The 72,089-nt window shown below is 39.0% G+C and overlaps 1 protein-coding gene across 1 annotated transcript; it reads left to right on the forward strand.

The window, feature by feature from the left end:
* The first annotated feature begins 6,135 nt into the window (after positions 1–6,135).
* LOC149783753 (uncharacterized) lies at positions 6,136–46,820 on the forward strand. Its single transcript, XM_089932900.1, has 3 exons — positions 6,136–7,248; positions 9,025–9,091; positions 44,488–46,820. The coding sequence occupies exons 1-3, from the start codon at positions 6,199–6,201 to the stop codon at positions 45,243–45,245; spliced, it is 1,875 nt and encodes a 624-aa protein (XP_089789026.1). The 5' UTR covers positions 6,136–6,198; the 3' UTR covers positions 45,246–46,820.
* Positions 46,821–72,089: the final 25,269 nt, after the last annotated feature.

Below are 72,089 nucleotides of genomic sequence, written 5' to 3' on the forward strand. Positions count from 1 at the left end.
AATGCTTTTGGAACTTTTTGGTCTTTAATCCATTTTAACGATTATAATGATCATTGCCCAGAACTCTACGGTGAAGTAGAGCAGTGGTCTGGTAATATGGATCCCATATGTATGTTGAATATGGGAATAACCACTGCAGCTGCTGTTCTGGGGATTCGGTTGTTTTTGGATCCGTCAGTGAAATTTTTACGAAGCCAGAGTAGGTGTCTTGTATTTCCATTGCTACGATCATTTTGAGTTTAGGTTCTTGTTCCAGTTTCTTTCCATAATTGGTGACTCTAGTGCTAATCCTAGGGATAGGGATTGTCCAAGGGGCGTGGTCAGGGGAGTGTGTGTACTCTACTTGTACAGCAAGTGTTGGCAGCTTTTCCCTGAGTTCAAGGATTTGTTTGCCACCTGGTGGGTTAGGAACTAGTTTGCGGCTAAACGGTTTGTTGCATTTGCTAATGGTTACTTTTGTAGCATGCGAGTTGGGGTGATTTGTTAATCGATTGGAGTATCAGAGGATCGTTTCCTGTCTTCTTATTTTTAATGGCAGTTCATCTGTGAGGACTTGAATTTTGTCCAATGATGTCGATGGTAGAATGCCAGTGCAAACATATAATGCTTTCATTTGGATGGTATCCAGTTTTTTCAGTAATATTTGTTTCGCTGAGTTGTAAACTTCGCATTCATAATCTAGCTTCGACCTTATAAGCGATATATAAATGGTTAAAAAAGGTTTCTTGTTTGTATCCCCAGGTTGTCCATTTAAAATTTCTTAAGACATTAATATCTTTATTGCAATTTTGAATTAGTTGTTCAATATGGCGTTTCCAAGTTAGATCATTATTGAAGAACATACCTAGGAATTTTACTACCTTACCATATTTGATTAACTGGTTTTGAATATAGAAGTTGGGGTAAATTATCTGGTGGGGCCCCGAGTGGCCGAGTGGTCTAAGGCGCTCTCCGTTACGGATCACTGCCATCTCACCTCTGTCTGCGTGGGTTCGAGTCCAAGGCTCGGCTAGCGTGGGTACGTGGGAAAGCCTGCCAGTAGCTTCTCGTGGGTCGGTGGTTCTTCCCTGGGTTTTCCAGGGTTCTTCCTCCACCATTAATACTGGCCGCCATGTATCGTGTGCTGAAAAATGGCGTTAAACACTACAACAACAACAACAACAACAACAAAATTATCTGGTTATTGCGTTTAAGGGAGAAGATTATTGCTACCGTTTTTTCATGTGAGATCTTAAAACTCCATTTATCTGCAGATCTCCCTATGTTATCTAGGCTTTTCTGGATTTCTTTGACTACTTGATTGCTAGCAGTGTTTCATGTCCTTCAGATGCCGCTGTCATCAACGAATTTTGAAATGTTAACCCGTTTTGTCGCTAGGTTGAGGTCAAGGTCATTAATCCTGACGTTGAATAGTGTAGAATTGAGTACACTCCCTTGTGGGGTACCATTTTCAAGGGGGTATTCTTTTGAGGTGGTGTTTCCAACTCTAGTGATTATTCTGCGACCTGTTAGGAAGTTTTCGAACCAGTTAAACATGCATCCAGTTTCCGAAGTGGTTGAGTTTTGCAATCAATCCTTTGGTCCAGACAAGATCAAACGCTTTTTCATGGTCAAGGAATGCTGTTATACGTTGTCTGTCTGATTTTCTTTGGTGTTTAGGAGTTGAAAGTTGGTTTGATATCTGCTTCTAGTCTTAAAAGTTGATCTCTGGTGGAGCACCTGTTGCGGAAGCCACATTGGTTTTCTGATAGGAGTTTGTTACTTTCTAGGTGGTGTTTTAATCTGTTGGCTAGGATTGTTTCCATCATTGTACATATGTTATTAGTGAGGGAAATGGGACGATGCGAGTTAATATTAGTATGGTCATTATCTGGCTTAGGGACTGGGATGACAATTGCTTGTTTCCAGCTGAGTGGTAGTTTTCCTCTTCGCCAATTTTGGTTGAGCAGTTTTATAATGGTTGTTGTAATGTTGTTTGGAAGATTTATGTGTATGATATATCCAGTTTGATCTTTCCCAGGTGAGGTTTATTTTTTAGACCCTAGCGCTATTTTCCATTCGTATAGGGTGATTTCGGAATTTAAATCTGAGTTCTTGAACCCTAGGTCTTTGAAGAGGTTAGGAAGTGTGGTTTCAGCTTTCTTTATGTGTTCTTGGGAGTTCCTAGTGTGATTGGTATTACTGCTCATGACAGAGAAATGGTTAGCAAGTATGTCATCTTTGTCATGGTTGGTTGTAGCATTTTTCAGCTTAGGTGCTAAGTTAATAGCTTTCCCCGGATAGATTGTATTTTGTCCCATACTTGTTTAGAGTTAGATTTGATGTTCAATTTTGAGCAGAAGTGTTGCCATGCTTTTCTTTGGCTAGTCTTACGATCCCTTTAAGGGTTTTTTCTTTGTTTTTATATTAAATGAAATCTATTGAGTCTCTTGTTCGCTTATATTTGTTAATTGTTTTTTTTTATTATTTATCTCTATGTGCTTTTTGACATTGATCATCCCACCATGGTACTGATTGCTTAGTTTGTGTGTTTAGTTTTTTGTGAATATTTGAGGTAGCTGCATTAAGTATAGTATTACTTTGTCATGGAATATTGTTATATCTGGGTCTTCGAGCACGTTGGTATTACTAGCATCTAGGATATTTCTAAAGTTCTCTCAATCAGCTGTATCATATCTCCATTTTGGTGGAACTTCATGGGGGTTGTGCTGAATTGATATTTGGAGGGATATTATGATAGGGAAATGGTCGCTACCTAATATGTTATCTTGGTCAACCCACCAGTTTGTAAGCTGGGCTAGTTTGGATGCGCATATAGTAAGATCGATTGCTGAGAGGGAGCCGTCCTCAGGATTAAGTTGAGTTTTAGACCCATCATTGAATATAGTTAGGTTTGATTCAGCAATCCATTCTTCAATTAATTTGCCTCTTTTATTCCTTCTACTCTCTCCCCATAGTTCATTGTGAGCATTGAGTCGGTTTTGCCCTTCACCCCTGCCGGGGTATAGGCACCCATATAAGATCGCCAGAGGCTTCTATCCTGTCCCATTCCTTCAAGCTGACTCCAGGCTTGACCCATCTTAGTGATGTCCGCCTCAAGGTCGCGTAGCCACGTGTTTCTTGGTCGTCCCCTTCTCCGCTTGCCTTGGGGGTTCCATTTCAATGCCTTTCTGGTAATGTTGGTTGGCGGCTTACGTAGTGTGTGTCCTATCCAACCCCACCTTCTCTTCATGATTTCGTCATCTACCGGAAGCTGAGAGGTTCTCTGCCACAGGTTGGTGTTGCTGATGGTATTTGGATAGAGCCTCAATTATTTAATTATTCTTAGGCAGCTGTTGATGAACTTCTGACCTCTCTTTACGGTCTACTTGGTGGTTCTCCAGGTCTCCGCTCCATACAGTAGGACTGGATTCACGTAAGAGTTGAACAGTCTGATCTTGGTAGTTACGGAAATTTCTTTGGAGCTCCAGATGTTGTTGAGCTGTATGAAAGCTGCTCTCGCCTTTCCGATCCTTGTATTGATATCTGCGTCTGTGCCACCATGCTGGTTGATAATGCTGCCCAGGTACGTGAAGGACTACACCTCTTCCAGGGGACGTCCCTGCAGTATGACTGGGTTGTTACTGGCATAGTTGATCTTGAGGATCTTGGTTTTATCTTTGTGGATGTTGATGCCAACCTGTGCTGATGTGGCTGCCAGTACGTCGGTCTTGTCCTGCATTTGCTGCTGACTATGGGACAAGAGTGCTAGGTCATCGGCAAAGTCCAGGTCCTCAAGTTGACTCCACAATGTCCACTGGATCCCATTTCTCCGCCCATTGGTGGACGTCTTCATAATCCAGTCGATGGCGAGAAGGAAGAGAAATGAGACAGCAAGCAGCCTTGTCTCACGCCAGTCGGCACTAGGAAGCTGTATGTGTGCTGTCCTGCACGAATGACTCAGCAGGACATTCCGTTGTAAGTGTTCTTGATCAGGTTCACCAGCTTGGTTGGGATGCCGTAGTGACGAAGAAGTTTCCAGAGTGTCCCTCGGTCCACGCTGTCGAATGCCTTCTCATAATCGACAAAGTTGTTGTAGAGTGAAGAATTCCACTCCAACGATTGCTCGACTATGATGAGAAGAGTAGCTACTTGGTCAGTACATTACCTGTTCTGCTGGAAGTCCGCTTGCTCATCTTGTAAATTTGGGTAAACGGCCTCCTTCATCCTCTCAAAGAGGACCCGGTTGAGGACTTTCGCTGGTAATGATAAGAGTATGATTCCTCTGTAGTTGTAGCAGTTGCTGGGGTCGCCTTTCTTTGAGATCTTGATGAGGTGTCCCTCCTTCAGTCAGTCGGTATTTCTTCTTCCTCCCAGATCTTCTCAAAGAGATGGTATAGCATTTCCACTGAAGCATCCAAGTCTGCTCCGAGGGCTTCTGCTGTGATGCCGTCAGGTCCAGCTGCCTTGCCGTTCTTTAGCTGGGTGATGGCTTTCCTAATCTCGTCTCTGTTGGGATTGTCACAGCTTATGGGGAGATCTGCGTTGGCTGGGTGGATTTCTGGGGGATTTAGTGGGGCTGGCCTGTACAACAGTTCTTCAAAACGTTCTGCCGATCTATTAATTTGGTGTGCTGTACTTGTTATGGTCTTTCCCTGCTTGTCCTTTACGGGTCTCTCTGTTTTGCTGTACTTGCCGGACAGCTTCTTAGTAATGTCATACAGCTTCTTGATATTTCCACTTCCGGTCGCTTCTTCTGCCTCTGTTGCCATTCCTTCAACATAGTTTATCTTGTCTATCTTGATGCTTCTTTTCACTTCTCTGTGGGCGTCAGTGTACTCTTTTTGTACCTTTGCTTTTTCAGTTCTTGACCTCTCCTATACTGCTGCTTTTTCTATTTACGCACCTGGATAATACGCAATGTTTAGACTGAAATCCATTCTTTATGCTGGTACTTCATGGGGCCTAGTACTTCTTGGCATATTGATTTTACTGCCTCTTTAACTTTCTGCCATCTGTTGTTTGCATTGTCTTCCTCATCTGCAAGAAGCTCTTGTAGTACTTGGTACTTGTTTTTAAGCGTCAGTCTGTATTCTTCTTTAATATTTGCATCTTTCAATAGGCTGATTTTATATTTTGTTTTCTTCTCTTTTGGGCCCATCCAGTTCTTCTTCAGCTTAAGTTTCAACCTTGCGACAACTAAGTGGTGGTCAGATGCCACATCTGCTCCCCTCTTCGCCCTCACATCTTGCAGGGATCTTCTGAACTCTTGACTATGCACATGTGGTCAATCTGATTTTCTATGTTGGCCCCTGCAGCGGCCGCATCTATATCTTATCTACATTTGCTGGCGTAGTGTCCCCATTGTTAACAGTTGGTGCAGATTCTGTCATATATATATATATATATATATATATATATATATATATATATATATATATATATATATATATAATATTTATAATTGCTATGACGATGCATATCATTTATGACGTTACGTAATGACGTAATTGTTATTTTAAAATAAAAGACTTCATCCGTCTTCTTTCAAAACATTTCGTGCCGAAAAAGCATAAATGTGAAACTAGTCGCACACAGTTTTCGGCGTTTGTGTTGTTTTTTCTATCCCAAGTCTAACATGAAATAATAAACTACCACTACACCGGTTTTTGCTGCCAATATTGATTATGGTAAGGACCATGATGATGGTCACATTTTGTTATAATGCAAGACACAAAAATATACCTGGATGATGGAATTTATTACTATTTGTGTAAGGTCTTCAGAAAACCTTCAATTTCATTATGGCAGATCAATAAATGATTTAGGGTTATTTTCTCTGAAATGTCAAGTACGATATTCTTAAATATGATGCCAGGTCATGCATTAACAATAAACTCAATAATTTTGGTTTCTCAGTAATTTAGTAATGATACTATTTTATCTTGATCAGAAGCATAGAGATAATGACGACGATGACGATGATGATGACGAAGACGACGACGACGACGATGATCAGCATCATCGTCATAATCAAGAACGACGATAATAATATAATGATAATAATAATAAGAATAAGAAGAAGTACAATCCGGAATAGTGCCATACCTACCAAACACGTTATTGCTTCGACGAGCGTTTTAAGTACGGCCATTGGTTCGCATCGCGGATGTTAGGCCAGCTAGGTGCTGGGATTATTTATTTTGGTTTCTAGATCAGATGTGTGCTACAGAACTACTCAATCACACGATGGAACTTGCTGGAGAAAAAACATTTAAGTGTGAAGTTTGTTACAAAAGGTTCAGTGAGAGTGGATCTCTGAATAGGCACATGAGGATACATACTGGAGAAAAACCATTTAAGTGTGAAGTGTGTCGTAAAATGTTTAGACAGAGTGGAGATCTTACAATCCACATGAGAACACATACTGGAGAAAAACCATTTAAGTGTGAAGTATGTCGTAAATGTTTTAGTCGCATTGGAAATTTGAATGATCACATGAGGATACACACTGGTGAAAAACCATTTAAGTGTGAAGTATGTGATAAGATGTTTAGGATGAGAGGAGATCTGAATAAGCACATGATGATACATACTGGAGAAAAACCATATAAGTGTGAATTGTGCCATAAACGGTTTAGACTCAGCAGAATTTTGTATGAGCACATAAGGACACATACTGGTGAAAAACCATATAAGTGTGAAGTATGTGATAAAATGTTCAGCCAAAGTGCAAGTCTGAGTATGCACAGTAGAATACATACTGGAGAAAAACTATTTAAGTGTGAAGTGTGTGATAAAATGTTCAGCCGGAGCGGAACTCTGAATATGCACATCATGATACATACTGGAGAAAAACCATATAAGTGTGAAGTGTGTAATCAAAGGTTTAATCAGAGTGGAATTTTGGATGTGCACATGAGGACGCATACAGGTGAAAAACCATTCAAGTGTGAAGTATGTGATAAAAGGTTTAGTCAAAGTGCATCTCTAAATCTGCACACAAGGACACATACTGGAGAGAAACCATTTAAGTGTGAAATGTGTGATAAAAGGTTTAGCGATAGTAGAGCTTTGAATGTGCACATGAGGATACATACTGGAGAAAAACCATTTAAGTGTGAAATGTGTGACAAAAGGTTTAGACACAGTGGTAATCAGAATTTGCACATGAGGACACACACTGGTGAAAAACCATATAAGTGTAAAGTATGTGATGAAATGTTTTGCTTTAGTGGACATCTGAATCTGCACATGAGGATACATACTTGACAAACAACATTTAAGTGTGAAGTATGTGATAAAGCAGTTGAGAATGATATAATCTATAATACAAATAAGTCAGTATGCATGGTCTTTCAGCCAACTTCTTTCAAATTATCATCTCCTCCCCCTGTACATCTTAACAGCAATGCTCTTACGTATGTCAACAGTTTGGGTCATATTTTGAAATCAAATTGGTCGGATAATGAAGATATGATGAGACATCACCAATGTTTGTGTATTCGAACAAACATGCTTCTATGTAAATTTAAGAATTGTTCATTGAATATCAAAATTAGATTATTTAAATCTTATTGCATCACTATGTATTGTGCTCCTATGTGGACAAACTTTAGTGAACGTAAGAAAAGAAAATTAGTTATTGGTTATAATAATAGTTTTCATTTCTATTAGGTCTTCCCGGATGGATCAGTGCCTCCAACATGTTTGTAAATTATATTGTATTCAGCTTTGATGAAGCAATGAGAAAGTATGTATTCTCAATGATGACAACAATATATAGTAGTATTAATCTCTTTGGAACTATGACATTCATTTAAATTCTCATATGATTAGCAGATGGATCCAATTGCTCTTTAAAGGTGCGGCTTAATTTCATTCTTAATAATGCAGGGCGCAGCTAATTATGTAGGTGTATCTGTATACTTGTATGTATCATATGTATGTTTACAAGGTTTTTACTTTACATTTTAATTTAGACGTATGTACTATGTAGTCTGAAATAAAGAATTCTTATCTAATCTTTTAAAAGGTTTAGCTTGAGTATAACATGGATAAAGCAAATTAGCTCACATACTTGTGAAAAACCATTTAACCGTGAAGTATGTGAAAAAATGTTTTGTCAGATTGGACTTCGAGGTAAAATGTGTTCTATAGCTAATCCTATGCAATAAATACTTCAGATTTGAAATGTGTCATTTTCATTTCAAAATAATTATGGATCAGTGATCTATAATCCTATCTTCATTAAGTAGCAGTTGGAAGAAAACTGTCGGTTTTCCTTTCTAAATAAGTCAGATTATTGCAATTACTATAACTCCTGTAAAAGGACAGACAAATTAGCAGATGATTTTTTTAATTATCTGGATAATAATTTACATCAATCTATTACAACTATGCATTGAATAAAAGGAGCATCAGCAGCAGTATCTGTATGGTTGTGATGGATATAAAATGTATCCATTTATCGTGTACTCATAACAACTTCAAATATTACATTAGGGATTTACAAATATTCTCATGTGAAACATTTTCTTAGTGTACTTTTAAGATCCCTTAGGAAAAGGAAATGGTAATTTTCCATTGAAATACCATTAAAATGTAAAAATCTATTGATATCTCAATTCTCTGAGCCGCATCAAAACTTCATTCTTTCCAAAAAATCGCATTTAGCTACAATAGGAATTCAATTTAATTTTCACAATGATGTTTCAATGGTCTTTTTTTACTAAAAACACCATTTAAATTCTATTGAACTTCCATTTCTTTTCTGGGACCATTGATATTGCTATACAACACAAGAACTGTTGAATAATTTTTAGCAGACCATTTTTATTTACCAATGAAACCATGGTTCAACTGTATATCCAGGGATACTGTATCCATGCAGCACAAAGCTATGTAGAGAACTATATAAATAAATATGTAGTGGTGATTCATTGACATATAATTTGCTTATACATTCTACCAGAGACATATATCAGAGATCTTGGAGACACTTAATTACACGCATTTGGATACTAATTTTTTATCTGGTTGCAGAAAATCACCCATGCAGGAGTTCTCTGTACACACTTTTTGGTTGCAAACAGGAAACTTTTGCAGTGCAGTAAATATGTTTTAATCACTATGAAAAATGAAATAATACTTTTTTAAGTTTGTTGCTGACTTCCTTTGATCTAAGGTCATTGGCTTGCTTTGATGAAAGTCCATGTGTTATTGAAGGAGTTGCTAAGGCTCTCTTTGAAGGACCAAATAAATTCTCATTTGTTATTGCTTTGGCAACATCAAATAATTGTAGAACATTGAGAGAATATTTTTATTTGCTTAGTTTATATTGGTGCTTTAAAGGTAATCAATTTTCTTTGAAGTTGCATGAAAACTATTTTTACTGGTACATTTTTTAAAATTGCCTTCATCTTGTCAGCTGTAGTTATTTCTTGTTCCTGCCTTCAGAGGTGATCGATTGTAGCTAGTCAGTTGCATGGCAATTTTGTTCATGTTATAGCATAAAATACCATGGCCAGACATAATTGTAAGCAGATTCGATATAACAATGCACCGTTAGGGTGGTTTGTCAATATGAAACAATGATTTGCTTATGCAACAATAGATTCCAGTGCATTTTTATATCAGCGTTTGCGGCTTCCTGTCATGGTGCTTTTGAATTTCTTCACTCCAAACCCTAGACTGTATATCCAGTTTTTATCAGCCAAAAATGTTGTTGCCAAAAATATTACCAGATGGTATATTTTGTTGCTAGTAAGGAAATAAATTGCAATTTTTGATATTGGCAAAGCCCAACATGATCTCTGTTATTGTGTTCATATCTAATTATAGCCATATAAATATTGCATGCAACATAAAAATCAAGACACTTCAAAACTTGGACAAAATGCCATTTGCAAATTTGGATAAGTATTATAGGTTAAACGGAAAACTGAATAAGATTTGAATGAGATTCAGAACTGCTAAAGTTGCTTGGACTGATTGTTGGATGGGACAGTAGCCAAGTGTAAGAAAGTGTGTGATGCTTGACTTAGTGTTTGGAATAAAAAGTTTCCTTGGATTGAAAAAATTCATTCTGATGGACAAACCAGAGCTATATACCAGTGGTGTAAAGAATGTGGAAAATTAAACTCAATGGCAACTACTGGTTCTTCTAATCTGCAAAGTTTCACAATTTCTAGGCATTAAACAGACATCTAGAGACCACCAACGTGCTACTTAGTTATAAAATCATTGAACTGCACACTGACAGAAGCCTGTACAACTCTACTTCAAGAGTACAGAGATTTCCAGACTTTGCAGAAATAGCCTAAATTGTGTTGGTGTCACTGGTTACATCCATGGCATGCAAGAGAGACTTCAGTGGGTAGAACACAATAAAGACAAAGGGAAGGTCCAGAATAAAACATGAGACCATAATACAATTGATGCAAGTCAAAGAAGAGCGACCTAGTGTGGAGGAATATGATCCAAAGCCAAGCATTAGAAAATTTTTTTAAATGCAACATAGACAAAAGTGAATTATGTTGTAGTTAAAGAATATAATATTTGTACATTATATCAATTTTAATACATAGTTACAAATAAATAAAACTGACAGAGTCTTGAGTCTGTTTATTCATGACATTTTAATGGACATTTCGCTACTTCTGGGAGGGGACTGCAACTTTTTACCAAGTTCAGAGTCCAGGACTCCTAGTTTTGAAATCCTATTGAGTCATATATATATATATAATATATATTATATAAAATTATATATACCTGTATTACTAATTTGTATGCATTATACATGCATGTCTTAATGACAATATACAATGGAGATAGGGTACTAATTAGAATGTTAAAGTGTAACTCAAGCACAAAAAATTCACATGTCATATGATTAAAATTTGCTTGTTATGACATAGATTAAGGTTTTTGATGCAATTAAATATAGTACATATATGGCACAAACAGCTGTTGTGACAATATAGATATACACAGATGCACACACAGAGAAAAGCGAGAAATATGTTATATCTTCATTCATCAAACAAGAAAATTTCTCAATCATGATCATGTTTTGCATTGGGCATGCAAAGTTTTCTCCATCTATTTCAACAAAGTTGTTAACATTAACAATCGAAGATAATGGAATTGCTATTTATTCACACAAAGATGAGTCAGTAACATACCAAACAGGTCCTGTGACTTAACTTTGGTGAATGGCTTATATAAGTGCCAAATTCGCACTTGTAAATCCATCCCAATTTCTGAACTTGTGACTGTATAAAACAAATAACACAAGAAAAATGAGCAGACTCATTTAGTGAATTGGTTATGATATCTTGTCTTTTTTCCTTAAGCCAGGAATATTCTTTGCCATAAACACTAAGCCCGTGTTTATACATGTTAACATCCTTGACAGTTATTCCAAATGAAGACACCACACCAAACTCTCGGTCAGTTAAATCCGCTGAATGAGGCGTATTCCATCTGTAACAATAAAACTGGGTCGGAGTTTCAGATTCACAACAGAACACTTTTGACGATGATATAAATACAATGTTTAATAATGGATGACTTGAATAAGCAACTAATTATGAAAATATGCATGCATATATAATCTAAATATTGGATTTAATTAACATAAGAACGCACAGACTTAATGATGAAAAATACAAATAAAAAATACAAATAAATTAATTTAGCAAACATAAAGACAAGGGGTGAATGGTTCCCAACGATTTGGTAATGAAACGATGGATATAGTTTACTCTGGTAGTAAACGATTTAAAATTTTATTCATGTAGTAAAATGCTTTCACTCGGGTAACGAAATTGTGGTGATAAAAAAATGGGACAGATACACAACTTATCTTTACAGTCCTGAAAGATACTCTGGGTTTTACGAACCCCAAAAATTAGCCCACGGCTAACAAATTACATGTACGGAGATACACTCCGTCATCAGTACACTGTTTAAGCTCCACGGCTGCTTCAATTCAGCTTCACAGCTGCTACAGACTAGTAACACTTCGAGACACTCGGAACACTCCGAACATTGGACCCTCCGGACATTAGACCCTCTGGACATTCTGGGCATTAGACATTCTGGTCACTTCAGACACATACACTGGTCACTCCAGACAGACACAAACAGAGACACTCTGGTCACTCCAGACACAGAGACTCTGGTCACAGACAGCTGAAAATATATCCAATACCGTGTACCATACAGGACACGGGCATAATAACGTAATGACAGTATACACGGTAAGTTATATAGATTAAATTATCAGCACATTAATTACAAAATGACAGGTTCAAAAATAAACCTATTCCTGCTCGATAAGAATCCTACTATATTAAACAGTTCTAAAAAAAAATGTAGCTTTACATTACTAATATAAATCCCTTGCTATGTTGAAAACGAGAATAGAACTATGTGTATTATAGTGCGTAAACCAAAGCTGCATAGCAAACATACAAAAATGAACGTAGTAATACAGTAGTTATAACTTATAGACTAGAAATTAATAAACTTACATACCTCTAAAGCTGAATATGTGCAAGTCCTTGAAGCGACTGTTGGCACTTCTGGTTCCCGTCCCAGCACATACAGCTGGTAAGGGCACAAATGTGGCACCCTTATTTAGCCAAAACGAAGTGTGTAGGTGTATGTTTCCCTGTCCACCCAATTGTATTGTTTGTGTTTTTGTTTTTGGTTAGTTGAAGAATTTTGTAAGGGTTTATTTCAGTTTTTTTTCGTCTAATTTCTAAGTTTCTTTATCCCGGTATAGGCTGGGTGACGAAGTCCTTCCCTATGCCTGGACTGGCAATGGGTCTGGGTTAAGATCATCCGAGCCTGGAACTTAGGTTGATACTAACCACCCCCATGAAACCATTCAAGTCTCAGGGTTGGTTTCCCTCCCTTTTGATGTGGGTATTATATCTTCGTGTGGTGACTTTGCCAGAGTCACTTTTGTCCATATGTGGTGCTTGGTTGTGAGTGTATTGTTATTGCTCCCAGTTTATATGTTGGACAGCACTATTTAGGTCAAATTCATGTTGGTTTTATTACCTGTGTAATCCTTTTGTGTATAATTTGAAAGATGATTATTATTGCCGAAACAGTGTATTTTTTATTAAGTTATTGAGGTGTGAGTATTTTTGTTTCTGTGTATATGAGTGTTTTTTTGTTGTTGTTTAATTAGTTGTTTGTATACCTTGGTATACTGTTTTCCAATCTGTGTTAATTAGCTTTTTTGTACCTTAGCGCTATTCTCAAGTCATATTAAGATTTATAAAATATGGTCATTTAGTAAGTAATCAGGTATTATTTATTGGTATAATTCATCTGTTGTCCCGGTTTGTACTCATTCTCCTTTCGGTTAGTCTCGTTCAGGTCTCGCTGGCGGCGTAGGTTGTAGAAGCCGTTGTTAGCCATTATACATGATAGTCTTTTCTTCCCTTGTGTCGATTTTATTTTTCTGCACGGTTTATCGTTCCCCTCTGCTTGTGTGTTGTTAATAGTTTATTTGTGATGCTGTGTATAGTTCCGTTACAGAGTCTTCGTTACTGGCTATACCTCTAGGAGGTACTATCCAAATCGTTTTGTTTAGTATTGATTTAGCTTTATTTCATATAGTCAGTACGTGTCCTCATTCGATGTTCATTTTCATTCCATAATAATTGTTTTTCGTTATAAAAAAACATTGAACATATGTAGTCCGTGTTTATTATTTTGTTATTAGGTTTTTATTATTAATAATATCCATGTGTGAGTAAAGTCCCATTTCCAAGTCGTCATTGGTTGTATCAGTACATTTTAAGTGGGATTTTTTTTTTTGTTAATAGTATCCATGCATAGGTAAATTCCATGTTCATTTCAGAATCCAAGTCCATTTCCCAGTCGTCGGTATTTTTGGCAGTCCATTTTGTTTAAGTGGTATTTTGGTTAATAATATCCATGCGTATGTAAAGTCCATGTTCACTTCAGAATCCAAATCCATTTTCAAGTCGTTGTTTTTGGCAGTCCATTTTGTTTAAATGTTTTTTTTTTAAATAAATAATATCCATGCGTAGGTAAAGTCAATGTTCACTTTAGAATCCAAGCCCATTTCCAATTCGTCGCTATTTTTGGCAGTCCATTTTGTTTAAGTGGTTTTTTTTGTTAATAATATCCATGTTCATTTCAGAGTCAAAATCCATTTCCAAGTCGTCATTATTTTTAGATGTCCGTTTTGTTTTAGTGGGTTATTTAGTAAATGATATCCATCTGTGGATTGTAGTCCCGTAATCATAAATCGTTGTCCGTGTTCATGTCCGTTCGATGTGATCCTATTCATTTCTGTTTGCCTGGAGTAGGCAGCTGCATCATTTCTTGGCTCCCTTGCTACCGGCAGCCTGTTCAGGTGGCATTTTCAATGTATGCACAAGAATGAATCGCAAGTCCTTGAAGCTTTGTTGACACCTCTTAGCCTCATCCCAACACATCTGGTTGGTTAAGACTTGGAAGTGACACCCTGTTTTCCAACAAGTGTTATGTGTTATGGGTTATAAATGTTGTTGTCTCCAAAAATAATAAATATAAATAGCAGAATTTTGCATGGTTGCTCTTTGTTTTGTTCATCATATTATTGAGTTTTGGTTATCCCATATAAGTTTCGGGCATATACTCTCTTCGCTCTGCCTGGGCTGGCAGTGGGCCTGATTTATATTCCTCCATACTTAGAACTTTGGAGAGTACTAGCCCCTTCAAAGACTTTAAGTCCAGAGGTAGTTTTCTTCTCCTTATCCCCATAATGTTCTGTTTAAAATAGTGACTCTGCCAGAGTCTAATTGTCCAGTGTGTGTTGTTGATGGCGTATGTGTTGTTGAAGCAGACTGCCGGAATTTAACACTTGATCAGATTTCCGGGTCATTTTTTAACGGATATTGTTTTAAGTTATGCATACATGGGTTTATGAATCGTCAATAAGGAAATGCTTAGTATGTATAAAATCAACAAAAGCAATGTAATGCAGTACATGCAGTAATGAAATTATGAATATAGTTATCTTCCATATTTGAAATGGATATAATGTAATTTTGTTTGTACTTCACCTGCTGCGTTCCATCAAACAATCAATAACCCTCTTCGAGCCTTAACCAAACAAAATCAACCATGGAATGGAGTGAAAAACGATAAAGCGTTTGAAAAACTCAAAACAGAATTTAATAAAATAACGCAATAATAGCGTAATTCGATCCTCATAAGGAAACGCAATTACTTGTACATGCAATTCCTGTCGGTCTAGGCACATTATTCACTAACAATGGAAAGATTATTGCCTACGCCTGTAGAGCACTTTCAGATGTAGAACAACATTTAAAGAAAGACATCAGAGTAGTATATTGGGAAGATAGGGCGACAATGGGAATTAGCATTACAAACCACCCTGGGACGATATGGCGACAAGAGTTATAGCGACAATGGGAATTACCATTACAAGGTCCCGTGGGACGATATAGCGACAAGTACTTTGAAGTACAACCTGGGCCTGTATAGCGTCACGGGAAAATAAACAAAGGAATATATCATGGGTCTGCCTAGCGTCAAGGGGAAATAAACATGGCAATATATCGTGGATTATAAACACTGATACCACATTTAAAAAATAATTATTTTTTTGGAGGGTTAGGCATGAAAGTTATTTGGTTCTTCTGCTTTTTCTTCTTCTACTTTCTCCATTTCTTTATCCATCTCCTAAATTTTCCCAATATTCCTTTCTTTTTGTGTTCCGACTCAGTAACCCAGTCTGGATGACCTATCGCTCTACATTTCTCCTGGACATTCATCCAGTTTTTGTTCATTCTCTCAAATGCTTCTTTTTTCTTTCTGTTCTCTTGTTCTTTCCTCTCTTTTGCCCATGTGTATTTAACGTTCTTGACTTCTTCTTCCAAGAAACTTTTCATAATTTATTCTGCTTTATGGACTTGGTCCCGTCCCCTTTTGACAAAAGCCCACTCTGTCAAATTGAAGATATCGTCCAACAAACAAAAAAAACCTGACCTTGATAACAATTTCAAGGGACTGCTTCAATGTTCCGACTCTTACATATTCAGGCGAGATGAAACCTCTCAACTTCTTTACCTCTTCTTTTATCATCCCTTCAATGTTCTCCCTGGCTATTTTCAGATTGTTTGCAAAGTCCAAGCGGCCTGGGAACTTCCATTCTCTTTCAAGTCTTTCCACTACATACTCCGGATCTATCATCCAATGCCAACTCTCCTTCAACTGGTTAAACAAGTCAGATACTGCTACCATCTTTTTTTCGCTTATTCCGTAGAATGGCGCGAATGACGGGCCTTTTTTACATTTATATCTAAAGCACGGACGTGAAGGAAAACATCCCCTACTTTTGTCTTCTCATATTATCTACTATTCACACAAAGGTAATGAGACAAAAACCTAACCACATTATATACTATCCACACACGCAGAGATGCCAAATCAAACCCCAAAATCCACAATCCACACACGCCAAGAAGCAGAAACAAACCCACCATTTACTATCCACACACGCAGAGATGCCAAATCAAACCCCGAAATTTACCATCCACACACGGAAGAAGCTAACAACATAACCACAATCTACTATCCACACACGCTGAGAAGCAGAAACATAACCAAAATATTCTGTCCACACACGCTGAGAAGCCAAATCAAACCCAAAATGTACCATTCACACACGTCAAGAAGCAGAAACAAACGCACCATTTACTATCCACACACACAGAGATGCCAAATTAAACACAAAATCTACTATCCACATACGCAGAGAAGTCAAATCAGACCCAAACTCTACTATCCACACACGGGGAGAAGACAACTTAAACCCTAACTATGCTATTCACACACACCGGGAAGCAAAAACAAAACCCAATTATACTATTAACACAAAAGGAAAGTTAAACAACCACACACTCTACTATCCACACAAACCTACGTGAGCGCTTACAAACCCCAATAATCTACTATCCACACACGAAGAAGCAGAAATATAACAATAATATACTATCCACACACGCTGAGAAGCCAAACCATAACCACAATCTATTATCCACACACGCCGAAAAGCCAAAACATAACCACAATCTACTATCCACACACGAGAAGAAGGCAAATCAAACCCAAAATTTACCATTCACAGACGTCAAGAAGCAGAAACAAACCCACCATTTACTATCCACACACGCAGAGATGCCAAATCAAACCCCAAAATCTACCATCCACACACGGGAGAAGCTAACAGCATAACCACAATCTACTATCCACACACGGAGAAGCAGAAACATAACCATAACACACTATCCACACACGCTGAGAAGCCAAAACATAACCACAATATACTATTCACACATGAGAAGAAGCCAAATCAAACCCAAAATTTACCATTCACACACGTCAAGAAGCAGAAACAAGCCCACCATTTACTACCCACACACGCAGAGATGCCAAATCAAACCCCAAAATCTATCATCCACATACATACATAACCACAATCTACTATCCACACACGGAAAAGCAGAAACTTAACCATAATATACTATCCATACACGTGAAGGTCTAAAAAACCATGCTCTCTACTATCTACACAAACGTACTTCAGCGCATACAAAACCAAATAATCTATCATTCACACAAACGTACTTGAGCGCTTACAAACACATTAACACACACACACACACACACACACACACACACACAATTACACCTGGAAAGGAGGGAGTGTTTATATAAACACTACTCCACATTCTCACATTGGTAAATTGAATAGTGTTTCTTTTCTAGAGTTTTTAGTTAGCCCTGAAAAGGGCTGTTTTTGGAACTCCACATACACCTGTTAGTGAAGGCACCTTCCAGGTCTTGCTCACAAATACATCTTCTGATCCAGTAATTATCCCAGTTGACTGTAGTAGATGGGAGTGCAGAGGCTTGATGATTGGCCTCAGCACCCCAATCTTCTGTCTCTGGGATAATATAAACTTCCCTCTCTCTTCTTCTATGTCGCAGTCTAGGATGTTGTGGCCTCCTTATTTCTTCTTCCCAGCTTTCAGTTGGGAGAATCACAGGTAATTGTACTACTGGTGGAAGAGTCTGTGGCTGTGGTTGACGTTGTGGTACTGTTACTGTTGTTTGTGGAGGCGTCCTCGCCTCAGGTTTCACCTCACACTTAGGTCTCATCATAGGGTAAGACCTGATCCCTCTCTTCTTTTCCTCCTCTTCTTTCTTTCTTCTCTGCTTCTCCTCCTCTTTCATTCTTCCTTCTTCTACAATGGCCTCCGCTGCCAGCTCATTCAGGAGGCGCCTGGCATATTACAGGTGCATCTGGAGTTCCAACAGTTTGCTTATTCTGCTACTCATTCTTCACTGATGTCTTGTCTACAATGGGTAGCCAGACTGACGAGTGTTTCCGTATATATACTTGAAGCACGGACGTGAAGGAAAACATCCCCTAAGACCCAAATCTTACATTACCTATATGATTACCGAAGAAGAAAAAAACAAGAAAAAAAGAACGCTCGGACCTGAAAGAAACACTCACTTTCTTCTACTAATAATTAATTATTCAACATTCCAAAAGGAAATCAGACAGGAACCTCATATCGGTATGCATAAACTTTGAAAAGGCATTCGACCTAGTGTGGACTAAATGCTTATTAGCCAAATTAATTCACTACGCCATAACAGGCCGAATGTACAACTTCATCGAATACTTTCTAACGAACCGCAAGATAATAATCAGAGTCGGTGACACTCACTCTGATTTACAACCCTTAGAAAACGGAACTCCACAAGGGAGTGTACTCAGTCCCACTCTGTTCAACCTCATGATCAATGACCTAGATAAGAAATTGGCATCTAACCTAACTGAAATATCGCAATTTGCGAACGATAGTGGAATATGGAGAGGAAGAAACCCCTCCAACCACAAAATAATTAAAGACTTACAAGATAGCTTAAACAACATAGGAAAGTGGGCTGACAAACGGGGTTTCAAACTAGCACACGATAAAACTATAGCCGTAATATTTACCTCAAAACGTAAAATAAACAAGCATCTCCCTACACTGACAATACAAAATCATGAAATTAAGTACAAAAAATTAAGCACGATTCCTGGGAATGTATTAAGCTGGGAACATCACATCAAATAATTAATTAAAAGATGTAATAGGGACCTCAACCTCCGCAAAAACCGTAAAGGAACCGACTGGGGATCCAATCAAGAAACATTGCTGACCCTATACAGGGCACTGATTAGATCCAAACTAGACTACGGATGCCAAATATACAACTCAGTACCTAAACAGCATCTTAAAAAACTAGACAATATACAAAGAAAAGCCCTCATTACAATCACTGGCGCTCTACCATCAACATCTCTAGCAGAACTCCTAGTACTAACCAGAGAACTCCCGCTCTGTCTCCGACGACAAGAACTGATTCTAAGATACGCAGCCAGATTAACATCCCACTCAAATTCCCACCCCACCAGAATAGCGATAGAACAATGTGACAAACCATTTAGCAATAAACTGCAACACCTAACCCCTACAGGGAAATTAGTGAACGAACTTATAGAACAACTCTACATTGGAAACCTCAAACATAAAACAAACAAGCACTTCGGAACCGAACCTTGGACCAACGAAGAGCCAAAAATCAATATCTCCCTCACCAAATATGGCAATAAAAAGGATCAAGAACATCAATTACACACCATCGCAACAGAAGAAATTAACACCAACTACTCAAATTTCCTTAAGATATACACTGATGGATCAAAAACTAAAGGACCAGACAAAACGGCAGCCGCATTTGTCATCCCTGAATTAAACATCAAAGTAGGACATAGACTACCCGACCACTGCTCAATATATACGGCAGAATTCTGGGCCATAAAAGAAGCACTTAAATGGGTCGAGACTAACAACACTCGGATGACAGTAATTATAAACGTCATCTCCTCATTACTTAACAACAATACCAAATACGGAGAAAATTTTCTGAAACAAACCAACTTAAAGCTAAAAAGCTTAAACAACAATAAACAGCACATAGAATTCCTATGGATTCCATTCCATATAAATATACCAGGCAATGACCTAGCAGATTCATTAGCTAAACAAAAACTTAACGAACCTAGCCACGTCCAGTTAGACTACAGTGTTAGCGAAATATACAGCCTAACAACATCATTAATGACAAAGAAAATGGCAGCAAAAAATGGATTGACAGTACCCAAGGTAGGAAACTTTACAACATCATTAATGAAGTCAAAAGAAACAGGAAACCACCCGTACTCCAAAGTAAAGATCAAAAGATAATTAATAGAATATATACAGGTCAAACCAAACTGGCTACCAGTTATGACAAGCACATAGGACCCTTCCCACACAATCATAATTGCTATTACCGCCGGGTCCCGGAGGACCTACAGCACATATTCAATGTATGCCTTAAATTTAAAAAAGAAAGAAAATGTTCAAAACAGATAAAAACAAAATAGGATCCCCAGTTACCTTCCCAGAAATCCTAAACAAATCCAACCCTAACCAGAACAGTACCTATACAAATATAATAACCTACTTACGTAAAACAGGTTTAGATAAAAAAATATAATAGCCAATCATCGATATATCAATAACTAGTAAAATAAGGAAAACTCAATAGGGACCAACCAGATTAGACATCCTTGAACCCTCTTAGAAGGTTCGAGTAATCGACAAAGATATCTATCTGGGACTAAAATAATTCTGATCATTTAACTTCCCATAGGGCACAATTAAACTATATATCAAAACCTATTTATTTATTTTTTAAATGAAAAAAAAAACAATTTTATCATACAAAAATACTATAAAAATACTATAAAAAAATAAAATTAATGACTATTCTTATCCATTGACATAACAATACAAAACAAAATAAGGAAAACGCAATAGGGACCAACCAGATCAGATGTCCTTGATCCCTCTTAGAAGGTTCGAGTAATCGACAAGGATAACTATCTGGGACTAAACGTAATCTGACCAATTAATCACAAATAGAGAAAACACATATTAATACCTAAAAATAAAAGCATCATAATAATAAACAACATAAATAGGAATCAGGATAAATAGATAGAGGCTACCCAGATTTAAAGATAGGGAACCAACTTCATATAAAAGTTGGTTCCCTATCTTTATGTATATATATTGATCACGTAGAAAAATTACCGACCGGGTCAGAATTCAACGAGGGTCAAAATGTGATACTACATCTGGGTCGTTATTTAACAGGACATTTAAAATAGGGTCAGATTTTAACGTGAAATTTTGATCACGGTCGTTGAAAAATGACCCGGCGGGTCAGAATTCAACGAGGTTCAAAATTTAACACTACACCGGCTGAAAAGACTATTTCGTATTGTAAAGAAATGTACATACATTCGGTATTTATACACAGACAGTCTGTGCAATGTAGGCATTCGGTTCGTTCCATCGAAAGCACTCCGCACGTGCTGCATTGGATGAACCGAACTCACTATTTCGAAATACGACACAGTATCATAAATCACCCTCGGGTATCGTTGTACACAAAAAACAAAACCCGGAGTCCATGTATTCAATAAATAAAAGAGTTTAATTCTGTGACACCTGTTCACACGTAGTTTGTTTTAAATCACTTATAAAAGCCATTAAAAACAACACAGAAATTGAATTTAGTTAAAGTCTTGTCAGCTTGCCAGGCTCATAGATAAGATTATTATTGCCACGTTAACAGAGCTATGTAACACGTGCAGCAGACGATATGTAAAACGCAGACTGTCTGTTAAGCGGATGTCATGTATACAGTCCCACTAGTGCATTTCAAATGCATCGATACTGATAGACCGCTTGTTTAAAAATCGTGCAACGTACGCATGACACAAGTGCCCAGTAATTTTCCATTGAGGTCAAAATGGACGGTAACCAGTGCCAGTAATTTTCTATTGAGTTCAAAATGTAGCAGAGTGGGATAAAATCACGCATTGTAACGTAACAGTAATTTTCAATTGAGGTCACAATGAACGGCAGCCAGTGTCATTAATTTTCCATTGACATCAAAATGGACAGTAATCAGTGCCATTAATTTTCCACTGAGGTCTAAATGAACAACGACCGGTGCCTGAAATTTTCCATTGAGCTTATTATGGAGTCTTTGCATAACTTGAGATTGATCGGTACATATTCTTTCGCTATTTTTAGGCCTGGATTACAAGATGGGGTCTTGACGGGGGTGGGGGGTGGGGGACTGTCACGGTCAACGCCACATTTGTTTCGGTCGGTCTTCCCCCACCTGCTTCTCTCTCTCTCTCTCTCTCTCTCTCATATTGGGACCTTTTATTTTGATCCCAAGGTGCAAGAATTAAAAATGCAAACCTATTCATATGCCTTTCTCCCTCAACAGAACTGTCTGCGTGGGTTCGAGTCCAAGGCTCGGCTAGCGTGGGTACGTGGGAAAGCCTGCCAGTAGCTTCTCGTTGGTCGGTGGTTCTTCCCTGTGTTTTCCAGGGTTCTTCCTCCACCATTAATACTGGCCGCCATGTATAGCCTATCTTGTGCTGAAAAATGGCGTTAAACCCTAGAACAAGAACAAGAACAACAACAACCCTCAACAGAACAAAACTGGAAATAACGGTGAACTGACAACTTGGTGCAAACCAAAAAGCGACTGGACAAAATGGTAATTTTTTTCATACTCTGTACAGAATGGCAATGAGATTATACAGCCATAGGACATAATGGCAACGAGATTATTATACCATAGGACATAATTACAATGAGATTGTCCTTGCCATAGGACAGAATGGAAGTGAGGTTATAAGGCCTTATGGCCAAAATGGCGACGAGAATATACGGCCAGAAAATAGCAATATCATATTTTCGGATAGAAACGTTTATAGAAAATAAAGTGCATTGGATAGTAAATAATCCACAAATCAAATTGTCACAGGAAACGTCATAAAGTGTGAATCAAACCATATATTAAATGGAACTAAATATTAAAACAAAAGTATATACGTGAAGCGGTCGACCTACTTATTACAAGTTTTCTAGTAGCACGCCCAAAAAAAATCTTATTTAAAGACATTTATAAACAGAAGAGTTCCGTCTTCGACAGAGCTATCTGAACAAATGATATTGTAAAAGGTTTGTCATTGCTTGATACAAATTATGGTCTCTTTTCCATTTATGTGCATGTAACGTGGAATAGGGATAAGTTAACAACCTCGACTAAATCAAAACAATTTCATAACGTATTGGTATTGATTGCGTATTTGATGGGATTGTTACGACTGAAGTTTCTAAGAGTTTTTATGAAATGAAATTTTTATTGTACAACTTTCTCTTATCATTATCAATAAAATCGAATGTGTAGCATTTGAATAATACAGTACATGATTACTTCTTCATGGGATACTTCTTCTTCGCTTGTCCATCATGTCCGATGATGAAGCTAGTTGTGAAGCGCAGGATGACTACGCATGAGGCTGCTGAGCCCAAAGCTGGATGCACACATAATATTGCAGGATGGACATGTGAAGTCTACAGACATGATGTTCTGGCATGTGGCTATATGCGGTTTGTCTATAGTGTCTGTGAGGCGTTGATGGAGGTCATCATACTAATTCGACAGCAATGAGCGTGCGCCAGGTAAACCGGTCCATGAACGAGGCTTGCAGCCTGCTGCGTTGGATTCCGCACCATTTTCGGTTATACTTAAGGTTGTATTTGCACCTTTTCAAGGCGCGTTTTCGTGTCCGCTTTCCTTGCTTACGCTCACCATGGAAGTGCTGTCTCTGTATTTTAGTTTCTTCCATCCGAATGACGTGTCCAGACCATCTGATCTAGGCTTTCAGAAACCGTACCTCAGTACTTTGAACACATGCCCTGCTGAGGACTTCTAAGTTAGACACCTTTTATGTCATGATATGTGCACGATTGACCATAGTGACGCACATGGAGCTGCTCGAGAGAAGGCATGAGGTTTGTACTTGGAAAACCTGCCTACCCCAGAATGTTCACTCCCCTTATCTAGTAGTTGAATGACGAAATTACAGGAGAGGTCGTAGTCAATCTGGACTACTCAGAGGACTTTGGCGACTTGACCGGATTGAAGCAGGGCTGTGTGCATGCACCTTTATTGTTCAACCACTTCTTCACCAAAGTCCAACTCCATGAAGTGAAGGACCTAAACATTTGAGTCTACATCATCAAATCATCGCCTTGATGGATCCCTGCAAGAACACACTGGAAAGGCTGTTTTTTGAAGATCTGTTTACAGATAAATGTGCACTTATGATACACAAGAAAAACTACATACAGACCATCGTGAATACGTTCTTTCAAGCATCCAGGCCGTTTGGTCTGATAACAAACCTGGATAAAACAGACATACTCCTTCAGCCAGCTTCTTACGCAAACCCACCACAACCGACGATCGAGACTGAGGGAGCACAGCTCAAGAACGTGAAAAGCTTTACAGGCCTGGGAAGTACAATATTTCCAATAGGATTCGGACAGTGAAATCACAGCCAGGATTCGAAAGCATGCTAGATAAGCAACATGTGAGTTAAGAATTGCATATATCCGCAGTTGAGGTTCATATCATATGTGGCTGAAAATATTTAATAGCGTTAGGAAAAGCTTGGGTTCTGAAGTCATGTGGCGTGATATTTATCACTGTTCCTCCTAATAAACTATAATAATCGTCAGGAAAAGACTGCTGCTTATGGTGGCTAGTTTGTCGGAAAGAACAACGGTGCCGATCTGATGTCTAAAACAGGGCTGGCACATTGGCCATTTTGGAAAGCTTGTTGTCCAGTATCACCAATTTGCATGTTTTCGTTGGTACTTCGAACCACGAATTTAAATCCCCAACAACAAATAAGCCACGTAGGGTGACCCCCCCCCCTTTGCTTACAGTTTTTCCTTCGTATCGATTAACACAGCTACTATTATTTGATAAATCAAGGTCGGTCCTGTAATCTGGTAATTAAATATTAGCTTTTACTTGTGTCTAATTTTTTATTTTTTGAGCCTTTTGAAACAAGAATTATAAATTATTTTATATTGATTCAATGCACACGTTCGATAAAGTATCCGATAGCTGTAATTTTACACTCACTGCCTTAAATCAATAAGTGAGATAAGTATGGATAGGAAGCATAAGGTATTCAAACAAGAGTAATATTGAAAATGAACGAAAAAATAACATAAAATAACAGTATATGAAAATTAAATTTAATACTTTTTCAAGTCGATCCTTCATTCAAGCACAACTGTTGTTGAAATGTTTATGTCCTTCTGAAAGAACATTTTATTTTATCCATGCGTTTTAACCCAAAATAAGAACAATCTTGTAAAATTATATAATTATTTCTTGAAACACTATTATTAATGAAGAATTAGGTATATACACTACAGCAGAAAATTAAAGCTCACACTTTCACAGATTTTTCGACAAAGCTACTTTATCAACATCGTGTCAATCAAGTCTCACGGTACTCCCCAATGATTCTCAGGTAAATAATCCCCAAATTGCTGAACATAACAAGTCCAACTTTCTCAAATCCATCCAATCATTCACTCATTGTCGCGTGAGCTGCGATTATCCATTCAGCGTGAATTGGCTCGATTAATGAGGTTGCAAGGTTTACTAATTTTGTGCACTGATCGTCACCAGTAACATCATCTTTTTCTGTAATGGCGTCCATGACCTGTTTAGCATAATATTTGTGGAAGTGTGATTTTAATTCTTCGTTGTACTCTTTATTTACTGACAAATCTAGCGGTTGAAAACGTTCTGTACAGAAAGCAGGCACAAGCAAGCCAGGTAAGCAAGCGCCTGCGCCGTGTTCTCAGCTTCTGACGGGTTAGGAAGTCCAAAGTAGTTAAGTGGGATACCCTACGTACAATGGGAATTAGCATTACAGGGACCCCTGGGACACTCTACGTACAATGGAAATTTAACATGGCGAAAAATCGTGGGACACTCTACGTACAAGGGGAATTTAACATGGTCAAAAATCGTGGGTCACTCTACGTACAAGGGGAATTTAACATGGGGGAATAGAGTTTGGGTTTGTTTAGGGACAAGGGGAACTGAACATGGGATTTTTTTTTTTTTTAAATTTTTTTTAAATTTAAATTTAAATTTAGGCAATTGAAAGGCTATCTCTTTTCGAGAAATATGGCTGGCCCTGAAAAGGGCCTTTGGGTTTTCTTCTGCTTCTAGTTTCTTCTTTTTCTCCACCAAGTTCTTATTTTATCTCCAACACTCTTTCTCTTCTTTTCTTTCTTTTTTTTCTCCTGCTCTTCTTTCTTCTTCTCTTCCTCCTCTTCTTTCTTCCTCTTCTCATTTTCTTCTTCTTTTTCAATCTTTTCGTTCCATTTGCTTATTCTTATTCTTTCCTCTTCATCCTCCTTCTCCTCCTTTATCTCTTTCATGACACCACTAATCTTGTCCTTTACCTTTTTTAAGTTATTAATTTCCATCTTTACACGATGGGGACTATAGGAATAATGGTCTTCAACCAGTCTTATCAACATCTGCTCCATCATTCCTAAGTTGTCTAAAACGTCTTGTAATGTTTGTATTTTGTCCATTTGGTTAGAAGCCATCTTCTTTTTTGTTCTTTGCAGAATGGTTTGAACGACGAATACTGTGGGTTCTTATACTTAAAGCGCGTACGTGAAGGAAAAACATCCCCCTAAAACGTAAAAATGATCTTACCTAGATCATGGCCAAACAACGGCGGCCGTGAAGGAAAACATCCCCTACTTTTTCATTTCATATAATAAAACCCAAACTATACTCTCCACATACGCTAAGAAACAATAAACAAATCCATAATCTACTATCCACACAATCGTACGTGAGCGGGTACAAACACAAACACACAAACACAAACACACAAACACATACGCTAAGAAACAATAAACAAAATCCATAATCTACTATCCTCACAATCGTACGTGAGCGCTTACAAAACCCAAACTATACTCTCCACATACGCTAAGAAACAATAAACAAATCCATAATCTACTATCCACACAATCGTACGTGAGCGGGTACAAACACAAACACACAAACACAAACACACAAACACATACGCTAAGAAACAATAAACAAAATCCATAATCTACTATCCTCACAATCGTACGTGAGCGCTTACAAAACCCAAACTATACTCTTCACATACGCTAAGAAACAATAAACAAATCCATAATCTACTATCCACACAATCGTACGTGAGCGGGTACAAACACAAACACACAAACACAAACACACAAACACATACGCTAAGAAACAATAAACAAATCCATAATCTACTATCCACACAATCGTACGTGAGCGGTTACAAAACCCAAACTATACTCTCCACATACGCTAAGAAACAATAAACAAAATCCATAATCTACTATCCACACAATCGTACGTGAGTGGTTACAGAACCCTAATTATACTCTTCACCTACGCTAAGAAACAATAAAGAAACCCATAATCTACTATTCCCACAAACATACCTTAGCTCTTACAAGCACCAACACACAAACACATACCCTCACACTATCTTAGAAAAGAGTTAGTGTTTATATTCACACTACTCTACTTACACATTGGCAAATTGATGGTTATTTCTTTTCTAGAGTATTGGGTAGCCCTGAAAAGGGCTGTTTTTTTGGAACTTCATGGACACCTGGTTAATGGTGGCACCTTCCAGGCCTGGCGCCACATACACATCTTATCCCCCAGTTACTTTTTACTTTTTTGGGGGAGAGAGCAGAGGCAGGATATGTCGCTTCAGAATCCCAATTTTCGCTCTCTGGGATTCTGAAATTTATTCTTCTTCTCTTCTTTTCCTTCTCCTCCTCCTCTTCTTTGTTTCTTCTCTCCTCCTCTTTGTATCTTCTTTCCTCTTCTTCTTCTTCTTTATATCTTCTCTCCTCCTCTTCTTTTTTTCTTCTTTCCTCCTCCTCTCTTATCCTTCCCTCCTCCACAATGGCTTCCGCGGCCAGTTCATTCAACAGGCGCCTGGCATATTCCAGATGCACATGAAGTTCCAACAGTTTAGACAGTCTCGTGTTCATTTTTGGTGTTGATCAATCAACAAGGGTAGCTAGACTGCCCAGCGAGTTTCAATTTATAGTGAAAGCGCGGACGTGAAGGAAAACATCCCCCTAAAAAACATAAAATTGATGTTACCTACATCATGACCAAAAACAACAACGCGCGGACCTAAAAGAAACACTCACTCACTTTTTTATGCTACCCATCACTATTTTAAAATTTTTTATAAATCACTTCAATAGACTATCCACATACGCAAAGCAATCCAATCTAACTCCAAATATACACCTCAAACACCAAAAAAAAAACATCATTTTAATCTACTATCCATACCAACTTACTTAACCACTTACAAACACAAACACACAAACACATACCCTCACAATTTTTAAAAAAGAGTTAGTGTTTATTTTCACACTACTCTACCTACACACATTGGCAAATCGATCGTTATTTCTTTTCTAGAGTATTGGGGTAGCCCTGAAAAGGGCTGTTTTTTTGTTTCCTATGGCATTCTTTTTTTAGTTTCTAAGAATGCGATGTCCTCTGAGGATAGACTTTCTGGCGATAGGTCTGCTTCTTCGGAAAGAAAAGAAGAACTCTTTGGTGTCGATACGGCAATCGACAAAGCCTCTGTCAGGTTCAGGTTGCTGCCGCTGCTGCTCTTGTTGTTGTTGTTGTTGATGCTGTCTCTGAAGTCTGTACTTCTCTGTCCATTCTTCTTTTTCCCTGTTCATTTCTTCTCTGAAGAGCTCTTCTATCAGGTCTTCAGTGATTTTTAACATTCTCACATTCTCTATTTCTTCTGGCTTCGGTATCAGACTGTGTCTGACCCTATGCAAATTCACGTAGGCTTCGTTGAGTTTTGCTAGTTTGGAGCACATCTTCTTAGGAGGATGAGTCGACAATGGATGGTTAGACTGGAAACAACCCGGTTCTTAAAGTCAAAGCGCGGACGTGAAGGAAAACATCCCCCACACGGTTTTTGAGTCGCAACGTTTAGTGAGTGTCATGAGAGGGATAGTAAGAAATGAAAGAGCATCAATCCAACATTCTTATAGCTAAACAAAACACAAAGGCATTTTTTTCAAAACACAACATTTTTTATTCAAAAATCACTTAACACTAAACAACAACTCTAACATTTTTAACAATAATCCAACAATATAACATCAAACAATATTTTTCAAAACACAACATTTTTTATTCAAAAATCACTTAACACTAAACAACAAGAACTCTAACATTTTTTAACAATAATCCAACACTAAAAGTTTCTCCACTAGGTAAAGAGGGATAACAGTCTTCCATGGTTTCTAGTAATCTAGGATGACTTCTCTCAAACTGTTGATTTCTATGGTATTATCGAATTCTGCATACAGGATGACGTTCACCGTTTCATCAGGGTCTCGGTCTTTAAACTGAATTTCCACACGAATCTGGCCGGATTTTATAGGGTGGAAATGTCCCTCGTCGCTGCCTTGGTCTGGAGTGAAATCGAAAGCCCACAAAGCGTAGCCTCCTGCATAATCCTCGTACGTAATACCGTGACTGGTATTGGTTCCTAACTGTCCGGTGGCTTCGTACAGGGACAAGTACGATCTCAAGTAATTCTTCTTGGTAAAGTCAGGTTCGAAAGGTCGGGTACACAAGGTCTTGCCATCGCGACTGACTTCGATTTTGGACACGCCAAAGTGTTGAAAGTAGAAAGGATTTTTTTCGGCAGCTCCGTTGAAGGCTGTATTCTCGACGATACCAACGATCAAACGTTTGGGTAACTGTCCTTGGAACAGATGATCTTCGATCATGGATCGCTGTCCCTTGGGAATGGTGAAGGTTTTCACTTCCACGCGTCGTATTGGATACTTGGCGGTCGTTCTACTCAACGTCTGACTGATGTCGTTTCCCACTTTAGGTAACACTTCCACACGGCGTACGTAGAGTCTGGCTTCTAGGATTTTGGTTTTGTAACCGTCACTATCAGCCATCAAATGGAAAGCGGCACTGCTACGATTCAGTCTCAGGCGGACATCCACCCCGTTCAGCAAGTACTTTTCTTGCAACCACATGTCCAAATGCAAAGGATCCATCAGTTCTAAACTTGTGTCGGCTCCCGTGATTCTCTTTCTTCGTTCTACAAATCCATCATTGTTGTCTTTCTTTTCATCAGTTTCCAATATTTCAAACTTGGTAGGTTCGTCAGCTTCCCATACCACACAGGCATTGAGATGAGTGTTCTTGGCATCTATTCCGTACGTCAAGAGATTTTCCAGGTAGGCACGATAAGGGTAAGTATCCATGCTGCTACTGACCAGTTTGTTATTCAAGTACAAGTCCACTCCACTGAACAAGGAATGCATGAAATTGTTGACGGGAGCTACTGCTTCATCGTCTATAGCACCTCCAGTCTTATCTAGAATTTTGACTTTCAGGTACAAGTAACTGCTATTCAGATCGATGTAATCTTCGGGCTGTCCTTTGATTTCAAACTCGATGGGAGCGGAATCGGTCAGTGAGGAGACGGGGTGAAATTCCACCCACTGGGATTCTTGCATCGTCATCATCGTGGGGGGCATGGCAAACAGGTCCAGTTCCGTCTTGGAACAAGCGCAAGATTCTCGGTGCATCATTTTTTGTCTCTTTTTTCTCAATAATCGAAAACGTCTAAGTCTCGAACGGTTCTTCTTTTCTTGGCCTTTCTCGCTTGAAGTCTGGTGAAAGGGTGTTTTCTTCGTCGTCTCTTTCTGCCTTGTCCTTGCTGAATGCCTGACTCGGTAGCGTGCAGGGCATTTATAGGTGTTTCTCGTTGGCCTAAAATGTCTTTGCCCGTTTGCAGCAAGACATTTTTGCCTGCCCTCATGAAGGCTTCTTTAGGGTTTTGTTTGTCGATGATGACATTTTGGAGAAATTCTTTGTCTTGCGTCAGTGCCGCATCTTTCAAGGCGTGCAATCCGCGTGTCACCATCGGTTTCAACACTGGGGCCACCGAACGAAAGGCCGATTTTAACATATCTCCTAAGCCGTGTCCTCGCTGTCGAGCAACCCCTCGGTACACTGGATACATGACTTACTTACGAGTCGTGAGAGAACCGTTGTCGAAAATGGAGTTTCACCGTGACTTTTCCTTTGGTGAATGGAATATTTTGTCCCAGATCTCCTTTTATAGCAATGTTGACCGTGTCCAAATACGACTTGCTGACAGGCAAATAGTGAGGATGGACAAATTCGCGGTGGACGTGGTAAGTGTTTCCACCTTCCTCGTCAGCGCCCGTGGCAGAATCTACTTTGAAAGGAATGACACGCAGTAACGGTACGGAGGTGTGTCCCACCACGTTATACTCCACCACATCGGAGTACACAAACATCAAATTCAGTCCTTGGTTCAGTTCTACCGGGGCACGAAATAACTTGCTAAAAGACTCGTTGTCGTAAACGATGGGTAATTCGTTTTTCTTGATCATGGTCTTTCTCATGTCCATGTCTCCGCCCAACATGTCAAACAATTCAGGACAAAATAAAATGGACATGATTTTACTCCGTTCAAATTTCATCAAGAAGCGACGAGCTGTTTTGTGGTACTCCATGGTGACACTTTTGTTGACATGCTCCAAAGCTTTCAGAAACACGACATTAAACCTGGAGGTTATGGTGCTGACCAAATGTTGACCACTAAAATAATAGCCTGGGGGAATGAACAAGTGATAGGTGGTGTACTTTTGATTTTGTGTACGGGTTTTCTTGTCATATTTGACATTGCTATCCATCCACTGTTGCATTTGCTCGTCATGAACTTCCACATCAAAAAAATTTTGATTGGGAAGGACATTGAGGACTTGGGTCGGGTGAATCATTTCTACTAAAGCCACTTCCCAATGGGCTTCGTGATCTAACTGGATGGCTTGAGGTAATTTGGCCGTGTAATAGCACAACGTGTTCTTGGGAAACACCTCCATGGAACTGTCACTGGGTAAGGTTAAGTAAAATTGGTTTTGGTGACTCATAATTCCAGAGTTCTGTGGCTGTCCGAGGGGATATTACTGGACGTCAGAGGCGTGTCTCCGTCTAAAATGGGGTTCTGGTTGTGGTTGAAGTGGTGACTGGCACTGGCACTGGACACAAGGTTCTCGGGGTTCCCGTTCGAGGTGAATTTCAGGGAGGGATTAGGAAGCAGGTAACCGATGCAACTGCTCAATAAAATGGTCCACAATTGTTTGTCTCCTTGTTGCAAACTCAAATTGGCGATGGCTGCCCCGATGACACAATACACAACGAAGATTTGGCAGAAAAAGACGATTTGCGTTTTAGGCACACGTTCTCCACACCACACCCACAAGGGTTGTTTTTGTAAATCTTGCACAGAAGAACTAGGTGAAGGAGGAGTGGTCGAAGTAGCTGCGTCTACTGTGTGAAAGGGCATGATGGTCACTTCTTTTTATAGTCGATGACTTGCGATGCGTCAATCCAAGAATCAAAACTGGGTGGATATCCTTTCCAACGTACTTTGACTTCTTTGACACGTCGTTTGCCCACTTTACGGGTTCTGCGTTCGAGAATGCTTTCGATGTCGTACACGTCGTCTTCTTTATTGGTGACACGTTGTAACTCGGGCAAATAAAACGTTCCTTTGAGCACTTCTCCGTTCATGTCTTCCAATTTATAGACGGCAGGATGACGGCCATGCACTCGTCCAGTGACGCGAAACAATTCGGTCGTCCAGTTAGGTAAGTAACCTTTGTCGAAAGTGCGTTTGGTTTTGCCAATGCGCACCCAATCTCCTACGGCCAACATTCCACTTTTCTCGGGGACAGCCCTCGTCGGGGACGTACCAAACAGACGCTCAAACACCAACACTTCGTTGTCGGGAGTCACGTCTTGCGGGGCACGTCCGATGCTTCGATGGTAAGATTGGTTGTACGCTTGCACCAGGTGCGGTAAGATGTCGATGTACTTCAGAGTGTGGTGATGCGTAAAATATTTCCACATGCGTTCTTTCAAAGTACGTTGAAAACGTTCCACGATGCTGGCTTTGGTTTCGGGATTCTCGGTGGTAAAAAAATGAATGTCACGTTTCTTTAATTCTTTTTGGAAAGCTTGGTTCAGAAATTCGGTGCCTTTGTCCGTTTGCCATCGAAGAGGGTGACGACCGCTTTGTTTCAACACCCGTTGCAGGGCTCGCACTAACTCGCTGCTCGATTTGGAAGTCAAGGGTACGACCCAGGCAAATTTGGAAAAGACGTCGATGACACAAAACAAATATTTGTAGCCACGATTGTAGCTGGCCAAATGAGAGACATCGGCTAAATCGGCTTGCCATTGATGATCGATGCCTTCCACTCGGGTGCGACTTCTGGCAAACTTGCGTCGAATGGGTTTGTGTAAAGTGTAGGTAGCTTGTTCTTGTAACCATCGTTGCACTTGAGGTAAACGGAGACTTTTCAGTCGCGTTTTGGCAGCACGATACAATTTTTGAACTCCTGCGTAACCTGCAGGATGGGAGGGATCGTAGTAAATGCTGGCTAAGACTTTTTCCATTTTTTTTTTTGTGTTGGTTGGTGTGTTAATAAGACACCCACTCTTGGAGGATGCTACTCTTTTTTTCTTGGGGTATTTTCTTGGATTGCAATGCTTTGCGTGTGCGGCCAGCAATCGGTGTCGAAGAGGAGAAGGATGTCTGAGCGGGAGATATCAGTTCTTGTTTCACTTCTGTCTTCACTTCTGTCTTCCCTTTCTTTTTCTCTTGTGAGGAAGAAGGGGTGGCCATCATCTTTTTAATCCATCCAATTCTGGAGGTAGGTGGTGTTGTTAACGTGCGTACTTTTTCTGGTGGAGTTTGAAACCCTTCCTCTTCTTCTCCTTTTTCTGTCTTGGTCACGGGTACTGGTGGTACTGGTACTGGTACTGGTGATGGTGCTGGACTTTTCATCAAGGTCTTAAAATCTTTCAGAGTGGGTAGAGCTGTTTCGTCTAAAGCTTTCTGGTGAAAGAGTTGCAGTCGTTGCAAGAGTTGACCGTACTTTTGCGATTTTTCTGTTTCGGACAAATCTTGGCGATCCATCAAGGACTGCAATTCGTGTTGTAACTGGGACATCTCGCTCAAATGGGGATTGGGAGGTAAATGCGGGGTGTGTTGTTCTTGCCACCGATGGTATTCCATCCATCGTTTGTAAGGTATTAAAGCTAGTTTTCGTCCTTCCATGGGGTTGTCAGGGGTCGATTCTGAGATCTTGGAACTTCCGAGGCCTTTTTATCTTGCTCCCACCAGTCCAACATGGTTCCCAAGACTCCTTTCAGTATGGGGCCTAACAAGAGAGGTAAAATACCTCCACGTTGCACTAACATCTTCTTTTTTTGACGAATGGGAATTTTCTTTTGAACCATTTGGCGAAGAACGTGACGATGTTTGCCTAAGCATTGTTTCTGGTGTTTGGACAAAGGGATCGTGCCTTTCAAAACGTTCAAACAACATTCGCACACGGTATCGATGACCTCTTTGGAGGCTGTTTGAATGAGTTTTTTTCGTAGGGGTGGAGAAGCTTTGGACAGGACAGATAACATGTCCCCATGTTTGGCTAAACGTGGTGGCAGTCCTTTCCTTTTCTTTCCTTGGGGTTTTCTGGAGGGTGACATCTTTGAGTCTTTAGGAGCACCCAAAAAACACTGATACCCGACTTGGTCACAGGCCTTTTTTATACTGGAACGCGTCGCCACTGATTGTCTTTACGTCGTATTAGTTTGAGGACAGGCATGACACGTCGTGCAGGGGTACGTAACGGACTAAATCGAGCCAGTTCTTGCTTGGACAAATCCAGCAAACTTTGTAACATGTCCGATCTTTCTTGAACTTTGATTTTGGGAGAAGGTACTTTGTGAGCAGCAGCCACTGCCACTAAATTGGAGGGTCCTGCCATTGGGGAAGTTCTTTTGGGGGTCATCAACGGAGAAGTTCTTGGTGTGATCAACGTCTCCAAGTACTCTTCAGTTCCTGGTGTCATTAACGGAGAAGTGGACAAACGTGAAGCTGCCGAAGACGCAGTCACCGCCGTGGCAGGTCGTGGTTTGCGAGTGAAAGGTTGCGTCCTGGCCGAAGTGCCTCTCTTGCGACTAGTTTTCTGCGGACTTTTCTTTTTCTGGGGGCTTCTTTTCTTTTTCCGGGGTGGTGGTGGTGTCTGGTCAGAGGAGGGTCCTGCCACTGGAGAAGTTCTCCTTGGGGACCGGGTCTTTTTCTTCTTGGGGCATCGTTGGACTTTTGTCTTGGGGATAACTTTGGGGGCATTAGGATCCCATCTTAAGAGTGAGCGAATGATGACCCCTCCTAGAGTACCGCTCCCTCCAGGTTTCAAAATGATTTGTTTTTTGGTTTGAGTGTCGATGCGGGGATCGGCCAGTTGGACCAAAGCGACTTTGTTTCGATCGAAAAAGCGTTTGGTTTGATGAGGAATCTGAATGATTCCTTGGAGTAATTGACGTGCCGTCACCGTGAACCATCGTAAGACTTCTTTGAGACTAGCTTCTAAGACACGAGCTCGTGTTTGTGGATCTTTTTCTCGACTGATGCCATACAAGGCACGAATCAATTTGACGGGAAGATGCGACTGAAGGGACGTCATGTTCGCACTGAGAGTGAGACAGACGAAAAAGGGTCTGAGGTTTTTATAGATTTTTTATGGGGAGTGAGATGAAGTCGAGGACGGAGACGTGTACAGGACAGGCCCTCCGTCTTGGCACCAGTGGTGAAACAAGTGGGTACGAAATCGCAAATCCTCGGCAGTCGTAGGTTTCAAATCGACGAGTAAATAGGCGTGTGGAGTTTGAGTGGCATCGTCGTACGCCTGAGTCAACCAATACGTTCCTAACTGTTTGGCTAAGACTTGCACTTGCGATTTATCTCGAGGGCTTTTAAACAAGACCACGTAATGCGCATTGAGACTGATGGTGCGATGGGCTTTACTTCGTTGAAACAAATTTTGGGTGATGTAAACGACACTGGCATTACGGTGATGCCCTTTGCGCGTGAACCACAGTTTAATTTCTTCTTCGTCTTCTCCTAACATGTCGTCGAAAATGACCAAATGGGTTAGACGGGAGTCAGAGACGATGCCATCGTCTTCTTTAGGAATGCCTTCCACAAACACGATGGAATCGCCTTGACTTTCTCGCAAGAGGCTGTACGCCGATTGCCACTCTTTGTAACACCACACGATTCGTTGAGGGGGTCGATCGATCAAATGATGTTTATGTTCGATCAAACGTTTGACGAATTCGGTTTTGCCTGAACCGCTAGGTCCAGCAATGAGCATGTTAAAGGGATGGCGAAGATACAAAGCCTCCCAACTGGCACGATCTAAGTGTTCGTCGATGACTTTGACAGTAGAGGAAGAGGGATCAGAGACAGCAGAGGTAGCCATGGTGTGAGAAATGTCACTTGTGACACGAAAAACAAACAAGACAAGAGTTTATATACTTTTTCAGAACACGTTTATTGAATGTTTTTTTCAAACATGAATACGAAAGACAAAAAATACAGAAAAGCCAAAGGCTTAAGTACAAGAATAAAAGGCACATGATAACCATGAACGTGGAATAAACACAAGTGTCTGTACAACATGTTTTGGGTAAAGTTCTAACCAGTTCTATAGTAGGGGTAAGGTCACACAAGTGTCCTCCCGAAAGGGTCTTTCAGGCCTGTCCACGACAGTCCTGTCCTGGGTGACGGGTTCTTCTGGCACCGTCACTAACACAGGTTGAAAAGTAACTTTTTTCCTTGAATAACTCTCGTGCATACTAGGCCACCTTTTGTGTCCAAGCCTCAAAACCCTGGTCTCGGTGATGTCCAACATTTGACTCCTAACCAATCTGGTTTCTTCTTCGTCAACGACATGGTAAGTTACTTCAATGAACAATGAACTATCGATCTTGCCTAGGGTTCCTTTTCATATACAGACCAATACCGACGTGACCGTACGGTAAGGTGAAGTGATTGGGAAGTCGCACTCGCTTCTGGTATACAATTTGATAGACTGTTTCCAAGGGTCGACTGACGATGTGGTGAGTGGGTAAACGTACAATCTTGTTCGGTTGATAGGTGGTCACTTTAAAGTTTCCATCCTTTCCCGATTGCAAGGCTTCTTTCAATACCCCAAAGTTGACCACTCGACTGGTACGATGATTCAGAGTCAGTCCTTTCACTTTGCACGTCGTGTGCACTTCTCCTTGTTTGTCCCGGTATTCGTAGCCGCAATTTTTGGGACCACCACTGACGAAACTTAGAATCTTGTCGTCGGGATGCTCGTCTGTCCAGGCTCCTAAACGGTCTCCTTCGATGTCAGGGTGCTGTTGACTGGGGTGATGGATGTAAATGCAACTGTCCGTGTCAAAGTACAGGACGCGTTCTTCTAACAGTTCTAAAGCTTCGTACAATTTTAAGCGAGCATGAGCTGTCACGTAAGCCGCAATGATGACATTTCCAAAAGGGTCGTCTTGTACAAAGTCCAGATCTTCTTCGTAATTGACCAAGATCAAATCCTCTCGAACGACGTCCACGTGTTTCATGTATTTGGTTTTGTCGTGAATCATCTGGAAGTAGCGGGAAGGTTCTATCAAATATTCCGTCTTGGGTAAACACGGTCGCTGTGCCATTTTACCCCACAAGCAATTTAACATCACTTTGGCAAACGATCGCCTGCCTTCGTTTTTTTCGATGTGGTCTAAAGAGATGCCTTCTTGTTCGTAGTATTTCTCTTTGAATTGTATTTGGTCTTCGGGAGTGTGACACCAGGAAGGATAGCCGCTGGCTTCTTGCTTCAGTTTCAAAAAGGCATCCACGTAGTCGGCGAAAATGCCTTTCTGAGTAGGGTCACCCTTGTGATACTGTTGTGTCTTGGGAAAGTGGCAAATTTCGTACACTTCTAACAGTTGGTATCCCATGTCCAGAGCTTTGAACAATTCCACGCTGACCCAGGTTCCCGTCAAGGCACGTTCTTCCTGGCTGTGATGGCAAGGTTGGTCCTGGTTGCACGTTTCGGCACAAGTACGGCACAAGGGAAACATCAGTTTGCCTTGACAATGGTGAGGTAAGACGGGATGGTATAGGTTCGTGGGAGGCAAAACTTTACACTTGATCAAGCCTTCGTATTGTCGAATGTTTTTCAGGTCGATGTGTTCCGTGAACAATTGCGGGTGCCCTACAGGAAAGCGACAATATTTGCACACGTAGGGATACAGCGAACACACATCCAAGTATTTGATTTCTTCTCCTTTCTCTTCGTCGGCTTGGTACAGCAAACAGGTGGCATTGGTCCTTCCTCCGTACAAACTATCCCTCGGGTTCAGCGGGTCCATGAACTGGTAACTTTCCACGAGGCGTTTAAACTCGGGATCGGTTTTCATACGGTGATCGTATTCGTGTTCCCACATTTCCACCACTTGGTATCCTTGCTGTTCTAGCTTTAGGCGTCGCTGACAAGTGTCCTGGTACAGGTCTTCCATGGTCCGTTGTAAAAACTGATTTTTAGTGTCACGGTCAGGGTAGCAGACGGGACATCCGTGAAATAAGCAACCGTTAAACTCGTACACGATCTTGGGGTTTTCTAAGTCACAGCCATCGACCGAATACGTTCCGATGGTCTTTTCGCCTCCTCCGTTGCGGGCATGCTGAATCCATTTGTCTTCCTTGTCGCACAAGTAATGTAACCAACGTAGGGCTTTGACCGAGTATTGACGCTTGACATAGTGGGTCGTTTGAGGACTGATGACAGCCACGGTGTTTTCAGGCATGAATCGTTGGCGGTACACTAAGGAACACGATTTGGCAATGGTGCAAGCTTCTTTCAAAGGATCGACCCCTCCGTGTTCCATGAACAGTTCTCGAAATTTTCCACAGCAACGTAATATGTCCACGTCGGAACGACAATACTTTAACATTTCTTCCTGAAAGTCGAAAGGGTCCGAAGCGTGAGCTTGGTACCAAGCGTAGAAAGCTTCTCGTTGTTCGGTACGCATGTTGTCGGGGTCGTAATAGTGAGCCTCAGGCAAATGGGGTAGAACAGCATGTTGATTGGCTTCCGTATTGAAAAAGTGTGGAAAGTACCCTTTAGCCATTTCTGTCATTCCAAACGTTTTAGGCATTCGGCTCAAAGGCATGGCCAAGTAACTCATCGAATCTTTAAACTGTACTTGTCCCACTTGCATGAAAATGATTTTGGCTCCGTTCAAAATCACTTTAGGACGTTCGGTGCCATGTTCCGTATAGTACCTCAAAAGAAACTGTCCATCGTATCCGGAGAAATTGTGAGCCATCACTGTGGCTTGACGATGACAATCTCCGTAACGTTCGATGTCCTCTTGGCTCCACGTCTTGTCGATGGGGTCTAAGACCCATTGGGCAAAATCGGCTAACGTGTTTGGTCCCCGAAAGATTTTTTCACGCCCTCCGGGAATCTTGCTGCAGTGAGGGCAATGACTGAAGATAGGTTCTTGAATGCACTTCTCGCACGCTCGATGAGCCACGCAGAAATTAGGAATGTGAATGCCGGTCTCTTGCATGCATTCGAAATCGAAAAAGATGAAATTGCCTTTCTTCTTGTGACCGTCCTCTTTCTCTGGTGAGGGATGGTATTTTTGCACGTAGCATTCGTGTTCCAAGTCCACGATGTGGTGACAAATGTGACATTTTTTCTTTCCTCGACATACGTGTGCCTTGGCATTGTTGGTAAGTATGCCTTGTCCACAGGTAGGGCACAATCTCAAGAGTTGACAAGCACATTTCTGCTGTGAACCTTGCGTCTTCAGATGTTGCTGGTAACAGGCAGGGCTGACAAACGTACGCAGACAAGTTGAACAAGGCACTGGTTCTTCGCTCAGACAGGGTGGAGAGGCCAAACATCCTGGGCATTTCAATCCACAATGCTTGTGTTGCTCTCGATTGTTATAACCATAATCACATTTCTCACAATAATAACCGTATCCCAGGAATCCAGTGATACTGGTAATGGTATCGAAATGGTCATCGTGATGATAGACATGAATGTATTTTCCGTCCTTAAAATCTTGGCCTCGAAACAACAGAGGCCCGCGCATTTCTTGAGGGTGCACTTTCAAGGTGTAGCGTGGAGCTAGGGCATCTTGCAATTTTTGCATCTCAGGAATGCCACAGGGTGTGTCTTTGGACAGTCCGGCTTGTTGTAACAGGAGTTCTGCTTCGTTTCGTTGTTTGGCTCGATAGGAACGTTGAATAGTGTTCCAGGTTCTTTTCCATTCTACCGTGTCGTTCTTGTTGGCATAGGTTCGTCCCACCACGATGGCTCGAGCTAAACACATCTGGTCTTGACGGTTGTTAATTCGGACGAGACTTGTTTTGATGTTGCGAAGGTAGTCCACCAATAACATCTTTTTGCGTCCTGTCCCTTGAGGAAGAGAGACGTGAGCCATTTTCAGTGTGGCTTTACCATCGGTGATGTCAAACTCGTCATTAGATTGTTGTACGTGTTGAATCTTGTCCATGACTTTGGAAGGGGTCAGTTCTGCGGGTCTGCTAAACTCGATCCAAACAGGGGATTTCAAACCGTCGTGATCTATGGATAGTGTCAAGCGATCGTCTTCTTTGGGTTGACATTGTCGCTTGAGTGCAGTGAGCAAAGAATCCCACATCTCGGTGATAAACCCTTCTGCTTTCTCTAAGGGTACGTCGGCCTTGAAATCTTTAAACTTCACCGTGTAGGTGTAAGCCGTGGTTCTAAATTTTCTAGAGGAGCGCTTTTCCGTCTCTCGAATGGAATAGTATTTTTCAGGGTTGACTAAGGGTGACGAACTTGGTTTAGAGGGTTCGGATTCTGGTTCACTCATGTCCTCTTCAAAATCACTGGCATGAATTTGTGCCAAGATTTCAGCCCTGGTACGAGGCGATAGATCACGTTTCTGCCTCTTACTTTCTTCTTCTTCTTCTTTCTTCTCGAATGAATAGGATCGTTTCATCTTGAGTGCAAAACGTCAAATGACTCAAGTTCAAACACCATAGACTAATTTATAGTCATGGCAAACCAGCGCGTATATAAAAAGGGTGTGTCTTGTCCTTTCACTATTCATTTCACTCTCAAACCGAGCACAACGATGGAAGAGACTACCCAGATGGAACGTTTCGTCAGAGCTTTGCGAGGGGTCATTAGAAAATTCTCTTCAGACCAGCCGACGGACTACTCTCCTTCCTTTCGAGATAAGAGTCAGGATACTTGCTATATCTGTCAGAAGAAAGGGCATTGGTCTTCAGAGTGTCCAGACCGTCAAAAAAGAAAAAAAACAGGGGCTAAAAAAGACAAAAGTCAAGATACCTGTTATTATTGTAAAGAAAAAGGACATTGGTCTCCAGATTGCCCAAAAAAGAAACAAGAGGAGTCAGAAGAAAAGAAGGATTCTTCGGAAGAAGAGAGGGATTCTTCGAAAGAAGAGAGAGATTCTTCAGAGGAAGAAGAGGAAGAAAGAAGACAATTCTATTTAAAAGAAGCAAAGAAACAGGAGAAGAAAAGAAGAAGGGAAGAAAATGAGGTAAAAACGGTGAAGAAATTCAAAAAACAGAGAGACTAAACAAGGAGAAAGAAGAAGTCAATGAACTTTTAATTAAAGTGTTCTGTGGTGAATTGTGAATTGGATTGTAAAAAAATGGATAAAAGAATACATGAATGATATAAGGTAAGTGTCTTTGAGGTTTGATTTTAAAATAAGAAGCTACACTCACGCACTCATACACAGACACGTACTATAAGGGTAAAATGGGTGGGGTTTATTTTTGAGTTATTGGCAAATTGAAATTGTATTTCTTTTCGAGAAATGTGGGTGGCCCTGTAAAGGGCCTTTTTATTTTGGTGTAGGGGTGAGTTTAACCAATCAACTTTAACTGCCTTAAGCCTTTGCCACGGCCAAGGCCTACTTCTGATGATTGGGTTGAAATCACTAAGGGTGGTACGACAGGCTTAGTCACAGGGTTGGCGTGTTTAGCTCGGGAAGGTCGTATTCTCTTCGGTCGTGATAAAGAAGTCTGATACATTTGTTTCAGACTTCTTAACTCCGCTAAAATGTCCAACAGTACCGTAGCCGTTTGATTTTCACCCTCTTGTTTCTTTGCTGCTACTTCTTCTTGCTGTTGTTGCTGTTGTTTTCTTCTTACCTCTTCTTGTTGCTGTTGCTGTTGCTGTAGGAGAAAAGCTTGTTCCGCTTCCTTTTGTCGTTGCATAAATTTCTCCAATTCTTCTTTCTGTCTCTGTCTAAAATTCTCAACTTGCGGTAATGAAGAAGGTAACGAAGGTTCCGGAACAAATTCTTGCGAGGTAAGAAAATCCACAAAATCCCAATGTACCTCTTCTGAAAGTAAGTCCGGGTTCCCTTGGGCAGTCTCCCCTGCTGGTGCACCCCAATGGATCGTTTTCTGAGTTTCCGTCATGTTGAATCACTGTTGCATAGATTGACTGCACACAAGCGCTAGCGAATCTATATAGACCAACTGACGTCACAGACTACTCTCTTCGGATTGGATGCGGGCTGACTGAATTTTGTAACGCGTGTTTGGATTGGTGAATGAACTCAATCCGTTTCAATCCTACCTCTACCTATAAATAAGCGCAGTTCAGTGCATTGATTCACTTGTTCTCGTCGCTTCAAGATGTGGACCGATGTGCAATCTTCTACGCTTGTGTCTTCCATGATGTTCCGGACGGACATACCCATGTATGTCCGATCCAAGTGGACCGTTGTCCACAGGACAAACACCAGCCTGTGGATACGTAGGATCTACGTTGAAAGACAAGGATGCCTGAAAAGAGTGCTGATTTACGGACCAACAGTGAGACGTAGCCTAAGGACAAGAAGAAGACCAATGCGGTACCCTTTATGTTAATGAATACATTAACATAAACCCAAAGGCCCTTTTCAGGGCCAGCCATATTTCTCGAAAAGAGATAGCCTTTCAATTGCCTAAATTTAAATTTAAATTTTAAAAAAAAATTTAAAAAAAAAAAAAAAATCCCATGTTCAATTCCCCTTGTCCCTAAACAAACCCAAACTCTATTCCCCCATGTTAAATTCCCCTTGTACGTAGAGTGACCCACGATTTTTCGCCATGTTAAATTCCCCTTGTACGTAGAGTGTCCCACGATTTTTCGCCATGTTAAATTTCCATTGTACGTAGAGTGTCCCAGGGGTCCCTGTAATGCTAATTCCCATTGTACGTAGGGTATCCCACTTAACTACTGTCCAAGAACCGAGGAGGGTCTAAGTCGAATTTTACGACACTTAAACCACCGTGTTAACACCATGATCGTCAGAAAGTACTGATGGTGCAACTGATGGACAGTGGTTTAAGTAAGATATCATTAATGTGTACTTTAATAACCGATTGGTTTAGTGTTGTTGGCTGGGTCGGCTTCCTTTGATTTTGAGCATTCAAACAAAAACATGGCGAAAGTGATTAATCTTAGCAGGTGTTTTATTTGTGGAAGTGTTGCTTTAGTCTTGTTGGCTGCGTCGGCTTCGATTGATGTTATCCACTTGGTCTAAAGCACGGTGTAAGCATTGAACTTGCCAGGTCCTTGATTTGTGCTGATACAGGTGATAGCATTATTTTAAACATTAATGTGGCCGCCGTTTGCGTCGGCATATTTTTATTCTTTTTGTGTTCTTTACTTTGGTATATGCAGATGTTAAACCAGGAGATTAAATGCCTATTAATATGCAAAATGTGACAGGCAAAACCACGTATTTAAGTACCCACGAAAATGCCTGTTTTTACAAAACCGCGAAAATTTAGCGCAACGAAAATAAATGATGCTACATTTCCTTATCTCTTGCATTCAATACTTTTTTATTGATAACTTATGCCGAAGTAGTAAATACTAAAAAGCCCCTAAAATTATTGGTCTGAAGAAAAAGTAAAAAAGGTGTGAGATGGATACCGCCGGTTGAAGATATAACGTTTTAATTGAAACAGTAAAATATTGAAAGCATAGCAGTCGAAGATTTATCGAAACTGAATCCCACAAAGAGAATTCCAGGTCAGTCCCTGAGAATTACAACTACTGCTAATGATCAATAATTTTGGTTTCACAATAATTTAGCAATGCTAATATTTTATTTTAATCAGAAGCATGGACATCATTATCGTCATCGTCGTCGTCATCATCATCATAGTCGTCGTCGTCGTCATCATCATCGTCGTCATCCACAACAACAACGAAGATAATAATAATAATAATAATAATAATAATAATAAATACAATCCGGAATGGTGTCATACATATTGAACACAGTATTGCTTCTTATTGCGTTTAAGTACGGCCATTGGTTCCAAGCGCGGATATTAGGACTGCTAGGAACTGTCTACAGGAATTTTGGTTCCTAGATCAAACGTGTGCTACAGAACCCTACTCAATCACATGATGGAACTTGCTGGAGAAAAAACATTCAACTGTGAAGTATGTGATACAAGATTTAATTGGAGTAAATCTCTGGATAGGCACATGATGATACATACAGGAGAAAAGCCTTTTAAGTGTGAAATATGTGATAAAATGTTCAGAGACAGCGGAGATCTAACAATCCACACGAGAACACATACTGGCGATAAGCCGTATAAATGTGAAGTGTGTCATAAACGGTTTAGTCGAATTGGAACTTTGAATAATCACATGAGGACACACACTGGTGAAAAACCATTCAAGTGTGAAGTATGTGAGAAAATGTTTAGGTTGAGAGGAGATCTTAATAACCACATGACCGTACATACTGGAGAAAAACCATTTAAGTGTGAATTATGTCATAAAAGGTTTAGACTCAGCAGAATTTTGTATGAGCACATAAGGATACATACTGGTGAAAAACCATATAAGTGTGAAGTATGTGATAAAATGTTCTGCCACCGTGCAAGTCTAAGAAAACATATGTTGATACATACTGGAGAAAAACCATTTAAGTGTGAAGTATGTGATAAAATGTTTAGCCGGAGTGGAACTCTAAATAGACACATGATGATACATACTGGAGATAAACCATTTAAGTGTGAAGTGTGTGATCAAAGGTTTACTCAGAGTGGAATTTTTAATGTGCACATGAGGACGCATACAGGTGAAAAAACATTTTTGTGAAAGTATGTGAGAAATGGTTTAGACATAGTTCATGTCTGAATGTTTACATGAGGCCACATACAGAAGAAAAACCAATTAAGTGTGAAATTTGTGATACAAGGTATTAACACATTGGACATCCAAATCAGCACATGAGGATGCATACCTGAGAGAAAGCATTTCAGTGGATAGAATGTGATAAATAGTTTAGATTGAATGTAATATGGAATAAGCAAATGAGCCCACATGATTAGGAAAAAACATTTAACTGTGAATTATGTGACAGAATGTTTCGTCAGATTGGAATCTGAGTTACAATGTGTTCTACAGGGAATCCTATGGGACAAATACCTCAGATTTTAAATGTTTAATTTTCATTTCAAATTAATTATAGATCACTGATCTATTATCCTATCTTCATTAAATAACATTTGGAAGAAAACTCAGTTTTCCTTTCAAAAAATGTCAGATTGTTGCATTTACTGAAACTCGTGTAAAAGGACACAAATTAACTGATGATTTCTTTTATTATGCGAATAATAATTAAGATCAACCTATTACAATTACATAATGAACATAACCATAATCAGGATAAACATCTGTATTGTTAAGATGAATATATGTCCATTTATTGTGTACTCATAATTGATCAAGTAACAACTTCAGACATTAGGAATTTACAATAATTCTAATGGGAAACATTTTCTTGGAATATTTTTAAGATGTTTGTGACATTTGCAGTTGGCATAAAACAACAAAAGATACAACATTGTTTCATGTTCTATTAAATTGGTAGTAACAGGGTAGAAAATATAACTCATTTAGCAAGGACAAACAAAAATTTATTTCTCTATTTAAATCAAATAATTGGCTTCCCCCAATGTCAGGTTTGGTGATGGAAATAGTTACACCACATCTGTTGATAATTTCTCTACTTAAATAAATTTATACCAGGACAAACAAGCTTCAGCTTCTTCAATGCCCCTTAATTTGGAAGCTTTCTTGAAAATTTTGGCTACTAATAGTCAGTCTGATATAATCTGAAAACAGAAGTATTTATGTATAGCGCTGCGGTCATACTTGGGGGGGGGGGGCACCAGGCAGATGCCCTCCCCACTTAACAAAAAAAGGTGTTTTCATGTGTTCTTGTTTCCCCCATGATGTGTGTGCTTGTTTAAAAATTATGTAAAGAATTTTGATCAAAAGTTTAGTTTATAGTTAAATTTTAATGGGGTATTTATTGAGTCCTAGTGTTTTCTAAGGGGTAGTAGTTTGAAACATGGGTCTCATCCCCATTTTCAGATTTCCTCTCCTTGATTTTTAGTGATCTTTGCCAGGGATCTCCTATGTTCTGTGTATGCTATGTGTATCAATGCTATAGTGTGTGCATGTTATATAGTCTGCATGTAGGGACAGAAAAACTTTTTGTGAGATTTTTCCCAGTATCTTAATATATATTTTTATATTTACTTTTCAGATTCATTTGTTTGTCCTGGTATAAATTTATTTATTTTTGAAATTATTTGCAATTTAGAATTTCTGCAAGATGAACTGTGTACCATAAGTTGAAATTAAAATAAAGCCTAGTGTTTTATGTGAGTGGCTATGGTGTAGCATTTATCGCATTAAAGTCAGAGCCTATTTCCAAAATGAGGCAGGCTGTATTCGAGTCATGGGTCCGCACTTTATTTATTTGTGTTTCTGCTGATTCGAGTTAAGGATCCTCACTGCTATTTAATTTATAATCTAAAAGAAGTTCCAAAATGGTTTATAGACTTGTTAGTTGGTTAATAGAGGGTAACTTGTTAGTCCGCATGTTTTTGTTGTATTATTTACTTCATGTGGGTTTTTCTGATACTATTTTGCAGGCCTATCCACTTCGCATAGCGCCTTATGACATAGCCCTGCAACGTCTATGCATCGTACTTTATCCACATGAAGGTCACCTGTTTCCCTCCTAATACTAAAATATTTATATTTTGTATTTTGTTAGTCCTTTTCTATTGAGTTACCCATTATATTTTAAGAGTGTTGGTTAGAGAGAGAGAGAGAAAAAAAAAGGGGGAAAAAAGGGAATACTAAGATTCTTAGAATTTTTAAGAAGTTTAGTTATGTTCAAGGGGAGTTGGAGCCATATTTTCGAGTTGAGGGATGAGGTGTTATATGTTTAGGCTTGAATAAACAGTAACACAGAAAGAGTGAAAATAAGAAGCTTTTTTAAAATTTAACAAATAATTTATTTTCCTGGAAAATTCTGTAAAAATGAAAAAAGGAGAAGAACTTATGGTTTCACGAATCAAATCCAAAAATAATCTAAGAATAATCCGCAAATTAAATTGCAAATGTCCTAGCAATAAATGTTCTAATAATGTCAAATTCGAATCCTGATGTAAAATCCAAGATGGATGAAGATGATGTATGCTGTAGTCAGTACTGTGCTTATTACAGTTCCTTGTAGTAATACAGATAATGGCACTCCAGTGTTGGAAATCCAAATACATTTGTAAACAATGTCTTTCCTTGTGAGAGCACTCTTTAGAATATTTACAGACAAATAACAGAAATAATCCTTTTTGAATCCAAGTAATTTGAAATAACTCCCAACAAGTAATTTGAAATAACTCTAAACAGCACAACAGAACACTTTAACTGCCCAACTTCTACTAAAAATCAATTCTCTAAAACATTGAGTTAGATGGGCTTTCTAAAACATCAACAAGGGTCATGTGATCATCCCCTGGAAGTTTCTAGAAGTAAATATTTGTCAGACAGTTGTCAAAAATCATGTCCACCCAGTGTGACCCTGAGAAAACTAATCATTTTCTCTAAGAAATAAAAAATAATTTGTTTACATCTTAAACCCACGTAGTCCCATCATGACCTTGACAACAACCAATCATTTTAAAATAAATAGAACTTTGTTTACTAATTCTGAACCCAGGTCAGAATTTAGATGAACACCTGTTGTTTGTAAACTAACAGTCAAACTCAAACAATTTTCTGAAAAAGTATCATCTGTAGTGAATAAATTTACATGACAATAGCATGTAAGAAAAATAAAAATTTAAAACTGACAAACAAACAATTAAATCATAATAAATATATATTAAATCAGATATATGTAGCAGAGGTAAGGGCTCCAGCTTGCACTCTAGCGGTGGCATGCCCCTAGTGAGCAGCAAACCAAAGCCTCTCCTTCTACCCCTCTCGTTCCGGTTCAACACCCCTCCCTCCTTAACACTTTACATTTAATGTTGTAATTTAATTGAATTATAAATTATAAAGAATTGACAGATTTTTAGTTTGTGTATTGGTTTGCAAAATCCGGAGGTAGTTGTGATTTAATAGTTTATGATCATATTGTTACAAAACCCAAACATTGCTTAAAGTAGAAGTATCCGGTTAGTCATGAAAACTTAATGTCATTTGCTAAAAGAATTCTAGAATGTTTTCAAATAAAGTTCGTAAACTTTAAAAATGCAATTTCGAGGCCATTTATTTACATAGGTATTAAAACTTGAGATTTTGAGTTACTTTTTAAAATCCAATACTAGAAAGTGTAGCTGTGGCTTTTTATATTAGAAAATTTATTAAAACATTATTTTTAACCATGATGAGAGAGATGAAACTGGGGCTCCAGCGCATGCTTGATGGAACGCACCCCTACATGGACGGTAAACCGAAGCCCCCTTCCCGTCTATCTACCCCCACCCCACCGGTATAATATGAGAGCATCAACTACTTTATTCTTATTACCTGATGGCAGGATAGCATAGTTTTAATAATATAATCTATTATTTTTAAAATTACCTTATTTTCATATGTTACATCCACATATAAAATAATGTTTCTATGATATTTATATGTTTTTTGGCATATTTCCTTGATATGGTTTGTTTTTCCTCTTCCCCTGTTGCATAGTATATTTGGGTGTGTTCTTCTCTCCTTCCCGTGTGTGGATAGCATATTTCTTTTTTCTTTCTCCTTCCCGTGTGTGGATAGTATCTTTTGGTTTTGTGGATAGTATATTAAGGGTTTTTATTTTCTTCTCCTTTCCGTGTGTGGATAGTATATTTTGGTTTTGTGGATAGTGTATTATGGGTTTGTTTTTTCTCCTTCCCATGTGTGGATAGTATATTTTGGTTCTCTATGATGATTGTTATTAACCTGTTAATTTTAGTTTTGTCACATTGGGCTATCGCATGTAGTTAGGTCAAGTTTGCTATTTTGCATAGCGGAAATTTAGGTATTGTTCTAATCATGTGACGTCTTCTTCGCCCGTGACCAAGGCTTGTGTAAATATTAAAAAATTGGACTTTTAAAGACCTTATTTGTGCCAAATTTGCCGAAGTTTGAGTCCATTTTATCCCCCAATTATCCTGTTTTACTCTACATTTTAATTTTTATATTTGAGTAAATATATGTTTTTGCTACTTTTGCACGCTCCATGATGCATAGTTGCCATAGGCCAGTTATTTGCATTGTCTTTAATCTTTTTAAGTTCTTTTAGTTTTCTAGTTCATTCTTTTTACCAAAGAAAACTCCTAGACCTTTCACTTTATCTCTCAGGAGGTGCGGAGGCAGGACTGGGTGGTTTCTGCGCCAGTTACATATTTTTAGTATCTTGGTTTTGTCATTTATTTTGGAACCAGAAATTTTCAAATTCTTCCTGTAAATAAATGTAAGATTTAGCATCTCTTATAACGTTGGTGCAATCATCAGCATGTTGGAGCATTTTAAATTCTTTGAGATTAGGAATTTGAATACCTTGTATTTGTGTGCTATTTCGAATTTTATGGCTTAGAATTTTTATTGCTATATAGCATTGACAGTGGGCATCCTTGCCTCACTGATCTTTGTATATCAAATTCTTTTGTGCATTTCCCATTTACCTGTACACGTGAGGTTATTCCCGTGTAGAGGATTTCAGTCCACTTACGGAAATTTATCCCGATGTCAAATTTTTGAAGTACTTTTTATATATAGTTGTGTTCTAATCGGTCAAAAGCTTTTTCTTGATCGAAAAGTACCATGACACCTTTCTATCCTGTTTTGTTTATATAATCAATTATTGTTTTTATATTTAAAATGTTACTTTGTATGTCCCTCCCTTTTTTCCCGCAATTTTGATTTACATTTATGATTTTTCCTAAGCCTGTCTTTACCTTGTTGGTTAATATTCTGCTTAAAATGTTATAATCTGTGTTTAAAAGCGAAATTGGCCTCCAGTTTTTAATATCCTCTCTATCACCCTTACCCTTATAAATAATTGTTATGATTCCGTCCAGTATTGATTTTTACATCTGTTTCCTTTTGCTTAAGAAAATATTATTGTACAAAGCATTTCGGACCAGCGATAGGTCACCGTGGAATTTTTGATAGAATTCCGCGGTGAGATCGTCCTTCCCTGGTGATTTCTTCTTTGTAAATGCAATATTGTTTTATATTTCTTCATCAGAGATGACATCATCGCATATGTTCTTATGTTCTGTTGACATCATCTCACATTCGACTTCATTTAGGTAGTTATCGATTGTGTCAGGATCAATATTTTGTGTTGTATATAGATTTTTAGTATAAAATCAGTAGATAAAATTTAGGATATCGGATTTTCCTGGATATGTTACATTTCCAACTCTATTTTTTTCTAATATTTCCCCCCCCCCCTTTCCGTAATTCTTCCCGTTGTATAAGCTGTGGGCTTTTTTAATATATATATTTATATTAAGGTAAATTTCCCTGCCCTGATTATATTCCCATGAGTTTCTTCGATTTCTTTTATATTTTGTGCAATTATTTTCCTATCTTCCTCATTTGTTGTTATACTTAAGGTTATTTTTAGTTGGTTTTTATCTTTCTTGAGTATTTCTGCCCTTGTATTAGAATACTGGATTGCTTTTTTTATTATGTCTTTTTAAATATTCTATTGTTTTGCTATGTCCACAGTTCCATCATAAAAACTTCAATTACATTTTTTTATATCCACAAATTCTGCATCATTTAAAATTCTGTTGTTTAATTAACATTGTCCAGGACCCCACTTACACCTATTTCTAATTTTTTGTTGAATATAAACCATTTTGTGATCAGATAATTTAAAAATCAGACATTATAGCGTTTTTATATATCAATGGATTGAAATTTGTTCCGTAAAATCTATCTATTCTGCTTCCCTGTTTGTATTCAGATGTGTGTTCGCGTCGAACTAGGTTTATTTTCATATATATATATATATATATATATATATATATATATATATATATATATATATATATATATATATATATATAAATTGTGTTTGTTAAATAGGTTTAACATTTCAGATTTAAAAAAAAATCATTCACTGTTAAGTCAGTTGTCCTGTCAATTTCTTCACCTACCCAATTAAAATCCCCCTAAAACCAATTTTTCCATTGAAAACTTTAACAAATAGTTGAATAAGTTTTCAATTACAGATTGTTTTTTACTTCTTAGCTGGAAAGTATACGTTGATTATATGCCAGTGATATATCTTAATATCTAATGAGCATCCCTTAAAAAAATTATCCTACATTCATTAATTTCCAACTTGAGCCCTGTTTATTTTTTATGATTATGGCCACACCTGCTCTGGTGTCTTCATTAATTTAATCACTACAAAGAATTACTGAATTTATTTGTCTTCCAAAAGGTATTTTTTATTCCGGTGTAATCCCCATTATGAGTTTCCTGTAGCAAAATCACGTCAAAGTTCGTTTCTGTGGTTAGTTTTTCTATCCCATTGCTATTGATTGTCGCAATTTGGATGTTTATTCCCTCAATTTTTGCTACACTTTACCAGGTGCCGCGTCACTTAATACGAATTTTGCTATTCAGAACAGTGTTAGAATATGTATTGGTTGTCTAAAGTGAAATTATTCTTATCATTTTGGAACGCTCTGGTCTATTTCCAGAGATTCATTAGATCTCTGAATTTCCTCCACTGGTATTTCTTCGATTACTGTGTTAAAATCATTTTCATTTTATATGTCTGTTTCGTCCTTTCTCAATTCCAAATCGTCTTTTACCAAATCACTGTTCTTGTCGTTGTCTTTGTCCGTGTTATTTGTTTATTTAATTTTTATTTTATTTTTTGTATTTTTTTTGTTTTGTTTTTGTTTTGTCTAGTCATGATCATTGTCCTAACCGGCGGAAGGATGGTTTGTTGGGTTTTGCTTATGACAAACTCATTTCCTTTTCTAGGGAGGGGATCTGGGATGAATTTGTCAGTTTTTCTGTTCTTTTGGGCCGGTGTCGATGTAAGGCGTTTCAGCCCTCTCAGATCGACCAGCCTTTCTTCTGTTTTTGGTGTCCTTGAGTTTCCTCCTCCTCCTCCACATGGAGGAGGTAGTAGTAGTACTGCCATAAGAAGTGGGTGATAAAGTTGCCAAAAAAATGAAACCTTCGCCTTTTCCTGTAAGAGAAAAGAAAATGACTTTGTCCCGTGATTTGTTCGATGTACATTGAGTGACCATAGATTTTGAGAAACTGGGGAAATACAGTAATGGCGGCTATAGGTGGAAGCTAGTAAAGTGAGCTCTGTAGATTTTGGCAGTTATAAGTGGTTATTTTTACAGTGAAATGGTTCATACTTGTTGGGATTATGTGTGAATATTCAAGGAATGCAGGACATACAACATTATTGGTAGATCTTAATCAGTTTTGAAAAAAAATATGTTTTTCCATTCAAAATTCAAAATTCAAATATGATGGAATAGAGATGGAAGTTTAGTGGTGCAGTTTTGAAACATTCCCTATCTGATCTGTTTGACTCATTTACTTACTTCAGTGTAGTTTGCCTTCAATTGTAAGAATTGTTTGGCACATGGTGAGTAATAAATGTCAGTGTCACAACTGAGTAGTGAGAAAAAATTAGTCCAAACAAGATTATCTACAAGTATGAGTGGAAAGAAAGATCAAGGCAAGCAACAAATAAAAACCAGATTACAGAGTGGCACCCTAATGGAGACATCTGACACAAGTATGAGTGAATCAACCTTGAGTACAATTCAGCTGGACTTGGATGAAATAAAGCAAAGTCTCAGAGGGAGCATTTCAAAAGCAGATTTTACATCTGCTATTGCTGACCTGGTGAAAAAGGATGACCTAGCAGAAATTGTTACAACTATTGTGAGGAAACTGTTAGAGAATGTGAAGGAAGATCTGAGAAAGGAGATAGTAGCAGAAAGTGAGAGGGTAATAAAGGAGAGGACAGGAGAGTTGATGGACAGGGTGGATTCACTGGAATTTGAAAACCACCAACTGTTAGAAAAATTACAAGAAGTAAAGAAGGAAAATGATAAAATGAGGATTGATATGAAAGATTATGAGAGGAGATCAAAGCAAGCAAGTGCAGCTTCAAACCAGTTCGAACAATATTCAAGGAAGCTGAACATAAAAGTTTTAGGGCTGGAGGAGGAGGAAAATGAAAATCTGAGAGAAAGAATTCCGAAGTTGGTGAAGGAAGTTACAAAAATTAATTTAGATAACAGGGACATAGTGGCTGTGCATAGGATTCCAGGTCGACAGGGACAACCAAGGCCAGTGATTGTCAAATTCTGGAGTCTGGATTGTAAACTTCCAATTATCAAGAAGCGGAAGGAGTTTCTGCAGTACAAAGGAATTAGACTGGTAGAGGATGTAACCAGGCTGAATACTGAACTTATAAATAAATTATCTAGGCATCAAGAAATTGACAGGGCATGGTACTTTAATGGATCTGTGTATGGTAAAACCAAATCAGGAAAAAGGATAAAATTTGACATCTGTGATGAAATTGATGAGAAAATTAGATTATAAGTGTAATAAGCAATTCTGTGAACTCATGAAATTGACCGAATAGGTATGTGAACTTTCGTTTTTATACTCCTTTTTCTACTCTAGTTTGTTTTAATATTTTGTTTATAAGACACTTCTTTCCCTCACCAATTTTATCCATAATTTATATGTCTGATGATTCACTGGTCCACTGTTATATCTCTCCCTAATAAATTCTCTCACTAGTTTATAAATCATCTTTCACTCTTATACTCTCATATACACATTTACTAAGTTGTTTACTCACTTTTCTCAACATTACTCTTCCATGATAAATCTCTCAGTCTCACATTTTTTGCTCATACATTCAATCACCCACCACTTCCTTGTATGCGCTCTTTCACTCTTCCTTTTTCTTCCCTTTTACCCCTTTTTTCATTCATTAAGTTGTAATTTATATCCTTTTTAATCTGTGCCGTTTGGTTTACAAAACTATCTCTAGCTCCAGAAAGGTCTGTCAGAGGTGCATAAGAGTTATCACAAATGGAGTTGTTTCACTTGTTGTCCATAGTATCCTGTATCAATGTCAAATGCAGCCAAAGCTACAGCCTTTACTGTAACACCATGGATGATTTTATTATGGATGTTTGTATTCTGTGTGAGTGTGAGTGTGAAAGCCATGCATATGATAAACTCAAGGTGATAATTACTTCATACATTCCTGTACAAGAATATGTATGTGTAAAATTTCTGCTGTTTTCATGGATAATAAAATAAAAATTATATCTATTAATGTTAGAGGCCTGCAAGGTTCAGTCTTAAAACGAAGGGATATTTTTCACTGGGTAAAACAAAAGAATGTATCTATAATATGCTTGCAAGAAACTCATAGTACAAAGAACGATGAAATATATTGGGCAGCTGAATGGGGATACAAATGTATATTTAGCCACTGCTCTAGTAAGAGTGCTGGGGTTGCAATATTTTTTAGAAATACTTTTGAATTTATAATTCATAGAGAAAGATGTGACAGTCAAGGGAGATTTATTATTTTAGATATTACAATTAATGGCAACAGAATAACCCTCGTGAATTTGTATGGTTATAATGATGATAATCCTAGCTTTTTTAGAAAGTTAAAGGAGGAGACTTTATGTTTTGAGAACTCATCAATTATAATGTGCGGAGACTGGAATACTGTTCAAGACTTAGATTTGGATACTTATAATATTTTACATGACAAACACCAACAGTCTAGGGCAGCGATTCAAGACCTGAAAAACGAATTGGAATTAATTGATCCCTGGCGAAATTCCAACCAAGACTTAAAGATGTATACCTGGAGGCAAAAATCTCCCTTGAAACAAAGTAGACTAGATTACTTTCTTGTATCAGATGACATTCATATGAATACAGCAGATGCATGTATCTTACCAGGGTACAAGACTGATCATTCAGCTATTGTTTTGAGTGTGGCGTTTTCAACGTTTCCAAGGGGAAAAGGATATTGGAAATTTAATAACCAACTGTTGAGGAACATTGAGTATACTGATTTGGTCAAAAAGTGTATAACTGACACTGTAAATGAATATTATGTAGGGGGAAATAAAGATGACTCTCTCCATGTTTCTCTTTCCTGTAACGACCAAATGTTCTTTGAAATTTTGAAAATGAAAATAAGATCTGAAACTATAGGTTATTCTATTAGGAAATCAAAAGAGAAACGGGAAAAATTAAAGAAAATTGAGCAGGAAATAATAGAAATTCAGGGGGGACTGTCGAATAACATAAATGGGGAAATTCTGGAAAATTTAGAGAGAAAAAAACAGAATTAGAGGAATCTAGGAAAAAATACATAGAAGGTGTTATATTAAGATCTAAAGCTAGATGGTATGAATTTGGGGAAAAAAGCACAAAGTACTTTTTAAATCTTGAAAAAAGAAACTATGTTAATAAGACAATAAAGGAAATTATTTTAGATGATGGGACAAATATATCTGACCAAATAGATATTTTAGAAGCACAAAAACAGTTTTATATGGAATTGTTCAAAAGTAGAATTGCTCAGCTTGATGATGAGGCTATTCATGAAACTCGAAATAGATTTTTTAATCACAATATTAAACTTAGTCGAGAGGAAAGAGAATCATGCGAGGGTCTGCTTACAATTAATGAATTTGGTATGTCTCTAAAACGGATGGAAAATGGAAAAAGTCCTGGCTCGGATGGATTCACTGTAGAGTTCTATAAATTCTTTTGGAAGTCTCTGGGGGGATTTATATGTAGATCAATAAATTACGGATATACTGTAGGAAAACTTTCAGATTTTCAGACTCAAGGAGTCATCACCTGTCTACCAAAGGAGGAAAAAGACAGAAGATATTTTAAAAACTGGAGACCTATATCACTTTTAAATACTGATTATAAGATTGCTTCGGGAGCAATTGCAGCTAGGATTAAAAAGGTTCTTCCATCAATAATCAGCGATACTCAGAAAGGATATATGAAGGGTAGATTCATTGGAGAAAACACCAGACTATTATATGATATCATGGACCAACTTGAGAATGAAAACAGATATGGTTTATTATTGTTAATAGATTTCGAAAAAGCCTTTGACTCAATTAACTGGATCTTTGTAGAAGAAGCTCTACAATCTTTTAATTTTGGTGATTCCATTTGTAAGTGGTTTAAACTGTTTTGTAATGACTCTAATAGTTGTGTTATAAATAATGGACATATGTCATCTTTTTTCAGACTTGAAAGAGGATGTCGTCAAGGAGATCCCCTTGCACCTTATTTGTTTATCATTGGAGTTGAGATTTTAGCTATAACTTTAAAGCAAAACGTGGATGTACGGGGAGTAATCTTTGACGCCAGTGAATATAAATTGGGTCAGTATGCCGATGACGCTTTTATTCTTCTTGATGGATCTAGTTTTTCTCTTGAAGCAACTATGAATATCTTGCAAGGTTTTTCTCTATTATCGGGACTTAAATGTAACATAACAAAAACAAAAGCTATTTGGATTGGAAACAGGAAATTTTCTAATGAAAGAATATGTCCCGAAATGGGCCTAATTTGGTCCTCTTCTAACTTTACACTCCTTGGCATAGAATTTTCTCCAGATTTACAACAGATGGTGGAAATCAATTATATGAAGAAACTAACAAAGGCAAAACGAATACTGGCAAGCTGGAGTCAAAGACATCTATCAATAGTTGGTAAAGTAATTGTTGTAAAGACTCTTGTTCTGCCCATATTCATACATCTTTTTTCAGCACTTCCTAACCCATCAGCAAAAGTTGAAGCAGAACTAAATCGCATGTTATTTAAATTTGTATGGGGTGGAAAAGTAGAGAGAATAAAACGTGATATACTAGTTTCCCCAGAAAACGAGGGAGGACTAAATATGATACACATGTTTTCATTCATTAGGTATATTAAGATAAGATGGGTTAAAAGATTGCTGGAAAAGGAAAATGGAACGTGGCAGAACTTAGTCAATACAACTATACTCAGAAATAAAAAGGATATTTGGAATTTAGGGAGAAGGAAATTAGAAGAATTTTGTAAGTTCATTAAAAACAGTTTTTGGAGAGATGTAATTTTGGCAGTATCTAAATGGAAAGAAGAACCGCAAAATCCTAACGAGTATCTATCCATGAGTATTTTAAATTTTGTCCCCCCTAAAATGATCTATCAATACAAATCCTGGACAGAAGCTGGTTTTGAAATTCTGAACGATCTAGTAGATGTTCACGGTAATTTAATACCTTTTGAGATAATAAAACAAAAAACTGGAAGCGATGATTTCTTGAAATACTTCTCCTTAATATCCAGAATTCCTAAAGCATGGAAAGATGCCATAAAAAACCACCTAGTACATAATAATTTTGATAAGCAGGAGGATAAAATAACGAACTTGCGAAAACAAGATTCACTCAAGTTTATTTACAAAGATCTTTTACAGGAAGCTAAAAGGCAACACACTGCGAAGCAAGAAACTTGGATGCAAGTATTAAATAAAAATATAAGTAGTGAGGAGTGGTCTGATATATATAGCCGGGCAAAATGCTGTACCAAGGATACCAAGTTGATCTCTTTTAACTTTAAATTAATCCATAGAATAATCGCTACTAATGATTTTCTTAAAAGAATTAACATATTTGATGACAACAAATGTACTTTCTGTAAGAGTGAAACTGAAAGTATTGAGCATCTCTTTTATGACTGCAGTATTACTTCACAGTTTTGGTACCGTTTTATTGAAGTTTTTGCACCTTTTTGCCCAAATATTGTACATCTGTCCAAAAAAGAAACATTTTTAGGAAGTGAACAACTGGACAGTTTGGGTAATTTTCTGCTTATTTTGGCAAAATATTATATTTATACTTGCAGATTCAATATGAAAAATCCTTCTATTTTTGCTTTTAAGCAAATAGTTGCAATGCATAAGAACATTGAAAATTACACTGCCAAGGTAAATAAAAAAGAGGACCAATTTCTTCAAAAATGGACCTCAACAATGAACATTTAACTTGTCTCTGACTTGAGGGTAAACAGGAACAAAATACTGTAATATCACAAAAGCCATGTCACCTAGATTTTGTGCCATATGCATGTGTATATGCGTGTGTGTGTGTGTTTCTTTTTTACTTTCTCTGTAGATTATATTTATTATCCCTAGATTATCTGATAACCAGAAATGTTTGATTGTAAGGTGATCCTGGGATGGTTCCCCGACCCAGTGGTCAACCTATTACGGGGTTAATAAAAAAAAAAAAAAAAAAAAAACAAAAATAGATTTTGAGAAACTCCCTCGCCGTAGCTAGTTATTTCCGGTGTTATGTTGTGTGTGTTGGCATCCGTTAGTCTCGAGAGACGATGGAACTGCGCCCATGAGAGATGTCCCGGTTGGTTAAGTAGTCCAATGCCGGAGTGGCAGTCCCTGCTGCACTTGAAGGTTGTGTCAGGTGTTGGTTGCTTCTTCTTCCTCTGCGATCGTCTTTCATCAGCTAGCAATCGTTGCTTGTCCTCTCCGGCTTTCAGACCAGTGATCAGAGCATGTCGCCAGCTTGATCTGTCTAGAGCGGGCTCTTCCCAGGTGTTGACATCGACATCGATATTAAGGGCTTTCATGTCATGCTTACAGACATCCTTGAAGCAGAGATGTGGCCGTCCGATCGACCTTTTGCCAGAGGCGAGTTCCGAATAAAGAATGTCTTTGGGGATTCGTCCGTCAACCATCCGACGTACATGACCCAGCCATCTGATGCGGCGTTGGCGGAGGAGTGTGATTATGCTGAGAATCTTGGCACGCTCGAGCACCTGTGTTATTTGTTACTCGATCGCTCCAGGTGACCCCGAGTATACGTCGGAGGCATCGCATGTGAAAGGCGCTCAGTCTTTTCTCTTGTGAGGCGTACAGAGTCCAGGTTTCACTGGCGTACATGAGAGTGCTTAGCACGCATGCACGGTACACGGTGATCTTAGTGTTCATGGTTAGCATGCTGTTGTTCCACACTCTCTGCGACAACCTGGAGAGAGTCGTTGATGCCTTTCCGATCCGCTTGTTGAGCTTAGCATCGAGCGAGAGGTTGTTGGTGATGGTAGAGCCGAGGTACATGAACTGACTCACCACCTCAAGTTCGTAGTTGTTGATGATGATGCTTGGGGGGTCCGCGTCCTGAATCATCACGTTTGTTTTCTTTAGGCTTATGGTTAACCTAAACTCATCGCATGCTTTTAGCAAAGCGAGCCATCAGGCGCTTGAGCTCAGCTTCTGTGTGGGTGGCTAGAGCAGCATCGTCTGCGAAGAGCATGTCCCTGATGGTTACTTCACGCACTTTGCTCTTTGACTTAAGTCGTGCCAGGTTGAACAGTCTGCCGCCTGATCGTGTGTGCAGGTAAATCCCTTCTGTGGACGTCCCAAAGGCGTGCTTGAGCAGGACTGTGAAGAAGATGCCGAAGAGCGTGGGGGCAAGGACACAGCCCTGTTTAACTCCACTGCGGATGTCAAAGGGGTCTGATGTTGAGCCATCGTACTGCACTGTGCCTTTCGTGTCATCGTGGAAGGATTGGATCATGCTTAGCAGCTTTGGAGGGCAACCAATTTTCGCCAGGATTGTGAAGAGTCCGTCTCTGCTGACCAGATCGAATGCCTTGGTGAGGTCTATAAAGGCCAGGAAGAGGGGTCTGTGTTGTTCTCTGCATTTTTTCTGCAGTTGCCTGACAGAGAAGATCATGTCGATTGTGGACCTCTCTACGCGGAACCCGCACTGCGACTCTGGGTAAACTCTGTCAGCAAGCGTCTGCAGTCTGTTCAGGATGACGCGTGCGAAAACTTTACCCACGATGCTGAGAAGTGATATGCCCTGTAGTTGTTGCAGTCGCTTCTGTCGCCCTTGTTCTTGTACAGGGTTATGATGTTGTCATCTCTCATGTCCTGAGGCACTGCACCCTCGTCCCAGCAGTGGCAGATAGGTCGTGCAGGTGTGTGAGCAGCACACTACATCCACACTTGATGAGTTCAGCTGTGATGCCATCCTTCCCTGGGGCTTTACCTAGGGGCATTTTCTCTAAGGCCTTCTTCTTTAGTTCGTCTACAATAGGTTTCTCATCCAGTTCGGCCATGAGAGGGAGGTTTTCAATGGTGTTGAGGGCATCATTGGTCACGTGGTTCTCTTTGGAGTACAGTTCGGAGTAGTATTCCACCCAACGCTCCATCTGCTTGCCCTTGTTGTGGATGGTATCGCCTGTGGCAGACTTCAGTGGTGCTGTCAGTTTCTTTGTGGGACCCATTGCTTTCTTTATGCCATCGTACATGCCTCTGATGTTTCCAATATATGTTGCTGACTGGATACTCTGATAGAGCTGAAGCCAGTATTCATTGCCGTGCTAATCTCTGCACTTTGCTTCTAGTAGACCTGTATGCCTGTAGTGTCTTCTGTCAGGGTGGTCGCTTGTATTGCAGGTGAGCACTGCGACGCTCTTGTATGGCGGGCAAAAGTGTGGCAGAGTTAGCCTCAAACCAGTCATTGTTCTTTGATTGTTTCTTACCAAAGATCCGTGTGGCTGTGCTGTGATGTGATCCCATCTTTCTTTGGCACTGCCTTTGGGGGGTTCTGAGTCAAACGTCTTGGAAAGAGCACAGGTGAATTCCTCAGCCTTGTCTGGATATGATGTCTTACGCACATCAATGCTTGGTTGACCCACTAGCCTAGATCTTCTTTGGCTGAAGCTTCATTTTGCAGCACACCAGCGAGTGGTAGGTGTCGCAGTCAGTACTGTGGAAGGTACGGGTAAGAAGCACACCCTTCATGGCTGACCGTCTTGTAATGATCAAGTCCAGCTGGTGCCAGTTTTTAGACCGGGGATGCCTCCAAGAGACTTTGTGCTGTGACTTTGTCTGAAAGAATGAATTGGTGATGCTGAGTTCGTGGTACGAGCACATCTCTAGAAGGCGCTGCCCATTCTCATTCATCTTCCCAACGTCAAACTTGCCAAGACAGGAGGGCAAAGAGTCATGATCGGCACCCACCCTAGCATTGAAGTCGCCCATTAAAATCAAGTTCTCTTCCTTTTAGAATTTTGTCGATGAGCGAGTTTAACTTGTCATAAAACTCATCCTTGATATCTATGGAAGATCTTAGTGTGGGAGCGTAAACACTGATCAGGTTGACAGGGCCGTTTGAGGTGTGGAGGCGGAGGGATAGCAGTCTTCCATTTTTTTGTTGGCAGGGTTCTATCATCCCCAGCAGAGTGTTCCTGACAGCGAATCCAACACCAAACTCGCAGGCTTCATCTGCACTCTTTCCATGCCAGAAGAATGTGTAGTTCTTTTCTCTGAGGGACCCAGAATCTGGTAGTCGGGTTTCCTGTAGTGAGGCGATGTCGACCTGGAGCCTTGCAAGTTCGTCGTTGATGACTGAAGTCTTACGAACATCACTGATTGTCTGGAGATCATCTGAAAGCCCAGTCAGCGTGGTCCGGACATTTCAGGTACCTAGCTTGAGGATTGAAGTCTTCTTTTTTATTTTTACTTTATTATTTCTTGGTGCAGTAGTTGCAGTCCGCTTGTCAGGTACTCGCGTACCTTAAGCCTTACGCACCCAGCAAGGCAGGCGAACTGTGGCGGGACAGCACCTTATTGGCTGGGGGCTGCCCAGTTTGAGGCGGGCGGCAGCTGTCCAGTGAAACATGTTGGTCTCATCCACCGTCAGAAGCAACCAACCCCTGGCGTCTGGCTCTACGCCAATCAAGCGGTGACTTATAACCGGTAAACTGCTGCTTCCCGTGTTGTGTCGACGCTATGGAGCGAAGCTGGAGTGTCCTGTCCAGGGCGCAAGCCTGGGCAGGGTAATATGGAGAATCAACTGTTGCTCTAGCAGATGATGCCCCCCCCCCCCTTCAACGCAGCTGATGGATCCAAGGGAAAGGACAAGCCAATACGTCATGGCACCAGCTGCGTCGCAGGAGTTGCCGAGATGACACTGAAATCAATGCCAAGTCGCCTTAGGGACTCCGTCTCCGGATTTTTTGTTGGGGTTTACTCCCTTAGCCTTTCCCACGAGAGGGTATAGTCGTAAGGCAGCGAAGGTTTGAAATCGGAGTTTACCTTCTCCTAGATGTGCGACCACCAAAGGTTAACGAGCCCCATCTGACCGAAGCATCTGGTTTTAAGGCGCCAGAAGCTCGCCTGAGTTATGTTGCACCTCAAGGCGAATCGTAGGCGTCAGACCTTGAAATAGCTGGTATTGTTTTCGATTGGGCCGAGAACAAATTTTACATATTGACATGCATGTGTTTTGATAGCTAATTGACTATTAACCCTTTCCCAAGTAAGATGTCGCATAGATCTTTGATTTATGCTCAATTTATAGTAACTGTCACTGATCCATTTCCGCAATTTATTTGTTGCTGATAAGGCATACATTGTGTTTCAGAACTTGCAGTTTGTGTTTTACGAACAGAATCGGTGACCTGAAGATTTTAACTGCCTCATGTGCATTATATTCTTCAGAATTTAGTGTCAGTTTCGTCATTTACGGTAAAACAGTTAACGGTTTAAAATAAAGGATATGAATTATTATGATACGCTTCAGTAATATAATGGGTTGTACAAACTTGACAGTGTCCTCATGTTAGTGACTAGCTTATTTTGGGACAACCTGGTACACAACAGCTTTTACGTCATTTTTACATAGCAGATAGGTGATAATCACATCATTTCCACAGGCAGATATTGCGTTCGCAAGGTGATGATTTTCGCGGTTTCTAATAGCTTCGTCCCATTGCAAACTAGTCCCACCCACCCCAACTCGACCCCACTTTATGCCAATTCGCTCTCACGCTGGAGTCAGTTGGCCGCCACTTTCAGTTAACTCGCTCCATACAAATAATTATACGGTCATTGGACAGCATGGCAGTGAGATTATACGGCCACAGGACAGATTGTTACAGAGATTCTGCTTGCCATAGGACATAACGGCAGTGAGAGTATACGTCAGTCGGACATAATGGCAAATAGATTATACGGCCAAAAAAATGGGAATATAGTTTTGGATTGAACCGTTTATAGAAAATAAAGTCATTAGACCTTAAATAATCCACAAATCAAATTGTCACAGGAAACGGCTTAAAGTGTGAATGAAACTATTTATTAAATGGAACTAAATACTTTATACAAATAAATAAGTAATCCATAAATCGAATTTCACAAACAAATCCCATGGTACACATGGTACATGCTTATCGGGTAACGAATCTCGAGTAGCAGTCTTAATGAAGTCCAGTGTGAATTGACTTTATTAATGAGGTTGTCATTGTTCACTTGTATAGTGTACTGATTGTCACCAGTAACATCTTCCTTTTTGGTCATGGAATGTATTACCTACTTAGCATACCAGTTGTGGACGTGGGATTTTATTTCTTTGTACACTATATATACTGTACACATTATTGATTTAAGTTGTACTAACACCAAGCTGACACAAACAAAAGTATGTTTCGACTGTCTTTCAGTTTAGTCAACATATTCTCACTTCGGTGGCGTCTTCTTTCGTTTATGTTCAGCACTGAGACGAATCCAACATGCATGTAATTGACATTGACAGGAATTGTATTAGTGTTCAAAGAAGTGGTGACATTGTTTTTGTCTTGTTGGCTGTGTGGACATTTATTGATGTTATTCATTTGGATATAAAGTTAGGTTTATACGTTATCGGCATAGCCTTATTCTTTTGTATTATCTATTTTAATTTTCTATTGAGTTTAAATCAAGAAATACAATACCGAATAATATGTAAACTTTGACAGGCAAAAACAAGAACCTAAGTATCAAAGATAGTGTAATAATTTCAACAAAACCAACAAAATGAAGCCCAATTAAAAATAAATGATAATACAGTATCTTGTAAACCTTGTTACAACCTATTCGATTGGTTAGTTGCAATTACACACTCAAGAAGCAACTCGTGAAATCCAATAGACGTTGCTATGGGAAAGCAGTGAAATATCTGATCGATCAACCAAGATGTAGATACGTGAACATATCAGAACGTTTCCAGCGCAGATGGCACGAGCTTTGAGATAAATATTGCAATAGTGGCACTTGATTTAAATTTAGATAAAGTTGTTAAGAACACATGCAAACATCCCAACAAGAAAGCCGGAAAAAATAACGACGTCCGTGTAACAGAATTTACACTTCCGTAATACCAGCACCAGATTCTTCATTACATAAAGTCTCTTTCAGACGATGAATGTCACAAATGGATCCAAAGAAAGGTATTGTGAAAAGACATTGTTCCATTATGAAGAGGTAATGCAAATCACTGATTTTCTTTTCAATGAATTAAATCAAAGTCTTAGAGTTCTCATCAAAACAATTCTCCTGAAAATGCTTTTCAAACACCTCAGTTCAATGTTCCATATTTTTTGAAAGTTTTCATCACGGTAGCTTCCAGAGATCATTAGTTTTTCTCTACATAAATCTGCAGTTGAATTAACACCGCTTAAAAATACTCCGAAAAAATCTTCCACACCTCTTTTCCCATGATTTCGGAACTGACCTTTACCGAATTAAAGCTAACAAAACAACCTTGACTATTTTCAAAAATTGTACCTTTTTTTTTAACACAATAGAGACATCTGATTTGATCGAATTGTTTGCTGCCAAACGATAATATTTGCAGAACAAGCATTAACGCTCCAGTTTCCTAATATCTAGGGATTTCAGTATACTATAGAGGCACCAATTTTAGTGAACAACATCTGAGTTTTCGCTACAACTTAAACCTGTACAGTCCTCTAGTGTATAGATTCATCACACTTGTCATGGCCACTGGGTCACATCAGTGAAAGACAACGCAGCAACAGTTTTACTTTGGACAGTAAAAATACAAGTCAAATTTTCAGTTGTCCTGCACAGATCCAGTTACCACATGTTTACATTAATGGGAATAACAATTCAGATTCTAAAATTTCGCACTTCGAACAAAGGTCCAATGATGTTGGTTGTTGGTTTCATGGTACAGCCAATCCTGACATAGTTTTGTTATCATGGATATGTTGTCGATTTAAATTTACAGTTTCATGAAAATACCACGACAACTCATGTTCTCCAGTGTATTAAAAACATTAGATTGCTCACTCCAAAACCATCAGAGTAGGTCAAAACGCAAAAAGCATAGACTGAATACAAAACAATAATATGCATTATTGATAGAAATTTCCAAGGACTATATCGACCACAAAATTTGTATGAAATAGCTTGTTGTCAACAATGCAATACCTGGATTCACTACAGTCGTAGAGCCACCTCGGGAAATGTTATAAAGGACGGAACTTTCAGTGACTGCTCGTTTTTCTAAAATATTTCGAGCGATTTATGTAAAAGTTGTTATCAAAATTATTTAAAAGTAATAAACAAATACATCTTCTGTGTGAATTTTCGTAAGTTTAATATACGGTAAATTATAATATACACATACAGTCTAAATATATCATAAAGACATAATGCAGAATCTCAGCACAGCTAAAATGTTACAATTCAAACCAATAGGAATTAAATTAACCGCTAATAATGCAATGTATATAATAAAATGTTTAAAAAATGGAACGGAACTTATGTAACGACATAATCCTGGACATTAGTACGTAATTGGGCTACACAATTTAGTCCTTAGTAAACAACATTAATTCAGGTAAAATACAATAGAGAAAGTTTCAATGAAAATGTATTTTCTTGAATATAATATATGCAACTGTAATCATAAGACATTTAATAGTTTTTATGAGTAGTGACAAGATTTATCTAAAATAATGTGATTGGGTAAGGGGCTTTCCGTATTGGTAAGGAGTACTAAATACACTTTTTGGCCTCAAGCTTAGAGAAGGATAAGCTTTGCTTTAAAATGCCCATTCAAAATCGGTAAGTTAATTAAATGGCAAATGGTGTGAAATGACTTCTTTGCAGTGTTTTAAGTTATGATTTATATTATCGGCAGATAGCATCGAAAATTTGGATTGGAGTCATCAAGAGGTCAGATTGTGACCTGCAAGATTTACCTATGTCCTTAACTGGGGAAGGTATCACCACTACAATCCTCCTTAATATACGTCCTTTGTAATTATTAAATCAACAGTGTGTTGCAGATCACAACTAACTTTGCCATATATTCTCTATATTTCTTTCTAAGTAACAAACTTTTTAAATGTGTCCAAATGGTAATAAATAATATCTTAGTTTAAAGTACCTTCAAAGACACTGTTAAATTCTTCCCATACATTATCCAGCATTTTTTGGGGGAAATGTTGGAGTATAGACAAAGCACCGTGCATTGAGACGCAGCTCTCACTACCAGATCATCATCACTACCTCATTATTCACTATGCACCGTCGCAAAAATAAAGACAATCAACCACACCTTAATGCTCAAATTCTAAAGAATAAACAATTACATGTAAACAAACGATAAGAATGCGTAAATCTAACTCTAGAACCACCATCAAAAGGAAAGAGAGAATACTACTCTAGAAACAGAATGGGTATACATTCCTGGCTACTGGATCTGAAGTAGTAATTGTGAACCGATAGCTGCAGTACTCATCGAAAGAGAGCCGGAAATCCAAATTGAGAACAACTGCTAGCATCCACCATAGGAACCGCTTGAAGAATACTTTCCGTTTATTAACACTTATAAAAAGAAAAAATATAAAAGTCGGAACTAATAAATGTGAGGGACTCAGTTCAATAGTATTTTTCTATATTAACAATTGTATAAAAATAAATACAACACAAAAGAAACGGAAATAGTAAATTGTTACCCTTTTCTCGCCATCACAGGCACTTGATTATGGGGTAAACTAATGTGTGTACACTCACTATGTAACACAAGGCAACTAACTCTCGCCGGTCACAATCTGAGGAGTGGCGAGGTAAGGTTCTAATTATTTTACATGATTTCATAAACTCACATCCTCTCTCTCTTTATGTGATGAAAATATATCAGGAAGGTTGCCTTTGTCTACATTGTGATTTGGTGAATTAATTAATCATTGAAAAAATATAAAGGTTATTATGGCATGAAAATATAATGACACAGTATCCCTAGAAATATACATACCAATGATCATTTGTCTGCTCATGTATATTTTGCCAAATTAAGGAAACAATGTATTTAGTCAAGAATAACACAAGTCCAAACATGTACACTTGTGCCGTATTTAAATTTAGGTGATTTGGCTACACAATATATTAAAGTCATATTGACATGGATAGAAATAGAAATATCAAATATATGATTTTATTTGAATTATGATAATTATACTTTGTAAAAGAAAGGGCCCAGTTCAAAAGTAAGTAAATGAAGATATAATTGTTAACATATCAGGGCAAGAAATATTTTTGAATCTGTTCGAAAACTTGAAATTTCATTCAAAAAATTGAGGACCTTATACCCACCCCGTTTTTTAAACACAAAATTAATACCATTTATATACTGGAATTAGATTGGGGGTGGGTATGATAAGCCAATTAAGCGGTGTGTTATCATTAGTTTCCTCCTGAAACAAGTACCTGGACAATGGCGGTGGGGAGTGGGATGAACTTAAATATAAATGTCTAGCCAGAACATATTACGTAAGTAGTATAAGGGGTGAGATTAGCGACAATGGGAATTAGCATTAAAAACACCCCCTGGGTAAGATTAGCGACAATGGAAATTTAACATTAACCACCCTGGGTGAGATTAGCGACAATGGAAATTTAACATGGGCAAAAAACCCTGGGTAAGATTAGCGACAATGGAATTTAACATTGGAGAAAGGAAAAAAAAGGAAATATTGAGATTAGCGACAAAGGCATTCGAACAATGGAAAAAAAAATATCGATTCTAGGGACAAAGGCAATTGAACATGGGGAATAGAGTTTGGGTCTGTCTAGGGACAAGGGGAATTGAACATGGGAATAGAGTTTGGGTTTGTCTAGGGACAAAGGGGAATTGAACATGTTAGAAAAAAAAACTAGTTTAGGGACAAGGGGAATTGAACATGGGATTTTTTTTATTTTAAAAATTGTTATAATGGGGTAGGCAATCGAAAGGCTATCTCTTTTCGAGAAATGTGGGTGGCCCTAAAAAGGGCCTTTGCATTTATGTTAATATTAATATTAACATAGACGGCATCTGTCACATCTTCTTCTTCTTAAACTCCTTCTAACTGCAGGTCCATACACAAGTACCCTCTTGAGGCATCCTTGTCTTTCTATGTAAACTCTTCTCATCCATAGACTAGTATCTGTCCTATCAACAACAGTCCACTTGGACCGGACATACATGAGCATGTCCGTCCTAAACATCATTGAAGACACAAGGCTGGATGATTCAACTGTGGTCCACATCGTGAGGCGACGAGAACAGTTGAATCAATGCAGTGAACTGCGCTTATTTATAGGTAGAGGAAGGACTGAAACGGATTGAGTTCATTCACCAATCCGAACGCGCGTTACAAAATTCAGTCAGTCCGCATCCAATCCGAAGAGAGCAGTCTGTCACGTCATGTGGTCTATATAGATTCGCTAGCGCCTGTGTGCTGTCAATCTATGCGACAGTGATGCAACATGACGGAAACTCAGAAAACGATCCATTGGGGTGCACCAGCAGTGAAGACCGCCCAAGGGAACCCGGACTTACTTTCAGAAGAGGTACATTGGGATTTTGTGGATTTTCTTACCTCGCAAGAATTTGTTCCGGAACCTTCGTCTCATTCTTCATTACCGCAGGTGGAGAATTTTAGACAGAGACAGAAAGAAGAATTGGAGAAATTTATGCAACGACAAAAGGAAGCGGAACAAGCTTTTCTCCTACAGCAACAGCAACAGCAACAAGAAGAGGTAAGAAGAAAACAACAACAAGAAGAAGTAGCAGCAAAGAAACAAGAGGGTGAAAATCAAACGGCTACGGTACTGTTGGACATTTTAGCGGAGTTAAGAAGTCTGAAACAAATGTATCAGACTTCTTTATCACGACCGAAGAGAATACGACCTTCCCGAGCTAAACACGCCAACCCTGTGACTAATCCTATCGTACCACCCTTAGTGATTTCAACCCAATCATCATCATCAGAAGTAGGCCTCGGCCGTGGCAAAGGCTTAGGACAGTTAAAGTTGATTGCTTAAACTCACCCCTACACCAAAAAAGGCCCTTTTCAGGGCCACCCACTTCTCTCGAAAAGAGATAGCCTTTCAATTTGCCAATAACTCAAAAATCAACAAAAACAAAACATTTTAAACTTATAGTACATGTCTGTGTATGAGTGCGTGAGTGTAGCTTCTTATTTTAAAATCAAAACTCAAAGACACTTACCTTATATAATTAATGTATTCTTTTCTCCATAGTTACAATCCAATTCACAATTCACAACAGAACACTTTATAAATTACATTCACTTCTTCTGTTTCTTTTTTTACTCTCTCTTTTCTTTCAATTTGTTCACCGTCACAGTCTTTTCCTCCTCTTCCTCCTCACTTTCTTCCATTCTTCTTTTCTTCACCTGGCTGCTTTCTTCCTCTGAAGAATCTCTCTCTTCTTCTGAAGAATCCCTCTTTTCTTCCGACTCCTCTTGTTTCTTTTTTGGGCAATCTGGAGACCAATGTCCTTTTTCTTGACAATAATAACAGGTATCTTGACTTTTGTCTTTTCTAGCCCCTGTTTTTGTTCTTTTTTGACGGTCTGGACACTCTGAAGACCAATGCCCTTTCTTCTGACAGATATAGCAAGTATCTTGACTTTTATCTCGAAAGGAAGGAGAGTAGTCCGTCGGCTGGTCTGAAGAGAATTTTCTAATGACCCCTCGCAAAGCGCTGATGAAACGTTCCATCTGGGTAGTCTCTTCCATCGTTGTGCTCGGTTTGAGAGTGAAATGAATAGTGAAAGGACAAGACACACACCCTTTTTATATGCGCTGGTTTGCCATGACTATAAATTAGTCTATGGTGTTTAAACTTGAGTCATTTGACGTTTTGCACTCAAGATGAAACGATCCTATTCATTCGAGAAGAAAGAAGAAGAAAGTAAGAGGCAGAAACGTGATCTATCGCCTCGTACCAGAGCTGAAGTCTTGGCACAAATTCATGCCAGTGATTTTGAAGAGGACATGAGTGAACCAGAATCCGAACCCTCTAAACAAAGTTCACCACTCTTAGTCAACCCTGAAAAGTACTATTCCATTCGAGAGACGGAAAAGCGCTCCTCTAGAAAATTTAGAACCACGGCTTACACCTACACAGTGAAGTTTAAAGATTTCAAGTCCGACGTACCATTGGAGAAAGCAGAAGGGTTTATCACCGAGATGTGTGATTCTTTGCTCACCGCACTCAAGCGACAATGTCAACCCAAAGAAGACGATCGCTTGACACTATCCATAGATCACGACGGTTTGAAATCCCCTGTTTGGATCGAGTTTAGCAGACCCGCAGAACTAACCCCTTCCAAAGTCATGGACAAGATTCAACACGTACAACAATCTAATGACCAGTTTGACATCACTTATGGTAAAGCCACACTGAAAATGGCCCACGTCTCTCCTCCTCAAGGGACCGGACAACGCAATAAGGTGTTATTGGTGAACGACCTTCGCAACACCAAAAAGAGTCTCGTCCAAATTCACAATTCTCAAGACCAGATGTGTTTAGCCCGAGCCATCGTGGTGGGACGAACCTATGTCAACAAGAACGAGACGGTAGAATGGAAAAGAGCCTGGAAAACTATTCAACGATCCGACCGAGCCAAACAACGAAACGAAGCAGAACTCCTGTTACAACAAGCCGGACTGTCCAAAGACACACCCTGTGGCATTCCTGAGATGCAGAAATTGCAAGATGTCCTAGCTCCACTCTACACCTTGAAAGTGCACCCTCAAGAAATGCGCGGACCTCTGTTGTTTCGAGGGAAAGACTTTAAGGACGGAAAATACATTCATGTCTATTATCACGATGACCATTTCGATACCATTACCACTATCACTGGATTCCTGGGATACAGTTATTACTGTGAGAAATGTGACTATGGCTATAACAATCGAGAGCAACACAAACATTGCGGATGGAAATGCCCATGATGTTTGGCCTCTCCACCCTGTCTGAGCGAAGGACAAGAAAGAGTACAATGTCCTGCTTGTCTGCGCACGTTTGTCAGCCCTGCCTGTTACCAAGAACATCTGAAGACGCAAGGTTCACAGCAGAAATGTGCTTGTCAACTGCTGAGATTGTGCCCTACGTGTCGAAAAGGCTTACGTACCAATAATACCAAGGCACACGTATGTTCAGGAAAGAAAAAATGTCACATTTGTCACCACATCGTGGACTTGGAACACCAATGCTACGTGCAAAAATACCAACCCCCACCAGAGAAAGAGGACGGTCACAAGAAGAAAGGCAATTTCATCTTTTTCGATTTCGAATGCATGCAAGAGACTGGCATTCACATTCCTAATTTCTGCGTGGCTCATCGAGCGTGCAAGAAGTGCATTCAAGAACCTATCTTCAGTCATTGCCCTCACTGCAGCAAGATACCCGGAGGGCGTGAA

Source organism: Sinohyriopsis cumingii, chromosome 14 (genome assembly GCF_028554795.1).
Source record: "Sinohyriopsis cumingii isolate HCF-2022 chromosome 14, ASM2855479v2, whole genome shotgun sequence".
NCBI lineage: Eukaryota > Metazoa > Mollusca > Bivalvia > Unionida > Unionidae > Sinohyriopsis > Sinohyriopsis cumingii.

Bases quoted from the DNA above. Each gene is read 5' to 3' on its own strand.
- LOC149783753 (XM_089932900.1), top strand. From the start codon at position 6,199: ATGTGTGCTACAGAACTACTCAATCACACGATGGAACTTGCTGGAGAA. The intron at 7,249-9,024 runs TGACAAACAACA...ATCTGGTTGCAG, and splicing joins TGCACATGAGGATACATACT to AAAATCACCCATGCAGGAGT. The intron at 9,092-44,487 runs GTAAATATGTTT...AACTGTCTACAG, and splicing joins CAGGAAACTTTTGCAGTGCA to GAATTTTGGTTCCTAGATCA.